General features: G+C 42.6%; 1 long non-coding RNA gene across 3 annotated transcripts; it reads right to left on the bottom strand.

The window, feature by feature from the left end:
• Positions 1-28,449: 28,449 nt before the first annotated feature.
• Positions 28,450-54,655, bottom strand: LOC145347009 (uncharacterized). 3 transcript variants are annotated; one of them, XR_013887753.1, is made up of 5 exons: positions 54,514-54,655; positions 32,419-32,516; positions 30,265-30,374; positions 29,870-29,975; positions 28,450-29,480 (listed from the first exon to the last, which is right to left on the bottom strand). It is a non-coding gene; the product is annotated as an uncharacterized LOC145347009 (long non-coding RNA). The 3 variants fall into 3 exon arrangements; XR_013887754.1 differs by lacking the exon at positions 32,419-32,516; XR_013887755.1 differs by lacking the exons at positions 32,419-32,516; positions 54,514-54,655 and adding an exon at positions 36,140-36,226.
• Positions 54,656-72,089: the final 17,434 nt, after the last annotated feature.

The raw sequence follows: 72,089 nt of genomic DNA, 5'->3' as shown, positions 1-72,089 counted from the left end.
TGCAAGTTCACATGGGATACACGGTAATTTGATAAAGTGGATTCAAAATTGGTTCAGTTGTATGAGACAGAGGGTGATGACAGGAGGCTGCTTTAGTGACTGGAAGCCAGTGTCCAGTGGCATACCACAGGGGTCTGTACTGGGTCCTTTATTATTTGTCATTTATATAAACAATATAGATGACTATGTAGAAGTAGGATTAGTAAATTTGCGGATGACACAAAGATTGACTGGGTGGTTAACAGTGAGGCGGAATGTCTTGCAGCAAGAAGATACGGACAGGAATGTCAAATAGTCAGCTAAGTGACAGGTGGAATTTAACCCCGATAAATGTGAGGTGATACACTTTGGAACAGTAATTTGCTAAGGAAATATTCAATGAATGGTATGACTCTAGGAAGTTCTGTGGAACAAACGGTGTGTTTGTTTGTAGATCTCTGAAGGTGGAAGGGCATGTTAGTAGTGTGGTGAAAAAGGCATATGGGATACTTACGTTTATCAATCGAGGCATAGATTACAAAAACAGGGAAGTCACGTTGGAGTTGTGTAGAATTTTGGTGAGGCTACAGTTAGGGTACTATGAGGAGTTCTTGCTGTCACATTACAGGAAGAATGTGATTACACTGGAGGGAGTGCAGAGGACTTTCATTGGGATGCTGCCTGGGATGGAACATGTTATGAAGAGAGATTGGATAGGCTTGGGTTGGTTTCATTGGAGCAGAGAAAACCGAGAGGTGACATGATTGACGTGTACAAAATTATGAGGGGTATGGGCAGAGTGGATAAAGAGCAGCTGGTCCCCTTAGTTGAAGGATCAGTCCCGAGGGGACATAGGTTCAAAGTCAGGGGCAGGAAGTTTAGGGGATGTGAGGAAAAACTCTTTTATCCAGAGGCTAGTGACAGTCTGAAATGCACTGCCTAGAAGGGTGATAGAGCTATGTTACCCCACATCCTTTAAAAAGCATCTGGATGAGTCCTTGACACATCATAGCATTCAAGGCTATGGGCTAAGTGCTGGTAAATGGGATTAGGTGGGAGGTCATGTGTTACTTGGATGTTGGTGCAGATTTGATGGGCCGAAGTGCCTCTTCTGCCCTGTATGATTCTATTATTCGGTGAGTGAGCAAAAAAATAAGCAAATAGATTGTTGAACAGCAGTCATCTGGTTAATATATAATATGTACATAACAATAAACTTTATCAGTAATGAGTTTTTCGAATGTTCAGTGAAAACACAGTACAAGAACAAAGAACAACACAGCATGGGAAACAGGCCCTTTGGCCCAACAAGCCCACACCACCATTTTAACATTGTGAGTGCCCTCTTCTATCTATGACCTTTGTCTACGCCTATTGGACTCCACAATAAAGGAACCATAACCAGATTGAGGGACGACTAATTTAGGGACAATTTGTTAACACTGTTAAAAGTTGTTAAAAGCACAAAAAGTTGTTAAAAGTCTGATGTCATTGTGTTAGTGACAGATGGGATTGCAGTGTATATTAATGCCAGTCTCAGGCTGGAGTGACTACATTAACGCTAGTGTTAGGGCAAGATTTGTGAGTTTGGTGCACTATACCCCCTTCTTGTCTTGACATCAATGCAGCTTTTGACACACTTGACCACATCTTCCTCTTCCAATTTCTCTCCTCTGTGTCCCACTAGTTGGGACCTCTTTCACTAGGCTACACTGTGAGGTGTCTAATTGTAGTCAGAGAGTCTCTGCCAATGGTCTATCTTCCCACCCCAATCTGGAGCATCCCAAATATCTATTCTTGCCACTTTCTCACCGTTATGTTACATGCTGCTGTTTGGTAATGTCATCTACAGGCCCATGGTCTGCTTCTTCATGTGTAAAGATAACATCCAGCTTTGTCTCTCCACTATTTCTATTGCCTGTTTTACTGACTGCCAATCCCTAATGAGAATACAGTTTGCTTCAGCTAAATACCAGGTAGACCAAAGATCTGTCGGCCCCCAGTCCAAATTATATACTGTTACAAATGCTGGACTTTACAAGGCTGTTATTTTTTTAATGTCTTTTTTAACTTCGAGTAAAACTGAGATTCTGGAAGCATCTCAGCACAGCTTGGAGACATGTCTCTGTGCTTTGATTGCCATGGCAGTGGTAATCAAACAGAAACCTATTGAAATCAAGTGACAGTTTTTACACATTTACCTGGTGACTCACAGTTAAGATGAAGCTGCTTGAGGAGACACAAGGAGTGAAGGAAAGTAGCTACTGCTGTGTAGATGCATTAAGCAGATACTGCTATGGAGAAGGATGCTTGTAAGAGTTTGTTTACTGTTCAAGTGGAAGGGAGGAGAACACATGAGACTATTACAGATTTAAGAAATAAGGAGTTACCAAGGTGTACCTTGCTGATGGAAGTCAGAACTGAAAGATTCATCCTGGGTGGGATGACATGATAGACGCTAGAGGTTATGACCTACGGCAGGGAGAAGTGAGCCCACTGGATGGTTGGGAGTAACATTGGATTTGTTCTTGTAATGCTATACATTGGTCAGAAGTGTGGTGCAGGGAAAATATCTCAATTACATTAGTTAGTTAATGTGAACACACCTTTTCTTTATTTTGGTGTATTAGTTGTCTTTTTTTGTTACAGTAAACGCCTTAAAATATGAAGTATTGTCCTTTGGTTATTTTATCGGTTTTTTGGAAATTAATTTATTTTTAAAAGTTATCATTGTCTACTGGGATCATATCAATACTTTTGCATTAATTCCATTCCACCTGTGCCTTCCCCTTTCACTCCAATGGGCTGCTGTCTCAGGCTGAGCAATGCCGCTCACAACACCAAAATCCCATTTAGCCCCAATCTGAATATTTAATCTAATATTGACTCCAGCACAAAAACCACTTTTGTCACATTGCCTGCCTTAATCCATTAATACCAATGACACATCCAGTCTTGACTCCTCCAATACTGTCCTGACCAGCACTCCTACGGTGGCACAGTGCCTCACAGTGCCAGGAACCTGGGTTCGATTCCCAGCTTGGGTCACTGCCTGTGTAGAATCTGCACATTCTCCCCATGTACGTGTGGCTTTCCTTCGGGTGCTCTGGATTCCTCCCACAGTTGCTTAATTCTCTCTCCGTTTACCCGAACGGGTGCCGGAGTTTGGCACATAGGGGATTTTCATAGTAACTTCATTGCAGTGTTAATGTAAGCCTACTTGTGACATTAATAAATAAACTTTGCACTTCCATAAACGTCAACTCATTCAAAACCCTACTGCCTTTATCCACGCCACAGCAATACCCAAATATTTACATGGCAGTAGGGAGAACACAGACAGAAGTGGGAACATTTTAAATATAATGGTGGACATCATTATTCTTCCCTCTGTTTCTGATCATCAGTCAAATTAACAGGCTCAATGGCTGTCAGGCAGGAACACCAGCAACGGTAGAAAATCTTCAAAGTGGTCACCAGTAATTGAGAGCAGGAAGGCTGGAGATCGGGATTTGACAGGGGGAGGACTTACTTCACCTCTTTGAGCAGGCACTTGGTCACCTTTAGTATCTCCTTGTATGTTATAGTGTGTCGTGTTTTTTCAGTTATACTTCTGTGAAACTTGTTGGAAGGTTTTCCGCATTGAGAATGTTACATAAATACAAGCTGTTGCTGCTTAGAATGTTTATATTAATGGCAGGTGTCATTATCGAGTCTCTATTAGTGGACAAAGGATAAAGGAATGACTGTTAATCTGCAAGTTGAATTTGCAGAATTTTGTACAGATATTTCAATAATGAGGAGTTAATATCCTCTAATCTGGTAAACTGAAACAGAATATTCAGGAAGAACTGAAGTCATACCTGGTTAGAAGTAGGATTAGAACAGCAAAGAAAAACTCCAGTGAACACAATTGTTTCTGTACTTCCATGGTCCTCTGTAGAAAGCAATTGACCAAGCAATTAGCTGAAGTGGAGGGATAAACAAATTTGCTGAAGCTTTACTCAATTACCTTTGAGGGTTGCGTTAGATATTAGCAGAGTCCACAATCAAGCATATTGTGCTTAGTCTATGACAGGAAGGAACTTGACAATGTACATTAGTAATTTCCATTTTATCAAAATAACTACAACATCCCACTTTATTTTGTACAGAGCTGATGCCTCTGACCTTGTGATTTTACATGTTTTCTAACTGTACTGGACATACCTGTACATTGTAAAAGTTTATAATGTAATTAGAGGTCTGTGTTAAGGTGCCTATTGATAAGGTTATTCCAGTTTAACAAATTGGGGTGAACATGGGAATACGGGTTTAAACATATATAATGGGAATAGATTGGATGTTAGTGGGTTCTTCATTTCTCCGAGAGCATGACCCTTTGGAATATGTTTCTGGCTAGTGTGCTGGATGCTGACTCTGCATACTTTCAATCGGGAGATCACATTAATACTGCAATAAAGTTACTGTGAAAATCTCCTGGTTGCCACACTCCAGCACGTGTTCAGGTACACTGAGGGAGAAGTTAGCATGGCCAATGCATTTAACCAGCACAACACTTGGACTGTGGGAGGAAACCCACACAGATGCGGGGAAAATGTGCAGACTCTGCACAGACAGTGAGCCAAGCCAGGAATCGAACCCGGGTCCCTGGCGCTGTGAGGCAGCAGTGCTAACCACTGTGTCACCACGCCGCTTTAAACTTTCATTCCCATTATGGGAGTTGAACCCAGGCCACCTGGGTGAAAAGCAGGAATCCTAACCGATGTGGTTTACATATATGGTCCCTATGACCTACCGAAGTGGCTTTGACTTTCTAAGGGTATTGGAGAATATTACTCTCTAGGAAGCATTTTTGCCTGTTGGCTATATGTTTTTGTGTTTTTGTCTCTCCCGGGATATACAGTGGAAGTGGAGGATGGAATAGAGGTGGGAAATGATTTGGTAAGACATTCTAGCTTTTCCTGCTTGTTAACTTTCATAGTGCCATTTAACATTTTAAAATAATGTTACTGCATTCAAGGATTCTTCATGAATATTCAAATATCTTAAGATTCCTACTTTCTACAACTTTTGTGCAATCACTATCAATGCCTTCACTCTTGTTCAGAACAGAAATCACTTTTTGAATGTTGTGTTGATTCCCTTATTTACGTTAGAATTTCTGACAAACATTTTAGTTGAATCCCACTTTTAGCTGTATAATGTGAGTGCAGTTGTTCAAGCATTTCTAAACTTTGGTCCATTTAACCCTTTCATATGCTTTACACCTTGTTTACATTTACATGTTACGACATCATGTTATTTTGAATACATCATATAACTTAATTTATGTTGAATATGAATCTTCCTATGCATATTTTGGAAAGACATCTTTTCATGTGCTGATTTGATATAATATGCATTATAACATGGCACCACTTATGCATCAAATATATATTAAGGATGCAACATATTTCCAAGAAAAACAATCACTTTTCTATTCCTGTTTTGCAAATGGCACAGTTTGAAACCTAGTCCAAATAAATTTGGTTGCTACCAATGCCTAAAATCTATTCTTACTAAAATACCTCCCTAAATTAGATTCAATCTCTATTTGCTAAATTGATGTATTTCACAATCCCATGGGCATCTTGTTCCATCTACTTCAACTAGATTTGGTGAGTCTTGAACTGGCAAAACGTCAACCAAACTAATTGTCTGTCTTCTAAGATCTGACCAAATTTGAACAATTTCTCACCCCTTCTGATTTTGCTTTATGGGTTGAAAATCAGCCATGTACTGTATCAAGTCCCAGGTTGTGAATTGTGTTATAATTTCATAGAGACTGATAATGTAATGTAAGCCTACTTGTGGCCAATAAATAAACTTTACTCTCTAAAAGAGATTCAAACTTACTGTTACTAGCTGAAAAAAATGACATGGCAGGATTTCACATTTTACGGTTTTTACTGTAACAAATGAGTAAAAGTCACTCTATTTTCTTTTGCACATTCCCCTTTTAATCTTCATGCACATTGCATTCTCCATAGAATTACTGACCTTACAGCAAACAGTCCACAATTACTCCCAATTCAAGTGGGTTCCCATATCTCTATTCTTGCCAGGCAAAACATTTGAGTGACTGTTTCCCGGCACTTCCCTGAGTTTTTGAGAGATTCCTAAATCCAAAATTAGCAGTAAAGTCTGTTTCGATGATTCTTCTTCACCCTGTACGTGGTAGAATGATTTTCTCAGCATCCTTAGTTGGCTGCGGGATGCGTCTCTTCGACGAGAGATTGTCAAAAGAGAAGGAAGGATGTCAATGAGAGGCACAGTTTGTTTGGCTGAAGCACCTATCATTTTATTTATTAGCGTCACAAGTAGGTTTACATTAACACTGCAATGGAGTTACAGCTAAAATCCCCTAGTCATCACACTCTGGCGCCTGTTCAGTACACTGAGGGAGAATTTAGCATGGCCAATGCATCTAACCAGCAGGTCTTTCAGACTTTGGGGGGTAACCGGAGCACCCGGAAGAAACCCATGCAGACATGGGGAGAAAGTGCAGACTCCGCATAGACAGTAACCCAAGCTCAAGAATTGATCCCTGGCACGGTGAGGCAACAGTGCTAACCATTGTGCCACTCTGCCACCCATTATGGTTGAATAGTTGGCAGTATGTGTAAGCATTGCAATGGGTATAAGGCTTGCAGCAATGCTAAATGTTTAAAAGTTCATTTATTTATTAGTCACAAGCAAGGCTTACACTAACATTGCAATGAAGTTACAGTGAAATTCTCCTACTTGCCACACTCCGGCACCTATTCGAGTCAATGCACCTAATCAGCACACCTTTCAGACTCGGGAGGAACCTGGAGCAAACTGTGTGATTCTGAGTTGAAACCAATGACATTAGTTAAGAGGCTTGACTGAGAGATATTGTTGACAGATGAGTGCTGGAATTTTGTAATTTAATCATGACTGAGACCACTGGTACAGATCGCATTTGAAAATGCTTTCATTGACCTTGATCACTTACATGAAATTCTTGCTGCACTACAGCCAGATCCTTAGAAAGAATCTCTGGCATAGACCTCGATGACTATCTGTATCCACTGCCACATGATTGTGTCTCTGGCCTTCTTCCCCACTACGGATACAAGACATCTCCTTTTCTACTTGCTCTAGTTTAGCATTCAGAGACCTTGGAATCTACTGTCTTCCCTTTTGTGCCATTCTTCACCATTTCTCAGGTCAGGTTCTCTTCAACTCAAACTCCCAGCACTTGCTCTAGCTCTTGATGATGCAACTACCCTTTAAAAGTTTGGGTTATCTTTAAGCAATGCAGGACACTTTAAGTGTTGCTAGCTCCTCATTGAATTAGCCTTCTGCTGATGCGAGCAGCCAATGAAAAATGTGCTGGCTGGACGCAGAGATCATTCAAATAAGCAGACGACAGAAAGTTGCCTGCTGCCTGCTTTGTGATCAATGAGCATGGACTAATCACCCATGTCCATTTATCAAGGCTTTTCAATTTAGCCCCTACATTTCAATTATGACAATATTGAAAAAGAATTCTAATTTTATAGCAATTATGCCAGCAACACGTCAAAAGTAGTTTGTTCGTCAATATTGCAATTGATGAAACAAATTCTGCACAGACGTAGAAAAACAATTTACTTTTTCATTTTCTTCTTCATTCTCTCCTGTTTTTGCTAGTTAAGTTTGACTGTTACTTTGCTTCAGATCAAATATTGTATTTGTGCGTTTCATTGCTCTTTTCTCTTTTTAAAAATTAAACAATAACTGTAGGTATTTTCCTGGAATCTCTTAACATCAATAATTAGCCTTTAATTAGATGAAATCAGGCTGTAAAGAAGTTGGGTTAATCTTCCAGATCCTGCCAGGGGCAGGACCAGAGGAAGGCAAAAGAAAACAAACACTGGTACCAGCTGCTATGCCAGTTTTGCCAGCGAGTTCCACCAGAGCGGACTTTGGGTGACCTTGGGATCCCAATCAATCCATTAAGGAGGCCAACTAACATGCCTGCATTGCACTCAATGGGCATGGACTAATTGCACATCATGATCCCATGACCCTTTTTCATCGCTTTTCAATTTAGCCCCCACATTTCAATTTATCATAATTTAAAGGAGAATTCTAATTCCATAGCAATTAGGCTACCAAAACATAAATACATTGTGAAAGAGTTCATTGACAGTTTGTTAATGACTGATGTTGACAGGGATGTATGGGCTGCTCTTGCTGTTTGAAGAAGGCCAGCTGGAGATGGGCACACAGTGGGGAGCCAATCCTAGCTGCCCCAGAGAATTAAGTAGGCCCATTGAAAGGGTGAACAATGCAGAGGAGGATCTGGCCTTTGGCATACAGGTGCTGCATGGTCCATGGAGGGAGAATGAGCAGTAAGTGTTTCGTCAGAGATGTCACCTGCTTGGCATCACAAATCCATAAGAAAAGGCAGCCAAACACAATTGGAGGTAGAGGCTGGCAATGGGGGCACGATTCTCTGAACTTGGTTCCAGTAGCCAATGAGGAGCAACCCCCTCTACAGGAAGGGATGAATCCCACACGTCAGGGGGGTAGAGGAAAGGGACGAAGGGCAGGAAGGACACAGAACCATGTTCTCAGCATAGGATCTGCCTTCAAAAAAGGACCTACCTTGATATGACTGAGAACAAAAGTGGCAGATGACAAGCCTTCCCGAACAGATGGTCACAAAGATTTAGGTTCTCATCACTAGAGACCTCACATCTTCCAATGCTGCTCACCATTCCCTGCCCCTAGCCATAAAAGTCATTATGATATTGTATTCCTTTGCTTCTGGCTCCTTCTAAGGATCAACTGCTGACCACAGAGGTATATCACTGATGGCAACACATCACTGCAGGTCACTTGTGTCCTATTTTTGAGAGCTGACAGTATATTGGATTTCAGATTGAGTTGGCCTCACAGGGACAGAGGATGGTGGGTTTCACTTTGATTGCTGTATTTCCCTCAGGTGCAGGGCACTATTGATTGTGTCAGTGTGGCTCTCAAGACACCGAATGACAAGTCAGTTAGATTCATCAACTAGAAAGACTTCCAATCCCATAACATTCACCTGATCTGTGATCAGGACAAGAAGTTCCTCCATGCACTGGCTCACTTTCTTGTCAGCTGCATGACTCCTTCAACATCTGCCAAGTCAAGCTGCCACAGTTCTTCAAACCACCACCATCCCCCAAATAAAAACCTCTGTGATGGATTCTAAGGGACCAGGGATATCCTTTAAAGAGAAGGCTGTTTAACTCTTTCTGAGAGCCAAGATAGAGATAGAGAGGGGCAACATAATCAAAGCCATATGTTTATGAGGACAACCATTGAAAAAGCTGAAGTAAACTTGATGGGCTGAATGGCCATCTTATTTATTATGGCCTGAGCCATCGGCTTCTGAAGATGGGGTTTTAGCGCCTGGTCGGTGATGTGGCATCCTACAGTACACTTTTATATGGGGTTTACTGTGGAAGACTACTGATCTTTTCACAGCCTGGTCCTTCAGGGAGGTATGGATGGATGAGAATGAAGCCTTAGAGGGAAAGGGCTCATAGGAGGCAGTGGAGAAGCAGGAATGCAGAAGGAGGAGGAACACGGTTTAGAGGGGGAGTGGTAGAGATGCGGAATATTGTGGTGTGCTGACTGCACAGGGAGGTGTCCAGGACCAATGCAGTGCTGGAAGGTCTTCCCAGAATGTTAACAGCATCAGACATCATTTTCTTCAGGCTCATTTCAGCTAAGTGCCTATTGCCCAGCATGAAGAGAATGATATGGAACTCTGAGCTGCCTGTGCAAATACTTCCATTGAAATACGCACACTCTAACTGTCAATGAAGGATGCACATCTATCCAGAGGTTTTGGCCATCATCATTGATGGATCCACAACTGGCATTCCTTCCAAACCTCCCTGTGCCATTAGCACCACTAACTGGTCCAAGCTAAATAGCACAAAAGGCAACATGCCTTTCAACGTTTTTCTAACCAAGAAGTATCACTTCTCACTTCTCTGCAGTAAATTGCACCTGCTAATCGCTGCCCATTCCACCATCCTGTCTCTATCCCCCTGAATCACTATCCTTCTCACAGTTTCCAATACGTCCATGCTCTGCACCATCTGCAAATTTTGCTCTGCACGCCAACTCCAGGTCAGTAATGTAAGACCAAGAAAATCAGGGCCCCTAACACTGATCCTTGGGGGACCCACTATAAATCTTCCACCTGTAAAACAATGGTTCACCATTCCTCTCTGTTTCCTATCACTCAGCCAACTTTATATACATACTGCCACTGTCCCCCTTGTTCAATGAGCTTCAAGCTTTACACCAAAACAATTTTTTAAAAGGTTTGTAACAGAATCATTGATATTTGGGCTGTTCAATGTAGGTCAAAAGCGGCCACAGAAGTAACTGTTGTCAAAGCAAGTTGCTTCATTAGTGGTAATACTAAGGGCTATTATAAATACAGTTCCAGATGTTAAAAGAAAGCTCTCAAAGTCATTTGAAGTAATAGTGCCCTATTAATTAATTAAAACATATGGATCTTATTTTTTTTTTCAAAACCAGTCTTATTCATAACCAATGAATGTGTCTTGTAGATAGAGATAATTAATACAATTTGCATTCTTCAATAGAGAGAGACAGAAATCATGTCAGCAACAACTTTTTTGTCTTCCTTATCCCACTGAACATTTAAAAAATCCTTAGTATTTTCCTTATATTTTGGACAGGTTTAGTAATAAAGTAACGTGTAAGTGCCAAATAAGAACCAAATGCAATTAACAGCACGTTGCTAAACAGAAAGAAAACATTTTTAGCACCACTTTTGTAGTAGCAATGAGTCTGGGACTTTTATGTGTACCCAATATTTGGAAAATGCTAGAAGGTATAACAATATAATGAATCAAAACTGATAGACTTGTAGGTTGCTATAGAAACTTGTATAATTATGATAATCAGTCCCTGGAGTACAACCCAGTGTTAGATGTTCTGCTAAATGAAATAAACATTAGGCATTATTTAGTGAGCTGTGATATAGATGAAGGGTGCAGGGGATTGCATACATTACATATTCTTGCTCTATACATATATAAAAAAAATACAAGGTTCACTCACCTTTATTGCAAGACAGTGCTTTATTCAATTAAATATAATCCAAAGTCATATTCCATTTACTAGTTTTCTATGTCATACATGCTGCTTAATTCTTAAATTCAGAAATTTACATTTGAACTGCAGTTTGATGGAAATAAAACATATTCACATTCCAGATTTTAAACAAGGTTATCGCCTTCCGTTACGAAAGTCAATATTGGGTCCGGTTTATTAATAGTTTATAGGTCTGGAATTTCATACACAGTGCAATCTAAAAAACATTTTATAAAACATATTCCTACATTTGTTCATCCTTTTAATGCTAGGACAGTGTCAAGATAATTATATATAAACGGTTGTGACACATAGATTTACATGAATTATCTCCTTTTATTCCTGAGATTTTGCTTTAAATGGTTTTGGAATATTGGGTAGATAAAGCTTCGTAACAAACGATATCACAGGTAATGCACTTAAAAATACTCTTTTTTCAAACTCATACAGTACCTGAACATTATTTTTCTAAGTGTTCTTGCTTAGATTAATTCACTGAGAGGTGCAGACTGGATGACCTCCAGCCACTTGAGCAATCAAACATCGATAGAGCTGGCTGTCTGGAGAAGTCTGAGCAGCGAGGTTGCAAATGTCCCCCCAACACCATCATTCCTCAAGGTCAGCAGAATTAGCCATCTGCTGAGATATGCTCTGTCGGTTTATTTGAAGAGAAGACTGCCTTGCACTACAGACCTTTGCAGACCATTCTACTGTTATTATGTCAACGTACTCATAACAAAGATTGAGAATAGCTTTACAGGGATTAATTCTAGAAAAAATCTTCAAATGGGTAAAGGAAGATGCTAAGTCACTTAGCTAGGATAACACTGGAAATTTGGCAACCCATATTAAAACTGCTAACCATTAAATACACCATAGCATCTAATTTAATATAATGCTACTTTATTACACCATCTCTTCCATCAATCCAAGTTAATGGCCAAGCAAAGTCAGTAGTTTAGTTCATGTATATTTTTCCAATGCGCTACATGTGTTGACCAAAATTTTCCAGTCCTCATGGGAAGTAAAGTGTGAGTGGACATAGGGATGTGCAGATGTGAATGGACATGGGAGGGTATGCATATGCGATTGGGCCTGGGAGTGTATGCAGGTGGGAATGGGCATAGGGCTTGTGTATAGGTGTAAATGGGCATGAGGATGTGCAGATGTGAATGTATATGGAGGTTATATGCAAATGTGAATGGACATGGATGTGTGTGTGCATGTGAATGTACATGGGAGATGGGTAGGTGTGAATGGGTATGGGGGGTGTGTAGGTGTGAATGGGTATGGGGGATGTATAAGTGTGAATGGGTATGTAGGTGTGAATGGGAATGGGGGTGTGCAGATGTGAATGGGTATGGGAGGTGTGTAGGTGAAAATGGGTATGAGGGTGTGAAGGTGTGAATGGGTATGGGGGTGTGTAGATGTGAATCAGTATGGGGGGTGTGTAGGTGTGAATGGTATGGGGGGTGTGTAGGTATGAATGTGTATAGGTATGAATGGGTAGGGGGGATGTTTAGGTGTGAATGGGTATAGGGGTGTGTACAAAGAACAAAGAACAAAGAACAACATAGCATGGGAAACAGGCCCTTCGACCCAACGAGCCCACGCTGCCATCTTAATGATGTATTTTTCCTACACCTCCCTTGACCCGTGTCTATGCTTATGGTACCCCCATTGGAAACCAGATTCAGGGGAGAATAATTTAGGGACAATTTGTTACACCAATCAGCCTAAGAGCACATCTTTGGGGTGTGGGAGGAAACCGGAGCACCCGGAGGAAACCCACGCAGCCACAGGGATAATGCGCAAACTCCCACAGACACTGGCCGAAATCCATGTATAAGAACATAAGAACATAAGAAATAGGAGCAGGAGTAGGCCATCTGGCCCTTCGAGCCTGCCCCGCCATTCAATAAGATCATGGCTGATCTGTCGTGGCTCAGTTCCACTTTCCCGCCCTCTCCCCATAACCCTTAATCCCCTCTCTTATCAAAAACCCATCAACCCGCTTCTTAAAAATATTTAGCGAGGCAGCCTCCACCACTTCAACGGGCAGAGAATTCCAGAGATTCACCACCCTTTGAGTGAAGAAGTTCCTCCTCAACTCCGTTCTGAACTGCCCCCCCTTTATCTTGAGGCTGTGCCCCCTAGTCCTACTGTCTTTTTTGAGCGGGAAGAGTCTTTCCACCTCTATCCTATCCATCCCATTCATCATCTTATACGTCTCAATGAGATCTCCCCTCATTCTTCTAAACTCTAACGAGTACAAGCCTAGTTTATTCAGCCTCTCCTCATAGCTCAACCCCCTCAACTCCGGTATCAGCCTAGTAAACCTCCTCTGCACTCCCTCCAAGGCCAAAATATCCTTGCGCAGGTGCGGCGCCCAAAACTGCACACAGTACTCCAGCTGCGGCCTCACCAATGCCCTATACAGCTGCAGCAAGACCTCCCTACTTTTATATTCAATCCCCCTCGCTATGAAGGCCAGCATCCCATTCGCCTTCCTGACCACCTGCTGCACCTGCAAGCTGGGTTTTTGCGATTCATGCACAAGGACCCCGAGGTCCCTCTGCACCGTCGCCTGCTGCAGTTTTTCGCCACGTAAGTAATAGTCCTTCCTACCATTCTTCCTACCAAAGTGGACCACCTCACACTTGCCAACATTAAATTCCATTTGCCATTTCCTGGCCCATTCGCCCAGCCTATCTAGATCCTTCTGCAGACTCTCCACACCCTCCGCACAATTTGCCTTTCCCCCAATCTTGGTGTCATCAGCAAATTTCGACACCCTACACTCGGTTCCCTCCTCCAGATCATCTATATAAATGGTAAATAGCTGAGGCCCCAGCACCGACCCCTGGGGCACCCCACTAGTCACCAACCGCCAATCCGAATAGCACCCATTGACCCCCACTCTCTGCCTCCTATTTGACAACCAATCCTCTATCCACGCTAACACCCTACCCCCAACTCCATGTCCTCTGACCTTCTGCAGTAACCTCTTGTGAGGTACCTTATCAAACGCCTTCTGAAAATCCAGAAAGACCACATCCACCGGCTCTCCTCTATCCACCGCCCTAGACACATCCTCATAGAACTCCAGTAAATTGGTCAGACACGACTTCCCTTTAATGAAACCGTGTTGTGCGCTGTATCTGCACAGCTAGCAGTGATAGTCACTGAGCTGTTGTGGTGCCCATCTGCTGGTCCAGTTTTAAGTGCACAAACGATGCAAAATACTAGGCCACTCTCGAAACATCCAAGAGTAGCCCTCGCACGACCCACCGTGAGCATGCCCCTCATTAGACAACAGGATGGACCGACGCACCTGTGGAGTAAAAGAGACAAAACATCAACACATGTAGCATTAGATTTCCAGGAAAATCCCGAGGCTCTGACCCTTACTTAAAACCGTCACCTATATCCCTCCATCCCTGTTTCGCTCATGTGTCTATCTAAGTAAACCTTAAACAAGTCCAGCGAGCCTGCCTCCACCACCTTACCTGGCAGTGCATTCTATACCCCCACGACCCTCTGTGTGAAAAACCTCCCTCTATACTTCTCCCCCCTCACCCTAAGCTTGTGACCCCTCGTGATATTTGTCTCCAATCTAGGAAAAAGCCTGCCGCTGTTTACTCTATCTATACCCTTCATTATTTTATACACCTCTATTAGATCTCCCCTCAATCTCCGTCTTTCTAAGGAAAAGAGCCCCAGTTTACCCAATCTTTCCTCATAGCCCAGTCCTTCCATACCAGGCAGCATCCTGGTAAACCTCCTCTGCACTCTCTCTAGGGTCTCCATGTCCTTCCGGTAGTAAAGTGACCAGAACTGGACGCAGTACTCCAAATGCGGTCTAACCAACGTTCTGTACAACTGTAGCATTAGACACCAGCTCTTATACTCTATACCCCTTCCTATAAAGGCTAGCATACTGTAAGCTTTCTTCACAACCTTCTCCACCTGAGTTGCCACCTTCAAAGACTTATGCACTTGCACTCCCAGGTTCTTCTGCATTTCTATACTCTTAATAGGTCTACCCTTTATCATGTAACTCCTCCCTACATTATTCCTTTCAAAATGCATCACCTCACATTTATCAGGATTAAATTCCATCTTCCATCTATCTGCCCAATATACCAGCCTATCTATATCCTGCTGTGTCACCTGACACTCCTCCTCGCTATCCGTCAATCCTGCCATCTTTGTGTCATCTGCAAACTTGCTGATCACACCACGTACGCCCTCTTCCAAGTCATTTACATATATTACGAATAGAAGAGGTCCCAGCACTGAGCCCTGCAGCATACCACTGGTGACAGACCTCCAGCTGGAAAAGGACCCTTCCACTACTACTCTCTGTCTCCTGTTGCCTGGCCAGTTTTCAATCCATCTAGATACCTGTCCTTGTATCCCATGTGCCTTAACCTTTTCTACCAGCCTACCGTGAGGGACTTTGTCAAACGCCTTACTGAAATCCATATAGATGACATCAACGGCTCGTCCATCATCAACCGTTTTTGTCACCTCCTCAAAAAATTGCACTAGATTCGTAAAGCAAGACTTCCCCTGAACAAAGCCATGCTGCGTATCCCTAATCAGATCGCAACGCTCCACATGCTTATACATCCTATCCCTAAGAATTTTTTCCAACAACTTTCCTACCACTGACGTCAAACTCACTGGCCTATAATTACCAGGGTTATCCCTACTGCCCTCTTTAAACAGCGGTACCACATTAGCTATCCTCCAGTCCTCTGGGACCTCACCTGTGTCCAAAGCAGAGACAAAGATTTGCGTCAGAGGCCCAGCAATTTCATCTCTCACCTCCCTAAGCAGCCTAGGATAAATGCCATCAGGCCCCGGAGCTTTATCAGTTTTTATGCTGCCTAAAAACCCTAACACTTCCTCCCTCGTAATGGATATTTCCTTCAACTGGTCTACAGCTCCCTCCAAGACATTACAAGACATCAAGCCCCTCTCCTTCGTGAATACCGACGCAAAGTATTCATTCAGGATCTCCCCATTCCCTCAGACTCAATGCATAGTTCCCCTCCTTTGTCCCTAAGAGGACCGATTTTCCCTCTAACCACCCTTTTGTTCCTAATATAAGAGTAAAATGCCTTTGGATTTTCCTTAATCCTATCAGCCAAAGCAATTTCACGCCCCCTTTTCGCCCTTCTAACTCCCCTTTTGAGCTCCCTCCTGCTCTCTCCATATTCCTCCAGTGCTCTCTCCGTTCCCAGTTGCTTCGACCTAACATATGCCTCTCTCTTCTTCCTGACCAAGTCCTCAATATCCCCTGTAATCCACAGCTCTCTAATCCTGCATTTCCCATCCTTCCTCTTTACCGGCACATGTCTTTCCTGCAACCTTTTCAGTTTGCCCTTGAAAGCCTCCCACTTGCCAACCATGGACTTACCCACTAACAACCTCTCCCAATCAGTGTCCATCAGCTCCTTCCTAATCCGGCTATAGCTTGCCTTCCCCCAGTTCAGCACCCTCCCCTTCGGACAGCACTCATCCCTTTCCATTTTTATCCTAAAGTAGACAGACTTGTGGTCGCTGTTAGCCACATGTTCGCCCACTGCAACCTCAACCACCTGCCCCGGCTCATTACCCAAAACTAAATCTAGTATAGCCCTCTCCCTAGTCGGGCTAGTTACGTACTGCTCCAAGGACCCTTCCATCACACATTTTACAAATTCCTCCCCATCCGAACCCCCAGATCTAGGCACCTTCCCATCCACTCCAGGAAGATTAAAGTCACCCACTACAAACACCCTATTCTTTCTGCACCTATCTAAAATATCTTTACAAATGCCTTCTTCCACTGCCCTTGGGCTGTTGGGTGGCCGATTGTACACCCCTAGCATAGTAATCGCTCCCTTCCTATTCCTCAACTCCACCCACAGCGACTCAATCCCTAACTCCTCTATATTGTCCTCCCTCTGCAACGCTGTGATGTGCTCCTTAACTAACAATGCCACCCCACAACCTATCTTCAACCCTCCTCTGTCACACCTAAAACACTTATAACCAGGAATATTCAGCTGCCAGTCCTGCCCTTCCTTTAACCACGTCTCCGTCACTGCCACCACATCTAAATTCCTCACGAACATCAAGGCCCTAAGCTCATCCGTTTTACCCGTTACACTCCTCGCATTAAAACAGATGCAATCCAAACCTCCAGGCCCACTCGGATCCTCCTTCCCCCAGATAATTTTCCTCTCAACCAAACCTACCCTGTCACCCAACTCACTCTCAATCCCAGTGCCTAATAAGCTATCAGTCTCATCCCCACCCCCCCCTCCCTATTAGTTTAAACCCTGCCAAAACACTCCAGCTAACCTCCCAGCTAAGATATGTGTCCCCCTCCCATTCAAATGTTCCCCATCCCTCCTGTACAGGTGCCCTTCTCTCACAAATACTTCCCAGTGATTGACAAGGTAGAAGCCTTCTACTTTGCACCAATCCCTCAGCCACGCATTCAGCTGCAGGATCTCATTATTCCTAGCCATGCTGTTCCTAGGCAGCAGCCCAGAGATTGCCACCCTGGAGGCAACTCCTTGAATTGCCTACATACATCCCCCCTGCTCTGCCTTCCTATGTCCTTCTCTCCTATGTGTATAATTACTTCAGCCTGGTTCCATTCACCCTTCAAAATTCCCTCTATCCTCTCCGATATGTCCTGTACCCCTGCTCCAGGGAGGCAGACTACCATCCTGGAGTCACGCTTTTGCCCACAGATTCCTTTAACCCTCCCATCCCCCACCACCATCTCATTGCCAGCCCCCTTCCTTCCCTCTGAGGCATTCTGGTCCTCTTGTCTCACCTTTTGTACCCCTGTTGATGCCTATTGGCGGGGCCACTGGGGTAGTCTTTGGACCAGGACTATTCTTCTTCTTCTTCTTCCCCTTCCTAACAGTTACCCACCCGTCCCGTCCCCCAGGCCCTGGGACCTCCACTTGACCATGGTTCATAGCCATTATCTCCTTGTTCTCCCTGACCAGAAATGCATCCTCTAAACGCAGCTCTAATTGCCTGACCCGGGCCCTCAAATGCTGCAGCTCTAAACACTTGAAGCAGATGTGGGCCTTCAGGAGATGTGTTGTCTCCAGGAACTCCCACATATGGCACCTAACACAGCTGAAGCGTCTCCCCATAGGCCCTGCCATGTACCTGACCACCCTTGGAATCATGTATACCGAAATGGAACACAGGAAAGATGGAACCAGTAACTCACCTTGCCTAAGTCTGCTCTCGCCTAAGCCCAGTGAGCCAAAGCCCTTATAGCTCTCACTCTGCTCCCACCTCACTCTGCTGCCTGCTCCCGATGCTGCCCGCTGTCTACTACTGCCTTCTTTTCATACCCCCTGCTCTTCCTTCCCAACTAGCCCCTTGCCTAACTTCCGCTACAGAAATAAAAAGTACTCAAAAACCCCGCGAACCGGAAATACAGCCAAGAGCTTCCAAAGGAAAATCAAACACTCACCACAGCCACCAGGTACACTGCTCCGGAGAACAATGAGCTCTGTGTGAATGCGTATAGGGGTGTGTAGGTGTGAATGGGTATGGGGGGTGTGTAGGTGTGAATGGGTATGGGGGGGTGTGGAGGTGTGAATGGGTAGGGGGGGGTGTGTAGGTGTGAATGGGTATGGGGGGGGTGTGTAGGTGTGAATGGGTATGGGGGGGTGTGTAGGTGTGAATGGGTATGGGGGGTGTGTAGGTGTGAATGGGTATGGGGGGTGTGTAGGTGTGAATGGGTATGGGGGGTGTGTAGGTGTGAATGGGTATGGGGGGTGTGTAGGTGTGAATGGGTATGGGGGGGTGTGTAGGTGTGAATGGGTATGGGGGGGTGTGTAGGTGTGAATGGGTATGGGGGGGTGTGTAGGTGTGAATGGGTATGGGGAGTGTGTAGATGTGAATGGGTATGGGGGGGGTGTAGGTGTGAATGGGTATGGGGGGGGTGTCGGTGTGAATGGGTATGGGGGGGTGTGTAGGTGTGAATGGGTATGGGGGGTGTGTAGGTGTAAATGGGTATGGGGGGGTGTGTAGATGTGAATGGGTATGGGGGGGGTGTCGGTGTGAATGGGTATGGGGGGGTGTGTAGGTGTGAATGGGTATGGGGGGTGTGTCGGTGTGAATGGGTATGGGGGGGTGTGTAGGTGTGAATGGGTATGGGGGGGTGTGTAGGTGTGAATGGGTATGGGGGGGTGTGTAGGTGTGAATGCGTATAGGGGTGTGTAGATGTGAATGGGTATGGGGGGGTGTGTAGGTGTGAATGGGTATGGGGGGGTGTGTAGATGTGAATGGGTATGGGGGGGTGTGTAGGTGTGAATGGGTATGGGGGGGTGTGTAGGTGTGAATGCGTATAGGGGTGTGTAGATGTGAATGGGTATGGGGGGGTGTGTAGGTGTGAATGGGTATGGGGGGATGTGTAGATGTGAATGGGTATGGGGGAGTGTGTAGGTGTGAATGGGTATGGGGGGTGTGTAGATGTGAATGGGTATGGGGGGGTGTGTAGATGTGAATGGGTATGGGGGGGTGTGTAGGTGTGAATGGGTATGGGGGAGTGTGTAGGTGTGAATGGGTATGGGGGAGTGTGTAGGTGTGAATGGGTATGGGGGGGTGTGTAGGTGTGAATGGGTATGGGGGAGTGTGTAGGTGTGAATGGGTATGGGGGGGTGTGTAGGTGTGAATGGGTATGGGGGGTGTGTAGATGTGAATGGGTATGGGGGGTGTGTCGGTGTGAATGGGTATGGGGGGTGTGTAGGTGTGAATAGGGTATGGGGGGGTGTGTCGATGTGAATGGGTATGGGGGGGTGTGTAGGTGTGAATGGGTATGGGGGGGTGTGTAGATGTGAATGGGTATGGGGGGGTGTGTAGGTGTGATTGGGTATGGGGGGTGTGTAGGTGTGAATGGGTATGGGGAGGTGTAGATGTGAATGGGTACGGGGGGTGTGTAGGTGTGAATGGGCTTGAGGGAGAAGCAGGAAAGAAGTTTAGATAGAAGGTTCAGTCGTGTTAACGGATGAGTCTGGGAGACATTGTTGACAGGAGGGGATGGTGATGGTTAAATGGGACAGTTGCAGCCAGTTGGGTGGGCAGGCGATGGTGCTGTATTGAACAGAGGCTGAGGGCTGCTGGAGGGCACATAGAAATAAAATGGATTCTGGGGTCTGCAGGATGAGGGGGTGTGTGTCAATTGTCACAAGAGCGGGCTCCTCAGAAGGGTAAGAACTTGAACATTCACCGGTACATGATGGGCAGTGATGTGGGAGAGTTAGTTATAAAGTGACTGTTGGAAGGTCAAAGGTCACACCAGGAGGGTCAATGTTTATGGGGTAGGGGGTGAGGTTAGAAGCTTCTGGACTCTAACTGAAGCCATGTCAGATCAACATGGCTACTTGCCAGTATGTAGAGTCTTGAGGTGGAAATCTTGAGATGCTGCATGAGAGTTGGGTCATTGAGACTGGAGGTGCATCAGGTCAATTCAACAGGACAACTGAAGGAGAACCCCAGCACTTGGTACTGATGATGCCAATGTTTAAATCGATAAGTGTGTGAAGGGAAAATCCTCAGCGTGTATGGGAGGCTTCTTGCACGTGACTCACAAGGGTCTGAGCGAACCTTTGCCTCCCTGCACATGCATGATTCCAGGGGACATGAACTCAGCCTGTGATGATCCTCTGAAGTTGTGGAGGAAGTGGTGCGGGGGGAGGGTGCTATGGGTGGGAATGGATGTGCACAGGCTTAAGGACTACAGATCACAAATAAATGATATCAGACCTTACTAAAATGTATTTACAAAATATGTTAACAATCATAATGTGCCTATACAACCACATACAAAGTCATATTATCTTAATCATGCCTTCCCTGTCATGTCACCTCAATGCTCTCAGATATCTGCAGCAGTGGTGGAGGCAGCTGCTGACCAGTTGGCCCTGCTATCTTGGATGACTTCAGTGACTGTCCTCAGGACAGAGGAAGCCTGAAGGGCCCCGGCTAACTTTGGCTGTCCTGCTGTGTAGCAGCTGCTCCCTCTGTGGTCACATAGGATGAAGCTGAAGGGGTCACAGGCAAGGGGGATTCCAAAGAAATGGACACTCTTGGGAAGATATGAATGGAGACTCTAGGGGTTTCCAACAGCCACTCCTCTTCCCTTTGGGTGGCCAAGGGTCTCTGTCTGATTCCTTGATGGCAAACGACATCTGAAGGGAGGTCGAAGTGCCCCATCCCAGTAAGACATCACTCTAGCTACAGCGATGGGGTGCAGCTTTTTATGCATATCTGGCAAAAACTGTTGGACAATGTTTTCCATGGCATTTGCCATCATTCCTATGGAGACCTCACATGCCACTCTGTTGAGGGCCTAGAACCCCCTGCCTGACATTCCCCCACCTCTCACAGCATCTCAGTCAGGGCCAACTCCAGAGGATTGTCAACCAACTTCAATATCACAGATGTACCTCTCCAGGTATCCACTGAGTGCTAGTGTGCTTGGCTGATCCTGCCTTCTCCTGCTGCAGACATATGGCCATGCGGTGATACCCTGCCTCAACTAGACCTAGTACCCAGCAAGGTGTGCCCTAACTTTTCCTACACAAAGTGAGAAGTGGGGGGTGGGGTGATGAGTAGAATTGCATATCCAGTATCTTTCCCATGTTTCCACTCTTACAAATAACCCACTGGATTGCGGGCTATGTATTGGATTGTCCACAACAAGGATTCTGGAGTAGCACCCTCCAGAGCAGTGAGCCCATGCCACTAGAAGGATAAGGCTCACAGAGGCAAGTCAATAGCAATGCCTGCTGGTGCCCTCAACACCTTCAGAAAAACCCTGATCATAGTAACAGATTACATCCAGTGCACTGAAAGAACAGACCAATACTTTTGTTACGTGCACATTTTTCTGGTGAAGGCAAAGTCGAAACACAATGGGATGTTTAATACAATACTGTCATGCTCAAATGAGTGCCATGAGATGGAAACGTGTTTGCTGTTTAAAAATGGATGCTGCTTGTTTGTTAACATTCTCAACTGTAAATGCTCTGCCGGGTGACTATAGTGTTTGCTGTTTTTGAAACTATGAATTATTGAATTCACATATGCTAAAGACCAAAAATGCATCTACTGATTCTTTTCGTTCTATGTTCCACGTACAGTCAGTACAAATATCCTGACCCATTTTCACTGACACTCCTTCAGCAATGCGCTGAAATACCTCCCATATATATTTATGTTAGGATTTTAAACCTTTGATTTAAAATGTAGCTGGTTTTCACCCCATTAACATTGAAAACCCCAGAGCCAGGTCTAGCGCCGACCAAGGCGGAAATATTCTCGGAATAGCTTCTGGGCACTGAGCACTAAAACTGGGCAGCTCTCAGCGCCTGAAACCCAAACCACAGATAAATTATTAAGCTTGACTATCAGGTGATGGGACATTTTCACATCTACTGCAGTGCGTGTCATCACACGCAGCGAAAGGATAAACAGGCGAGGCCTTCTTGATGAAAATCAACAGTGACGTGTACGTCCCTAGTCAGAACTAGTTTCATCTAGATTTAGGCAGCCGCTGGCAGTGATTTCTAGAGTAACCCCTCCCCCCCATCCTATTATTAATATGCGTCAGACTCGGACCTCTAATTTGCTGAATCAGAGCTTTCAATCAGAAATGCTGATTAGAAAACTGACATTTATAAAATCCGCAATATAATAAAAGACTCGAGGATTCATTCAATTACTGATTTCCTCTGAATTAAATTCTGAAGTATTTGCCAACTTTCTATTCTCTGATTCACAAAATATATTCACTTCAATATTATGAATAATAACAGTGATAATGGGATGGTGATTGTCCAAAAATTGTTTGATCGAGAAGCTAGAATTAACCCTTTTATTCCTCTAGCTGTTGGAAATTTCCATTGTTTTCAGTAAGTGACAGATGTCACATCGTTAATTCATTGAGGTGGGTTAATATGTAATCCTCATCATAATTTTGATGAAATAATCTCTAGACAAAATAACCATCAGTTGAGATATGTCTTAATACCTCAATAAGTTTCTTAGTTCAGCATATGTGCCCATTAACACATAAATATATGTTAGTATGTATATTAATTTCAATAAAAATTATTCATGTGATTAAATAATATTCATATTTTCCTGCCAAACATTGGCCATGACTGCCTTACGCCTCAGCAGTGAACTTTACACATAATTCCTCAGTTCCAGAAACAAGGAAACTAGGGGCAGAATTTTACCTTTACCAATGCCTGGGGAGTGGGCTGGGAGGCGGACGCGGGGGAAGCTGGTGAGATTGCAGGGAGCAATACCAGTGTGCTGCTGGGGCAGTTTATAGCAATGGGATTGTATGCATAGAGACTGTCCAAATCAAGGAGGAGGCAGCCAATTGCCATATTTTAAGGAGCCATTTGACAGTGCTGTTGACATTGTGTTAATGGCAGGACAACATCTTTCTCTGGGTGGAGAAGTCACTTGTAGAGGCAGCCTTCCTGCATCAGTTCTGGGGAGCTATCAGAACCAATGATTCAATAATTCAAAGAGGGACCCATGGATATGGACAGCAACCCCTGCTGCCCCAACAATCTTCCCAGAGAAATCTCCCTCTGACTTGATTCCCTGATTTTTCTATAGTTTCCAAACATTCCTTAGCTCTGGAGGAATCCAGCATGCCTCTGCAGAGACCATCTCTCCCATATCGCTGATGTAGCTTCATAGCTGCCAGTTTTCTGATTGGACTGGAAGCATCACAAGCTTAACCACCTCTTTAATTGAATAGCAGATTTGCAGATGATGAATCAGGTGGTAGCTTGTGACAAAGTTGTTGAGGTGATCCTACAGCTGACAAATGCAGACTTGGGAACTGCCTTCCACCCAGATATCAGAGGCCAAATGCCCGGTATAAAATTAAGGCCATAATCTTCTAATCAGAGCCGGTGCTTGGTTTCAAATAGCTTCAGAGGCAGTGAGAGTGACTGCCCTTGTTATCAAGGCCGCATTTGACGAAGTGTGGCATCGAGGAGCCCCAGCAAAACTGGAGTCAATGGAAATTAGGGGGAAACTCTCTGCTGGTTGGAGTCATACATTGTGGTTGTTGGCAATCAGTCCGACTCCAGGACCTCTCTGCAGAAGTTCCTCTGGGTATTGTCTGAGGCCCAACAATCTTTAGCTTCTTCATCAATGACCTCCCTTCCATCATATAGTTAGAAGTGGGGATGTTTGCAACTCCTCAGATACTGAAGCAGTCCATATCCAAATGCAGCAAGGCTTGGATAATATCCAAGTTTGGGCTGACGAGTGGCAAGTAACATTTGCACCACACAAGTGCCAGGAAATGGCTATCTCCAACAAGACATAATCTGTCGACCCTTGACATTCAATAGCATTACCATTGCTGAATCTCCCACTGTCTACATCTTAGAGATTACCATTGAACAGAAACTGAACTGGACCAGCCATGTAAATACTGTGCCTACAAGAACATGTCAGAGTCTAGGAATTCTGCAGCGAGTAACTCACCTTCTGACTCCCTAAAGCTTGTCCACCATCTACAAGGCACAAGTGGAAAACTCCCCACTTGCCTGGATGACTACAGCTCCAACTCAAGAAGCTTTACACCATCCAGGGCAAAGCAGCCCTTCTGCAAACATACAAAGAACAAAGAACAAAGAACAAAGAACAATACAGCATGGGAAACAGGCCCTTCGGCCCTTCAAGCCTGCACCACTCATTGGTCCAACTAGACCATTCTTTTAGAACATAGAACATAGAACACTACAGCACAAACAGGCCCTTCGGCCCATAAGATACACCGACCATATCCACACCTACCAGGCCTTAGAACTATCTATAACTCCCAATCCCATTAAATCCCATGTGCTCATCCAGAAGTCTTTCAAAAGACCCCAGCAAGTTTGCCTCTACAACAATGATGGCAGCTGATTCAACTCACTCACCACCCTCTGAGTGAAAAACTTACCCCTGACATCTCCTCTGTACTTGCTCCCCAGCACCTTAAACCTGTGTCCTCTCATAGCAACCATTTCAGCCCTGGGAAATAGCCTCCGAGAATCCACCCTATCAATACCTCTCAACATTTTATAAACCTCTATCAGGTCACCTCTCAACCTTCGTCTCTCCAGGGAGAAGAGGCCTAGCTCCCTCAATCTATCTTCATAGGGCATGCCTCCTAATCCAGGCAACATCCTTGTAAATCTCCTCTGCACCCTCTCAATAGCTTCCACACCCTTCCTGTAGTGAGGCGACCAGAACTGCGCACAGTACTCCAAGTGGGGTCTGACAAGGGTCTTATAAAGTTGCAGCATTACCTCCCGACTCCTAAACTCAATCCCTCGGCTAATGAAGGCCAGTACACCATAAGCCTTCTTGGCCGCATCCTCCACTTGCGAGGCCAATTTAAGAGTCCTGTGGACCTGGACCCCAAGGTCCTTCTGCTCCTCAACACTGCTAAGAGTCCTACCCTTGATATTGTACTCCTGCATCCCATTGGACCTGCCAAAATGGACCACTACACATTTATCTGCGTTGAAGTCCATCTGTCACTTCTCCGCCCAGTCTTGCATTCTATCTATGTCACGCTGCAACTTCTGACATCCCTCCAGACTATCCACAACACCACCAAACTTCGTGTCATCGGCGAACTTACTAACCCATCCCTCCACTTCCTCATCCAGGCCATTTATGAAAATGACAAACAGCAAGGGTCCTAGAACAGATCCCTGGGGCACTCCACTGGTGACTGGCCTCCGTGCAGAAAAAGACCCATCCACAACCACTCTCTGCCTTCTGCAGGCAAGCCAGTTCTGGATCCATAAGGCCAAAGCCCCTTGGATCCCATGCCCTCTCACCTTCTCAAGAAGTCTTGCATGGGGGACCTTATCACATGCCTTGCTGAAGTCCATGTAAACCACATCCACCACTCTTCCTTCGTCAATGTGTTCAGTCACATTTTCAAAGAACTCAACTAGGCTCGTAAGGCACGACTTGCCCTTGACAAAGCCGTGCTGACTATTTCTGATAGTACCAAACTTCTCTAAATGCTCATAAATCCTGTCCCTCAGAATCCTCTCCATCAACTTACCAACCACCGACGTTAGGCTCGCCAGTCGGTAATTTCCCAGGCTACCCCTGTTCCCTTTCTTGAAAATAGGAACCATATCCGCAATCCTCCAATCCTCCGGAACCTCTCCCACCTCCATCGATGACGCAAAGATCATCGCCAGGGCTCTGCAATCACTTCCCTCACCTCCCACAGTAACCTGGGGTACATCCCATCCGATCCCGGTGACTTATCTATCTTGATAGAATTTAAAAGAATTTTTGTATCCCTCCATTCCCAGTCTGCTCATGTGGCTATCCAGGTAAGTCTTAAACGATCCCAGTGTATCCACCTCCACCACTCTGTTTGACAGTGCATTCCAGGCCCCCACCACCCTCTGCGTAAAATACGTCCCTCTGACATCTGAGTTAAACCTCGCCCCCCCGACCTTGAACCTGTGACCCCTCGTGTTTGTCATCTCCGTCCTGCGAAAAGTCCCATTGTTCACCCTATCTATACCCTTCGTAATTGTATATACCTCTATTAGGTCTCCTCTCATTCTCCGTCTTTCCAGGGAGAACAACCCCAATTTATCCAATCTCTTCCTCCACTACCGATGAGCAGTGGCAGCAGTGTGTACCATCCACAAGATACACTCCAGGAACCCATCACGGCTCCTTAGTCAGCATCTTAAAACCCCATGACCACTTCCATCCAGAACGACAAGGGCAGCAGATACATTGGAACAGCATCAACTGAAAGCTTCCCTCCAAGTCACTTACCATCTTGACTCCAAAATATTTTACTGTTTTTTTCACTGTCGCTGGGTCAAAACCTGGAATTCCACCCCTAAAGGCATTGTGGATGTATCTTCATCACATGGACTGCAACAGTTCAAAAAGGTAGCACATACCACCTTCTAAAAGGAAATTAGGGATAGGCAATAAATGCTGGCCTAATCCACGAAACTCACATCCTTGAAAAATAAATGTAAAAAATTACATTGCTTCAAATCCCTAATGATCAAACGTGTTGTTCTCACAAAAAAAAATTGGAGACTTGACCCCACAGAAATGCTGTATACAATGGGAGCTCACGGAAAGTTAAAATTCCACATTTCACCTCTGTGTAAATGAAACCCTTTTTGTTGCTGTTTCAAATGAGGAAAACAGGAGCAGTCGCATCATAGTGTCTCAAGTATTTGACAGAATGACTGAGTTCAATGATGCAGCTGACTCTTTATATCATTACACAGAGGGCCCCCATTAATAGCAATAGAGCCATAAAGGCTCACCAACAATCAGATCTAATGACTGTTTCAATGGAAAGTGCATTTGCAGAATTAGCAGTCACTACAGCTTGTACAAAATGGAGCTGAAGCAGTAGTCTTGTTTACTTTTAAATATTCAAAATTATTCCAATAAAATCAAAGGGGATCAGTCAGCACACTGAGTGGTAAGACTATACCAACAATAATTATCATATGGACTTTAAAAACAAAAATGGAAAATGGCATTCTGATTATGATTCATTTCCAGCATAAATGCAAGAACTAACAATGTGGAAAGAGAGATGCCAGTTAAGCTGTTTTGTATAATAGTGTTAGCAAGCCATGGAAGCTGTTATCAACAGTCTTATAAAGCTAATGCAGTTTTTTGCTTCTTCCAGATTAGATTAGAAGGTAAATGCTTTGTGCACAGCTACTTGGTTTGAATGTTTATATATTTACACACATACATATATATATTATATATACATAGATATAATGTAGTTTGTGGATCTTTATTGGGAAAAACATGTAAGGGATTATCACATCAAATCTTTTTTCAGGAAATATTTTTATTTGTTTGTTATTTTGTGATTAGGGATTTTTTCATTTTTATTTACAGAATATAATAACTATGGCAAATGAAGAGAGGATGACGACACAATACAGTTTACTGCATGGTCTGTGTTCCACCTAGCGTGACATTTGCGCAATCTATTACTCAAAATTAGTTAGAGACAAATACGTACACTCTAAAGGGAATAAAGAAGAAAAAACACTGAAACATCACTCTGTACTGCTATATTAAAAAAAATAGAAAAACTGGTATACAGTTCAAAATACCAATCTATTGGTGTATCAATATGTTGAGAGAATAGAATCATATTTTAAGGATGAAAAATAATTCAACATATTCAATCACACTAGCAAATAAGTACATAGGAAATATAATCAGAAAGCTTTCACCCAAATTGGAAAGAAATTAACTTAATTCAAACAATAGAGTGTGGAGTTTTTATGAATGTAAAAATGATCATTACATCTAAATAGGTGTACAAAAAACTCCAAATATACCTGCAGGGGTTGGAAAGGACATAAGCTCACGTTTTACAGCATGCCAGTTCAATTACTCAATATCATGCAGTGCATTTAGGCAAATACATAACATTATTTTCCCACTAAAATTCTCTTTGTGGCTCAATGCTTTTTGTAAACACTGTGCAGGAAGAAATAACCTTATGGGATCCTTGGTCATTGCTTGTTTAGATAAGGCCTTTGTCACAACTGAAGACTTTCTGCTCTCCAAAAATGTAAGAGGAATTGTAGGAACATTGAGGCATCAGCTTGTTCACTTCAAATCATTTGCAAAATTGAATAGTCTACAGATTTTGTTGTTTTTGTCTATCATTTGTTGCCTGGGAAAATGGAACAGCAAATAAAAGATCGATGCTTGAGATGATAACAATAACTTGATGTAAATCACTGCGTCATTCAGTGTGTGTTTAATTTGGATTTTCAATAGTTAGTGACAAAGGTAAATACTTTGCTGTTTGTTTATCACTTCACAGCATCATTCTAATTCTAAAAGCGGTTTCGACCATGTTTATAAACCGACTACAATAATGGGAAATCCTGCAGCAAGTAATTAAGTCTCAAGAAGCAAATCTGCTTACTTTGAAATGCAATAGATAATCAAAATGCAGTTGCTCAAGTGTAAAATGCAGAATTTAATGATCCTATGTAATACAGATTACGGCCTTCATTTTAAAAACTAGTAATGCAGAAGAACAAAGCTGTGGTCCACACATTGTTAGGTTTCGTATTCAAATATACATGAAAACTCTCTTTAATTGGAGTCCTGCAATTCACAAATGTTAGTCACTCCACGTAACCATACTTTTCGTTTCTTTATCAGCAATATCGCAGCAAGTAATTCTTTGCATTCTTCAATTTGCTCTAAAATATAACAAAGTTGTTTAAACACCCTTAACAATTGTGGTATGACAACACTAAGAATAAGGACAGTTCACATTAACTAAAGAATCTCATTTGGTACAAAGACTGACCCAAATATATATGATTATATTCTGTTGGCAGGTTATATTGTCAAACATGGACACATATAGTAGGAGTAACTGTGTGTGTGAGAATGTGTACAGACAAAAAAAGTGAAATAGAGAAAATGATCCAGAAATGAAGAGGAAGTGATACTTCAGTTAAGCTGTTTGGAGAATTATTTGGAAGTGTCTCTTTATGGGCAAAAAAAAATCCGCTTCTAAAATTTAAACATCTTGCTCTGCAGATTGCCATAGAAAGCTAACCCAAGAATAACTGCACCTGCTTACCCTGACACTCTTTGCATTCTCCAGTCTGAGGATGACAGCCCTACTTAAACAATATTGAAAGTGAATAGCCATCATCTTTTATTCAGTGGCCATAAAGGTGAAGAAGCTGAAAGAGAAGGTTTAAAGAGCATTAATGGTTATTTAACACTTTGAGAACTCAACTTCATTATTGAAAACCAAAATATTACAATTTTATTTTTCTGTGCATTTATAACATTTTACTTCTGAATATTAAGCTCTGTTTACTGAACATTTTTGCTTAGTAAAAGCTACTCAATGTTGATAATGCTTTGATATTTATTGATCTTAAAAGGTTATAATTTTAAGAAAAGTGTGTTAATTGTTGACATTGAAGCAGTTTGATGGTCATGAATTCCCTTTAAAACAGTAAGTACCTTTCGGAAACAGGCTGTTGGTGCCCAGTCACCAAATGTAAAAGTAGTTGGTAAATTTTCTTGTACACGCACTAGATTGTCAGTCCAATCCTAGAAAGATCTGTCACTTCCTGCGTTCAGTGAGAGAGAGAGAGCATAGCTTTAAAGCTATCGCATTTCATCGATTAACTTTGCAAATATTTTGTATTTAAAAGTGTGATTATCAAAATTGTGCATTAAAAATTACACATGACTGGAAAATTTTTTCTTTTATTCATTATATTTTTGAATATGTTCAGTGGGCAAACTGATTCCCAAGGACAATTAACAAGGTACCTGTGAAGGGTGGCAAATATTCTGTAATTATGTTTACCAAATGACATTAAAAGTAATGGAGAGAGTGAATTGCTCTATTGTTTTTGCTGTTTGAAGTGTTGTTTTATAATGTTTGCTTCACTCCAAGGCACTTGTCCAAGTAATCATTTGTGACTTGACAAAGCAGCACTTGTGTTTTATTGCTGGTTGCGCTGAACTTTTCTGGCTAGGCACTGTTCCTTTCAATAGAATGCCACTCTGAAGGGCACAGTTACTTGAAAACAGTAAATCGAGGGTCTGTTGTACCACTGCTAATGTAACCAGTGATGAAGAACAAACATTTTCAGTAAAGGCAACACACTTCCAAAGAAAATAATGCGACACAAAAAAAAACACGGAAGCCAAATTAAAAGGTGAATTGTTGGCAAGAGTTAAACAAGAACAAGCATATGGAACATAAAAAGGAATCTTCCATGGAATTATTATTGTACATGCTTACAATATATTAGCATAAATATTTGTCATGCACAGTCATCTTGACCATCAGTTGAGAGCTCCATAGAAATTATATTAAATTCATGATGAATTTATGGAAGTGAAATTCCTCAGTGCCAAGATATTGCAGCAATTAACCCTGCAGGCGTGTTTGTAAGGACGTCTTTCATTAGTTTACAAATCACATTACAAACCCGAGGAAGTGCTAAATTTGAAATCACCACTAAAGCAAACAAAATTACCTCAGTGCAATTCTTGTTCCTACAAAATAACATGAATTTCACTTCATATCAGGCGCACTGTAAAACTTTTCACTTTCGATACAGTCTGCGGTAACAGAACTGCTGCTCTCGAACTAGAAATTTTAAAAAACCTGCAACCAGTGAAGATTTTACAATGTTTGCATTTTGAAATGAAACAATGTATTTTATGCATGTTGGTTTTCGATTGCAGTTAATTGTAATTTTGTTTTACTTGGTGTTAATATATCAGATAGGTAAACCTAAAGTTTGTGTTTATTTATAGGATTGTTACAGTCCAAAGTTGTTTATTTCTGAATAAGAATATATTAATACGCACTTGATAATCTGGCTGGATGCTCTTTAGATGTAGGACCTCGAAGTCCAGGCACCAGAGTTTTTTCTGCTTATGCTCATGTCTGTATGACAGTGTGGTAAGCCCCATCCCCCAGCCATTGCAATTCATTGATTTGCAGCACATTGTCACTGTGTAGACTTTTATATACCAGTAAAAATAATTTTACAAATGGTGAAAATAATAAAACATATAAAATATATTCTAAAACACCTGCAATACAACTGGCAGGCGTGACAGCACTGCAGTCATTCCACTATTTTGATCATGCTGTGTAGCTGGTACATTTTTGCAATTAGTGTCACAAATCTGTTATGTAACAGCAACAATTATAGCAAAGAATATCTTGAGTTAATACTGTACTGATTTTAAACATGTTTAATGCTTTCATTTAATGTTTTCATTTGAGTATTTTTTTTGTTTGGTGATGATTGAATTTGTTTTCTATTAACAGTTGGAAGTCAAATACTACTTTGTAATCCAGTTTGCTAAATGCTAAAAATAAACCAAGCATTTTTCCATTAATTATGTCCTTTCAATGGTGAAAGGTGTATAATCTTCTTAATTTTTGGAAATGATGCCATGCGCTCTACAATAGGTATCTGAAGATTGATGTTTTCCGCAAAACTACCGAGGTGAAGCTACCTTTAATTTTCTTTAACAGCTTCTGTTCTACTCAAAAGGCAATTTGTTTCTGGCCCAGTGCTATCTGAACAAACGCAACTTTCAAAGCAGTTTCATGTAGGAAAAATACCCTTTTAATCAGATTACCTTTGGCTAACTTCCCAAAAGCAGACTGAAGTGCAGTGCTTGTGGTTTTCAACAGCTTACACTAAGCTTGCACCATGGAAATAATCTACTTTTAAACCCTGAAAAACAAATCAACTGTGTTAAGGACGTAAGTCCCTGTCATTATACAGTGATTAGGATAAACATTTTTGTACACTCGCCTGTTATCCTATCTAGATTTTGTAACAGATGGAAGAGAGGTGGCAAAGTAGTAACAAGGGTTCAGCAGCAAATATTTTGTAGTTTAACGAAAGCTGATTACATTGTTAATTGCTCAATGCATTCATCTCTAAGTTTCTGAATATTACAGGCATTTAAAAAACTATTTGTATTATTGAATAGAATGAAGTATCCAGGATGAATTTATTACCCATATACACAATTTGTGATTATTCACATTGATACAGTTAAACACCGCTTTAAAGATTACATCTGCCTAAAATATTTTAAGTAATGAATGAATAAAAATTAAAATATTAAGAAAAAGTATGGTTAAATTCTCAATATAATTACATAATTAGGCATTTATAACACATGTACATAATTTTCTGTACTCTGACAACATTACTTTTCAAAGCTAGGATTGTAATAAAATGCCAGAATTTTAAAACAATTGATTTTAACTACAACCTTTGGCTCAGTGCTATTTTTGAATAACCTAATAAAATATTTAAATACTATTGAGTTACACTCCTTGAGAGGATGTACATTTTACATGTCTATTTTGTCTTCTTCTAGGTTAATTGCTAACAGTATTGTTCAGAGCTACTCCAAGGCAGTGTACGCTACAAATTCTAGAGGCACTCGAGCAGACACAGGCAAAACAGCTACGGAAGAAATAATGCAGTTTTAGTTACAAAGAAAACAGGGAAACAAGGGGAAAATGTGTTGTATAGGCTTAGATGGCAGTCACAGTGGATCAGTTTAAGATGGATTGTCCTGGGTGGTAAAAGATTATGAAGTGTAATAAGACAGGACTACATAATGGGCTATAGCACCCCATGCCACATCCTATCTCATTTTATTATCGCTCTGGCAAATCTTTTGTTTCAACTACTTTGCCTATCATATGCTTAGCACACTCATATTTATATGTTTTTCATGTTTCTCTTAAAGAACTCCACTCACACCAAATCGTTACTTACTGAATTTGCAAACATATTTTTGCTTTACTTTCAACTTCATGATTATCCTTTCTGTGATCAATAGCTTAATTTGTGTTAAGTATGACTGCAAATAATATATCATTGATCACTGAGGTCAGTTTTGGAGATGGTGAAATATGTACTTAAAATAACAAAGCTTTGTAATCGTCCAGAACAGGTGTGTTATCTTTATGTTTCTGAAAATATATTGTGCCCAATGTTCAAAAATGGTTATTATAACTTATGAAATTGTTTTTGAAGGAAAAGATTGGAATGAATACCTTACACGCTGTTGGATAAGTAGGTCAGGAAAAGACCAAGCTATATTTATCAATGCTGATTACGAGTCATTATCAATAAAAATACCGCACCGGGTTTTTTCTGAGCTATTTCAGAATAACATGCTGATAATAAATAATACTTCTTGAAATGATTATGGGTCATTTTAAATCCAGAACCTAGGAAACACTTATTATCTAAAGTTAACATTTTATTTTTCACACGATCCAACACAAAATACTATTCTCAGAGGAACTACATGATTTTCTTAGGGAAAAAAAATCCAATAATCTGCAGAACAAACAGCAAAAGGTAGAGATCAAGAGCTTCTCCATTTTGTGGATGCAAAATTTTCAGTCCTCAAAATGGAGGAAAGGCTTGTGATGGAGCAGAAGCAGATACCAATAGCTAATGGGTTACAGAATTGAAGAAATGTAACAGGATATTATCAGAACAGAAGTGATAGCATTAGTTAGCAGAAGTATAATTCCATAGTTTGATTAATTATGTCCTGACTAGTACTATCACACATTTATGCATGCACACATCAGGAGCAAATGATATTTGAGGACTGAAGAAATTCAAAATGTAAAAGAAATATTTTTGTGAGCTGTATTAAAGTAATCAAAGAAATTTGAGGCATGGTGTCTTTGATTTGATAACTCAATCAATTATGAATGTTGTAACTATAGTTTTGATGAATCCACAAACAGTTAGTCGAGTGGAGGCAAATTGTCTTGTTTCAGTACAATCAAGAGCGCCGATTGATGTGAACAGAGAGTTTCTACCATACATACTAACTACAGTGGAATTCTGTTAGGTGCAATGGGCCAGGGTGACGAAAGGCTGTTCAGAATCAGATATATTTATACATATAAAATCGAACAGCAATACCATTACTGATTTTGTAAGTGATGCAATTGGAACTTAGTGCTGATTTACATACATCAGAGCATTACCATCAATTGGCTTGTTGGAGTGGTATATAATCTGCATTTGACTGTATTTATAATAAGTCTCGGGTGGAGATGGTGCTTGGTGAAGAACTGAGATCTGTATTATTAGAAAGAATATTTGCTAGATTTTTATTCATATCTTGAAAGCAGGAGTTGTTCGGCGCAATAAATGTTACCACACTACAGACAGAATCTGAAGAAAGAACTAATCAGCATATATTCATGACAGTGTAGCAACATTTTATAACTGGATCATCTGAAACACCAGTGGAACTGAGGCAGTATAGTCACTCCTAAAGGGTTAAATGACAGACGATGTTGTTTGAATAAACTTACTTAAAAATGTAGCATGGCTGTTTCACTGCAGAAATATGTTTGAATTTCAATTGATTCCAATTTAAGTGAATAACTGTTTATTACAACAAACAGTGATAGTTGCTTGTGATTCCATCGAGGAGCAGTTCAGATAACATTTTTGAAGCACCTCTGTACTTTAGATGCATTAAAACATAAAGTGCACCATGTTTTGATGAAGAGCCTTTATCTGAGAATGTTAATGCTTATTATCCTCTCAGCTGCTGGCTGACCTGCTGTGCATTTAAAGCACTTTCTTTTAAATGTAATACAGCAGTTTCTATTTTTTACGCAAATTTCTCTACAAATTGCTCCAGGAAAGTTCAACAGATATTAGAAAATATCATCTTTGGTGTAGACAGAGAATTTTGGCTATTAATGTTTCAGAAATATTTTCATCTCAGAAACAGTTCTTCATCAATAACAACTGACTCTCTTAGATGTATCCAGTGCTTTGGTCATTTCACGTTCTAATAATGCATCTTGATTTGTGCCATAGTCAGGAGGTTGGGGCTGCCCTAGCTAATATGTCATTTACATTCATCTAGCTGAGCAGATTTGCATTAATGAATGGCCTGAATTCAGTAATCAGGAACAAAGAGCAGAGGCTACACAGCTCCAACGCAGAGACGCCATTCCCAATATACAGATACAGGTCACCAAAACAATTGTCCTGAAATTTAAATTTACTGAGAGGGCAAACACAACTCTCTCTCTCATTTTAAGTGAGTATCTAGCAATCACCCTACGACCAAGCATTAATAGAATGAAAGCGCAAATCCAAATAAACTTCAGCCTATACTGTGAATGCATTGCTTTAAACGACTCAGGAATGGGGAGAGAAATAAGCTCAATGCAATAATGATTATTTAGGCACAGCGTCCCTTATTCTCTAACACCAGCATGTACAATACACTGAACAAACAGAAAACCACAACCTCGATGCAAATAAAATTTCATATAACCAACCAGTCCAGGCGCTTGACAGTTCATCTAAGAGCAGCAGAAATGAGAGTCTGATGGTTAGCATGAATGACAGCAAGTCGGGCACTCAAATCACACAGAATGGAGTGGGCCTGGTGTGACTTTCTTTTACATAGGGTTAGGCAGGCTGACTTGGGGCACTGTGATGTCAGTCTGAGGAAAAATGCCTGCTACACCCGTCCCCCTGCCCCCTGCCACACCCCATACCCCACACCCCATCAGTCAAAGTAATCTTCACCTGCAGAAACCAGATCACATATAAGAAGCTAAAAATGAAGGTTAATAATATTAGCTTTGCTTTATGTTAGCAGTGATACTTCTAAGGTATTTCTGCTTTCTAAATAACCCCCAATTAATTTATTTGGTATATAAATTGTCATGCCAGGTTTGTGAATAATAAATAAGCATCCAAATGAATAAAAATTTTCTTCATTCAGGATCAGTGCCCTCTGCAGCAGTCAGTGTCTCAGGAAAAGCAAAATCCTCCCAAATCATCATTGGATACATATGAGAGTTTATCCTTTAAGCAGTAGATTCTGCATCTTATTTTGCGCACACGAGTAAGTCTGAAATCCATTTCCACTTATACCAACTGAGAATCTTACATATTTGTGATGTGAATGTGTATTTTGTTGCCTACAGAGCAAGGTTTGAGTTCCTTTCATGATATTAATGCAGCGTCAGGGAAACAGTAAGAGATTTGAGCCTGCACCCTCATATCCTCCCTCTGCGGGAATGACAGCATGCACTCACAATCCAAAAATCGGAATTCACGACGGCAAACTTTCAAGTGCCGATCTATCCAGCCCTTTGCCAGGACAGTTGTGTGAAACATATGGTGGGACCATTTTAATTCATTAGCATGTCATTAGCAAGCACTCTATCTGGAACTTCCACCCTCACCGGATATTCAACAGGTGCCTGCATGATGTCACACCGACGGCATTTACGACAGGTTCGCCCAGAAAGGAACTTCGCATGGAGATCCCCCTGGGGGGTGGGGGGGGTGGTTGCAGGGATGTAAAGATGAGTGTAGTCCCCGGGGGAGAGGGACAAGGCCAGGCAGTCAGGAGGAAATTCCCCTTGGCACAGCCCCTTGACACAGGTTGGCATTGCCATGCTGGTGCCATGCCTGTGCCAAACTGGCAATGCCACCCTGGCAGGCCCCAATGGGAGCCTCATGATGAAGGGGGATTCATGCACATTTGGTTATGGGCTGGGAGCGGACAGAGGAGCTGGGATGCTGGCTCTCACTGTGGGGGAGTGGGGTGGAAGGGGCCGATGATGGGGCAAAGGGGGGAAGAGGCCATTAATTGCGGGGGAGTGGAGAGAAAAATGCCGACTCCAATTGGGGATAGGGAGGGGAGCCCCCGTGACCGCCTTGGTATGCTGGGGCTGGGGGGAGTCGGAAGAGAAGTTTTATTCCTGTTAAGATCGGGACACTCTCTAAATTTGATGCCTCGATCTCTGAGCAGCCAGATGATGTGTTGAGGCCCTGTGTGACCTTTTGATGTTTTTAGGCAGAGTGTCGTAAGATCTAGAGAGAAAACCAGCGTGTCTCTCTGGAGAGAAACTCATCAGTTTTCTCAGCAGAAACAGAGCACTGCCATTTTTTGGTAAGATTCCCCCCAAAGGAGTTGTATTTAAAATTTGTCAGAACATATTTGTTATGAGTGTTTATTGCCGGGAGAATAAGCATTTGCTGTAGTGAAAGACTTATAATAAGACAGCTTGCTCAACATGATTAGTGGATCCGGGACGAATCCTCTGGGTCTGCTGGTGTCTTCCCCCAACTCCCCCCTCCCCCACTATGAGTGGCTTCCATCAGTGACATTTATGACTGCTCACCACTAATGGGGAAGAGCTGCCCTGACCCTGCAGAAGCATTGAGGCCCTCCCTGGGAGGTTAGGGGTAAGCAGTGTTCCCTTGGGCAGTGCCAACCTAACAGTGCCAGCCTGGCACCCTGATACTTCCCAAGGAGCAAACTGGCACCACCCACCAGGCACTTTGGCACTGCCCACTGGGCACTGAGTAGTGCCAAGAGGGCAGGGCACACTGGGGGCTGGCTGAGGTGGGAGTTTAGGGCTGGTCCGGGGAGGTCTGGTAAGCCAGCAACTAAGAACATAAGAACATAAGAAATAGGAGCAGGAGTAAGCCATCTAGCCCTTCGAGCCTGCCCCGCCATTCAATAAGATCATGGCTGATCTGTCGTGGCTCAGTTCCACTTTCCCGCCCTCTCCCCATAACCCTTAATCCCCTCTCTTATCAAAAACCCATCAACCCGCGTCTTAAAAATATTTAGCGAGGCAGCCTCCACCACTTCAACGGGCAGAGAATTCCAGAGATTCACCACCCTTTGAGTGAAGAAGTTCCTCCTCAACTCCGTTCTAAACCGACCCCCCTTTATCTTGAGGCTGTGCCCCCTAGTCCTACTGTCTTTTTTGAGCGGGAAGAGTCTCTCCACCTCTATCCTATCCATCCCATTCATCATCTTATATGTCTCAATGAGATCTCCCCTCATTCTTCTAAACTCTAACGAGTACAAGCCTAGTTTATTCAGCCTCTCCTCATAGCTCAAGCCCCTCAACTCCGGTATCAGCCTAGTAAACCTCCTCTGCACTCCCTCTAAGGCCAAAATATCTTTGCGCAGGTGCGGCGCCCAAAACTGCACACAGTACTCCAGCTGCGGCCTCACCAATGCCCTATACAGCTGCAGCAAGACCTCCCTACTTTTATATTCAATCCCCCTCGCTATGAAGGCCAGCATCCCATTCGCCTTCCTGACCACCTGCTGCACCTGCAAGCTGGGTTTTTGCGACTCATGCACAAGGACCCCGAGGTCCCTCTGCACCGTCGCCTGCTGCAGTTTTTCGCCACGTAAGTAATAGTCCTTCCTACCATTATTCCTACCAAAGTGGACCACCTCACACTTGCCAACATTAAATTCCATTTGCCATTTCCTGGCCCATTCGCCCAGCCTATCTAGATCCTTCTGCAGACTCTCCACACCCTCCGCACAATTTGCCGTTCCCCCAATCTTGGTGTCATCAGCAAATTTCGACACCCTGCACTCGGTTCCCTCCTCCAGATCATCTATATAAATGGTAAATAGCTGAGGGCCCAGCACCGACCCCTGGGGCACTCCACTAGTCACCATCCGCCAATCCGAATAGCACCCGTTGACCCCCACTCTCTGCCTCCTATTTGACAACCAATCCTCTATCCACGCTAACACCCTACCCCCAACTCCATGTCCCTCGACCTTCTGCAATAACCTCTTGTGAGGTACTTTGTCAAACGCCTTCTGAAAATCCAGAAAGACCACATCCACCGGCTCTCCTCTATCCACCGCCCTAGACACATCCTCATAGAACTCCAGTAAATTTGTCAGACACGACTTCCCTTTAATGAAACCGTGCTGCGTCTGGGGGGGGGAATAGTTGGTGGGAGTGTCTGGAAGGCTGATGATCGGGGGGGCAGGCCAATGATTGGGAAGCCAGTGACTAGAAGACCAGCAAAGGGGGCCAATATGCATGCATCAATCTCTGCACTGACAGACTGGCGCATGCTCAATGGCGCACTCAGCACCATGCTGCCAGGTGGGAATAGGTTCCGTCCATCACAGAATGAATCATGCTCAGGCACTCTTCAATGCACTGCTTTGCTCTGGTAAGTACGCCCCAAATATGGTCAAGAAATGCTCCAATTTTCCTGCCCTTTTTTTTGGGAGAATCCCGGCCATATGTCATTGCAGAAGGAAGCCTTTTGGTCCATCAAGTCAGCACTGACTCTCCAACAGAGCATCTTTCCAAGGGCCTGCCCATCTCCTAACCACACATACTTATGCCACTAATCCCCCTAATTTATACATCTTTGGACACCAATGGGCAATTTAGCACAGTCAATTCATCTAATCTGCATATCTTTGGACTGTGGGACAAAACTGGAGAACCCCGTGCAGACAGAGGGAGAATGTGCAAACTCCCACCATCACCCAAGGCTGGAATTGAACACAGGTCCCTAGCATTGTGAAGCAGCAATATGCCACTGCGCCACCCAAGAAGTGATTAAGATCTGAAATGTGCAATCTAAGAGTGTGCAAGAGCCAGGTACAATCAAAATATTCAAAAGGGAATTAGGCTGTTCCCTAAAATGGAAGAATATGTGGAATCACAGAAAGAAGATGGGGAAATGGCACTAAGTGAATTGCTCATTTGGAAAACTGATGCAGACATGATGGGCTGAATGGCCTCCTTCTGCACTGTAACATTTCTGTGATTCTGAATTGTAAAGGGGTGCAGAAATGGAGAGAGCCTGGTTAAATGTGCACAAATCGTTAAATATAGCAGGAAGTTTCAAAAGGCATATGGCATTCTGGCCTTTGTAAATAGAGGTATAAAACGAAAGCAAAGAAACTGTAATAAACTTGGGTTTCGTGGAGAGTGTTGGAGCTGGCAAGATGGAGAGCTGTCTTGAAGAATCATGTGCTAGGCCATGAGCAGAAGGCCGGCAATGAGAAAATAGTTCTCAATAATGTTGGCAGTGGGAAGATAAGGGTTGGGAAACTTGCCTATTATCAGCAGGAAACTCGTCTTTGTGCAGAATGGACCACTTGCATCAAATCTGATTCTTATTTGCACAAATTTAATGTAGCCTCCTGGATTAAATTAAACTGACACCAGTTTCCTGTGCCTCCATAATCCACCCACTGAAAAATGGCAGCTTAGTAGTGGTTTACTCCACTGTACGATTCCTTACATGCAGGAGAGAGAGTCACAAGGCATTGAATTGTTTTTGGAGAACTTTGCCCTGCGTTAAAACTTTACAGACTCACACTATAATGGGCAAAGTCTGAGGCAGAGGCACATAAGTCAAAAGTATTGGGTCCAAAAATTAAAGAGGAAAGGCATAGCCGAGGGACAGAGAAGGCCGTTTATTGAAGTGACACCAATATCAGAGTTCAGGAGACGAGGACAGCTCGGAGGGTGCCTTTAAGGAAAGGGAAGGGTTCCAGCATCATGAGAATCATTCGTCCTGTACTCTTTCATCCTTCAGCCTTGCTGTGATATATTTTTGTAGTTGGGGCTTGGACAAGATGCACTGTGGACATATTAATCTGGTTCACCCAGTGGAAGGCTACTGTTTGGCAAACCAATTTACACACTGTTGATTTCAATGGGAAGTAAAATCAGGCGGGGTACGAACTGCATAACCAACCCAATCATATCAGTTTGCCACCAGTGGGGTTAATTTAGCATGTCTCTCTGCTCTTTATGTAGCACTCTTACTATGAGGGGTCATGAGGGGCCTGGATAGGGAAAAACTGTTGCGAACCAAGCGGCCTTTTTCTGTGCTGTGATGATTCTGTGAGTCTAAGCGCTGGATGGGAATCAGCGCTGGAGAGGGACACCATGCTGAACAGCAATCACAAGATGCCAACTTGTAGCAGGAACACAGAGCTGTCTGCACTTTATATACAGCACTACCTCCTCCAAGGGGAATCAGCTTTCCTGACATTAGAACTGTCACAAGATCTGATGGCTAGGCCAGGTTACCCATAGTCATTATCATGTGGTCACTTGATGAATCCTTCAAGTGCCAGATTTGGGGGCCCACTGCCAGTGGAGGCACTGACGGTATGACTAAGTCTGGTTAATTGTGTCCAATTCTGGGCATACTTCAGGAAAGATTTACCAGAATGGTTCCAGGGCTGAGGAGCTCCAGTTGAATGGGTAGACAGGAGATGTTAGATTCATTCTCCTTGGAGAAGAGAAAGCTGTGAATTGATTTGATTTAATTTATTATTGCCACATGTATTAGCACACAGTAAAAAGGAATTTTTCCAGTGTGCTATACAGACAAAGCATATGGTTCATAGAGGAGGAAACAAGAAAGTGCAGAATGTAGTGTTACAGTTATAACTAGAGTATAGAGGAAGATCAACTTAATGCAAGTCCATTCAAAAGTCTGATGGCAGCAGGGCAGAAGCTATTCTTGAGTCATTTGGTACGTGATGTCAGACTTTTATATCTTTTTCCAGATGAAAGAAGGTGGAACAGAGAACGGGGTGCACGGCATCCTTAATTATGCTGGTTGCTTTGCCGAGGAAGTGTAGAGATAGTCAATGGATTGAAGTCTGGTTTGCGTGATGGATTGGACTCATTCACAACCTTTTGTAGGTTCTCATGCTCTTGGATAAACCAGGAGCCATACCAAGCTGTGATACAACCAGAAAGAATGCTTTATATGGTGTATCTGTGAAAGTTGGTGAGAGTCGTAGCTAACATGCCAAATTTCCTTACTCTTCTGAAAAAGTAGAGGCGTTGGTGGTCTTTCTTAACTATAGTGTTGGCATGGAGGAGGCCAGGACAGGTTGCTGATGATCTGGACACCTAAAAACTTGAAGGTCTCAACCCTTTCTACATCTGCCCCATTGATGTAGACAGAGGCATGTTCTCCTCTACGCTTCCTGAAGTCGATGACAATCTCTTTCATCTTCTTAACATTGAGAAAGAGATTATTGTCACTGCATCAGTTCACCTGATTCTCTACCTCATTTCTGTACTCTGTCTCAGCATTGTTTGAAATCTGATCCAATATGGTGATATCATCAGTAAACTTGGAGTTGGAGGGGAATTTGGCCACACAGTCATAGGTGTATATGGAGTATATAATAGGGGGAACTGGTGTTGAGGATGATCATGGAGAAGATATTGTTGTCTATCCTTACAGATTGTGGTCTGTGGGTTAGCAAGTTCAGGATCCAGTTGCAGAGTGAGGAGCGAAGGCCCAGGAGTTTGGAGTTTCATAGGAATAATGGTGTTGAAGGCTGAACAAGAGTTCATAAATAAGATTCTGACATAGGTGCCTAAAATCCTGACGGGTGTGCACACAGTACATGACAGAACAGGAGAAGACTTATACCATCCATCAGGCCTGTTCCGTCATGTCATATTAGCAGCATGATGTGGAGATGCGGGCTTTGGACTGGGGTAAACACAGTAAGAAGTCTCACAACACCAGGTTAAAGTCCAACAGGTTTATTTGATAGTAAACACCACAAGCTTTCGGAACGCTGTTCCTTCGTCAGCTGAGTGGAAAGTTTTGATCAGAAACAAGACATATAAAGGCATACACAGTTTACAGAATACTGATTAGAATGCAAGTCTTTACAGCTAATCTGCTATTCAAGTCTTAAAGGTGCAGACAATGTGAGTGGAGATAGCATTAAGCAGTCTCTTTAACCTATGCTTAATGCTAAAGCACTGCTGCTTCACAGCTCCAGGGACCTGGGTTCAATTCCTGGCTCTGGTCACTGTCTGTGTGGAGTTTGCACATTCTCCTCGTGTCTGCATGGGTTTCCTCCGGGTGCTTTGGTTTCCTCCCACAGTCCAAAGATGTGTGGTTTAGGTTGATTGGGTATGCTAAAAAATTGCCCCTTCCTGAGATGCATAGGTTAGAGGGATTACAGACAAAATATGTAGGGATATGGGGGTAGAGCCTGGGTGGGATTGTGGTCGGTGCAGACTCGATGGGCTGAAGGGCTTCTTTCTGCACAGTAGGGTTCTATGACCTATGATCTATGACTGATGAAGGTGAAGCAGGGCCTTTTGAAAGAAAGCAATGCTGGGTTCTTGCTGACTCTAAGCCGGCAGCCAAGGCCTCCGACGTCTCCATGAGATTGTGTGTGTGTGTGTGTGTGTGTGTGTGTGTGTGTGTGTGTGTGTGTGTGTGTGTGTGTGTGTGTGTGTGTGTGTGTGTATGTGTGCGTGTGTGTGTGTGCTGTATCCTTCCTGTCATTCTCTGATTACCTTGACCAGTATCATTACCCTGCACTATTGTCTTGTTCTTTCCTTTAACTTTACAATTCTCCCTCATGTCAACAATCCCCCAACTGTTTCGCTTAAAGCCCTCTCTACAGCTCTGGTTATAGGACTCACCAAGACATTGGCCCCAGTTCCAGTATAGGGAGTTCCCATTGTAGGAAGTGTTGATGATCAGAGTATACCCAATTGAAATGATTGACGAAACAGCACAAAGCGACATGAGTAAAACACATTTTTACACAGCGAATAGTTACGATCCCGAATACATTGCCTGAAAGGATGGTGGAGACAGATGCAATCATAGCTTTCAAAAGGGAATTGGATAAGCACACAAAGGGAAAATATTTGCAGGGCCATAGGGTAAATGTGCTCTTGCTCCATGAGGTGGGGGGGGGGACTCCCCACCCCAGACGCAGGGAAACCTGCACATGCACGCAGATATCCCCAAATGGAGATTCCCAGAGGGCCCTCCCAGGGGAAAATTATAGGGTCAGTGTTAGGGCCAGGCCAAGGGGCAGTGCCAGGTTGCTGTCTGGGCATGTCCCTTTCCCTCAGAGGGTTATACTTACCTGTACCAACAGATTTCCTTTGTTTGGTTCCAAATTTTGAAAAGCAATTCTATATCTCACTACCATGACGACACATCTGTAAGGGGGAATTCCAAATGTGGAGTGGACAATATATAAGTCTCTAATTATACAGACATCTCTAATTATATTAAAGTTTATTGAAATGATGTTCACATCCATTATGTCCTGAAGTCCAAGACAAGTGCTGTAACTTTGTGCCACACTTCACCATGAGTGCAAACAGCGACAAGGGCACAAAATCTCACAAGTGTCGGAAAACGAAAGTTCTTATGTGAGGGGGGGTGGCGGAGAGAATGGGAAAATGAGATATCGCCAGTGAGACTTTCGTTTTCCGACACTTGTGAGATTTTGTGCCCTTGTCGCTGTTTGCACTCATGGTGAAGTGTGGCACAAAGTTACAGCACTTGTCTTGGACTTCAGGCACATTGATCTACATTTCCCTGCAGCATGGGATAGCTTATACAGCTCTATCTTGGGCCTTCTGATGAGCAGTTGTTGTTCGTCCATTGTCATCGATGAGGACCTCAACACCATTAGTCATTTTGAGGCTGGATGCGATGTGTCTGAAGATGACTGATTGTGCCCGAATGAATTCCCTGACATCTGGGCATGGAATGTCCTGGCACATATCGGACAGACTTGTGTAGGCACAGTAGTTGTTGTGCTGGTGGCTCTGGACTTGCGCAGCTGGCGCTTAAATTGTGTTTCAGCAATGCACCTTGCTTCGTGAGCTTGACAGCCCTTGTGGGTGAGGCAGCGCCAGGTTGGGCAGTTTTGTGCCAGCATTTCCCAGGTTGTCATGTCTTTGTCAAGTGACTTCAGGGAGGCCTTGAGTGTGTCTTTGTAACGTTTCTTCTGCCCTCCATCCGAGTGTCTTCCAGCAGAGAGTTCCCCCAAAAGGAGCTGCTTGGGTATGCGCTTGTCTTGACATACGGATGACATGACCCGCCCACCAGGTCTGCACTCTCATCAGCAGTGTGTGGACTGATGGTAGACTTGCTCTAGAGAGAATCAGTGTCTGGTCCTTTGTCTTGCCATCTGATGTTAATATTCTGCGAAGATAAGACATGTGAAATGATTAAGCTTTCTTGATACATAGTCTACGTTTCACAGGCATACAGGAGGGTAGTGAGTACCGCAGCACTGTAGACCTTCAGTTTTGTTGCTGGGCTGATTCCTCGACATTCCCATTCAGTGGAACGCAGTCTACCAAAAGCAGAACTTGTCTTTGCTATTCTGCAATTAACTTCTGTATCAATAGTCACTGCTTGGGAGAGGGTGCTGCCAAGATAACTGCACTGGTCCACTGCCTGTAGTTTCTGCCCTTTGATTGTGATTATGGGTTCTGTGTACGGTGCATGAGGAGCAGGCTGGTACATGACTTCAGTCTTTTTAATGTTGATGGTGAGTCCAAAGTTGTCACAAGCCGTGGAAAATTTGTCCATACTGACTTGTATCTCTGGCTCTGAGCCAATATACAGGGCGTCATCGGCAAAGAGGAAGTCTCTCAGAACAGTCTCCTTCACTTTGGTAATAGCTTGAAGTCTCCTCAGGTTGAAGAGCTTCCCATCCACTCTGTACTTGAGGCTGATTCCAGCAATACTGTCCTGGAAGGCATCATTCAGCATGGCAGTAAACATCATACCGAACAGTGTGGGTGCGAGCACACAGCCCTGTTTGACACTATTGGTGACTGGGGATGCCTCAGAGGATTCTCCGCCATCCAGTGCTCTGGCCATCGTGCCATCATGGAACTGGCGTACCATTTGAATGAATTTGGGGGGGCAGCTGAACTTTGACATGATCCTCCACAGGCCTTGTCGGCTTACAGTGTCGAAGGCTTTCGCGAGGTCGACAAAAGTTATGCAGAGCAGTAGGAGCAGCAACACCTGCAGCTTCAGCTGCCTCCTCCTCAACCACTTCCCCCCTCCACAGGACTGGGTAAGACACAGAGGTCCTGCTTAAAGGAAGCAAGGCTCCCAACACAGAGACTGCTTGTAGAGAGGATCAGCTCTATATGTTTGAGTATCAGTTCGTCAGGAGACACTGTCATGGCAGGTTGTTGATGATCTCTTCAGGCTTCTAAACAAAACCTCCTCAGTGGAGTATTAGCCTTGAAGGCGCTGGTCATTGGAAGGCAACTGCCCCCCACTCCACCCTTTCCCCTACCACTTGCCTTGGATTTCTGCCTTTCTCCAGAGTTATGGACTCTCTTCTCTCACAGAGAGAGAGAGAGAGCAGAGAGTAATGAATGTTTGAACTGGCCTCTGTGGAGCTAAGGGAAGGACACCATTTGTGGAGTTTGATGGTGCAAAAGGACAATACATTGAGGGTGAGTTTGAGCGTGGGCAGTTCAGATGGGGATATGAGGTGCCTGGAGAGAGAGGAATGAGTGGACATATAAGGAGTGTTGACCTATCAAGTGTTATGCTGGGAATATTGGAATGTGGCACCTAAATGTGTTATGCCACACACCTTTCTGGCACTCCTGAGTCCTGGATTCTCTTGGTCTACTGTGTCAACATTGGAAGGATCACATTCATACTGCTGACTTCCTTGGCCACTTTTGTTAATGTCTGTTCTTGTTTCAGATTCCAGCATCCCCAGTATTTTGCTTATTCCATTTATGTTTGTTTAGGTGAAGTTGTCCACTTCCTCCTGTCCTTGAGGGAGGTCTCCTCAAAGCAGGGCTTCCAGGTAAGAATGAGACACCCAGGTAACTGCCTCCCATTCCTCATTTCCATCTCTATGGTTGTTGCAGCCCCTGCTCCGTGATGTATCCCTGCCCACCCAGTCTGTTCAGGAAACCTAGAAACAGGAATTTAATACCTTGACTCAAGGAAATAGCCAAAACAAATTCTATTGCAGATCCCAATGGCTTCCAGTTTTCAGCTGGGACTATTAGTTTAAAATTCTGGTTCTTTTTTGAGGTGCACATCTTCACTAAAATATTTAAATGAGCAACCTGTCTTCTGGAAGCAGTTTGGTTAACAGCTAACAAACCCAAGGCCACTTTCCATGGCACCTCTGCTAAAACCAGAAGAGGGTGGATTCAAGGTGGCTGTTCACCTGTACCACGATCTCCAATGTATCTGCAACCACTCCATGTGTTACTACATCAGAGAGCAGGTGGACAGACTCTTCTGCCTCATGGGCCTTTGACACTTCTGTATGATGTTCACCTGTGTCTCGCTGATACTCCAGCATCCTCTCCAGGACCACTTCAAGAGGTTCATCATCTGACTCAGGCTTAGCAGAGGCCTCTTCGCCAGCAGTCCTCCAATTACCGGAGACCTTGGCTGTCACTGCCTCCTCCAGCTGTGGACATGTTTCTATGAGGTGACCACCACAGTGTGAGCCCAAGCCTAAACTAGATCTATAAACCACTGAGGTGAGCATCTCTGGGCTGCTGGTGCATGCGGGTAAATGTTATGACAGCTCTACAGGAAGCTGGTCACCACGCAGCACCAAGCAGGCTGACTGACTGACTCTCCATCCAGCGCCCTCAACATTCAGTCACTCTACCACCAACCTGTCGACAGCTGTGTGCCATATGACAGATACAGTGCTGCGACTTGCCAAGGGTATTTCAGCATCAGTAGGAAGTGTACCATTGGCACAGCCTTCACCTGAACCCTGCTGTGACCAATGTACTGGCAAATTATATAATTCGGGCTATACGGAGGACTTCAATCTAAATAGTTAAGAGGGGTGGGTATCACTGAGGAGAGATTTGGAAAGTTAAAGAGAGAGGGCAAGGCAATAGTGCAACGTAGCAATATGAGTAATATAAACCAGAGTGTGACAGGAACAAACAAAGTGTACAAACACAAGATCACACCAGCATATACAGTTTAGTGTAGGGAAAATGGTAAAAAGATGGAATTGAAGGCTTTTTACTGGCATACTCACAGCATTCATAACAAGATGGATTAACTGATACCAAAAATAGAAAAAAATGAGTATGATATGATTGTCATCACTGAGACATGGTTGGAAAGTAACTTTGGCTGAAGGCTGAATATTCAAGGGTATTTGACATTTTGGAAGGCCAGGAAGAAAGGGAAAGGGATTGGTCTGTTAATAAAAGATGATATTAGTACAGTAGTGAGAAATAATCTTGGTTCAGAGAGTCAAAATGCAGCATCAGTTTGGATGGAGTTGAGAAATAGCAAAGGAAAGGAGTCACTGGTGGAAGTGGTTTATAGTTTCCTGACCAAAACTACACTGTAGGAGAGAGTATAAATCAAGAAATAATGCAGGCTTATAGGAAAAATACTGCAATAATCACAGGAGATTTTAATCTCCTTATAGATTAGATGAATCAAATTGGCAAAAGTAGTATGGAGGATGAATTCATATTTGGGGCAGTTTATTCGAATAATACATTTTGAATCCAACCAGGGAACGGGTGATTTTAGACTTAGTAGCCTGAATGACACAAGATTAATTAATGACTTCATAGTAAAGGTTCTTCCAGATCATAATGTGTAGAATTATACATTCAGTTTGAGGGTGAGAAATTTGAGTCTGAAACTAATGCCTGAAACTTAAATAAACACAAACAAAAGGATGGCCTTCCCAACCCATCACCAACTGAGGCCCTTAAATGGGCAATGAAAGCATACTTCAGAGGGAGCTGGTTAAAGTGGAATGGGAAAATAAGTTTAAATGTCAGATGGAAGAGAAACAGTGGCAGACACTTAAGGAAATACTTCATAGCTCCCCAAAAAGATACATTCTATCGAGAAAGAAGCCACTAAGAGATGGACACACCATCTGTGGCTGACTAAGGAAGTTAAGGATGGTATCAAATTGAAAGAACGGTTGTATAATGCTGGAAAGAAATAGTTATAGCCCAAAAGATTGGAAACATTTCAGAAACCAGGAAAGGATGACTAAAAAATGTGTATGAGAAAAGAAACAAGCAAGGAAATATAAAACGAGCAAGTAAACATTTCTACAAGCACATCGAAAGAAAAAGAATAGCAAAAGTAGTTGATGATCCCTTAACAGGTGAATGTAGAGAATTAATAATGGGAAACAAGGTAATGGTAGAGACTCTGATCTGACGTCACAGTTAAAGACTTGGAAAGCATTCCCAGCAAAGGAGAAAATCAAAAGGCAAAGAAAGGGAGGAACTCAAAGCAATCATGATTGTTAAAGAGAAAGTACTAGGAAAACTAAACAGTCTGAAGGCTGACCAGTCCACTGAATCTGATGACCTGCATCCTAAATGGCCATAGAGATTGTGGGAGAAATCTTATGCCAGCTTCCCACTCCTACCTCAAATAAATTCATAGTGAGAAGACCCAAGGATAACCTTTCCACCCTGTCTCCAACTGATAGCCTTTAGTGTGTAATTAAAGCCCATCACCCTTTTGCCATTGGTATTAACCTTCTGCTGCAAGTGAGGCACTTGCCATGCGGAGACAACAACAAGCAAACCCTGTGTATTTGTTTGCGGGCTCCTGGCAGGGTCTTTAAGTAAAAAGCAATGACGCCTGATCAAGGCATCTGCATCAGGAAGAGGGACCCACTGAAGGCCAAGATAAGAGCTCCCGGTGATAGGAGTAATATTATCCACACTCTCTGTTTGCTGTGAGTTAGCCAATCCTCTATCCTTGCTAATATTATTGCCAAGGACTTGAGCTCTTGTCTTGTGCAGTGACCTCTCGTGTGAAAGGGATTATTGCAAGGGAGGTGCAGGCGGAGGGGGTGGTGGTGGAGTGGCACTGTTGAAATTACACTCATCAAGGCAGAGAGGATCAAGGGGGGATTCAAGACCACAGCTGAATGATGGCAGGAAGGTGCTCAGAGGACGGGAATCACCAGGGAAGATGAATGATGAAGATTGGGAGCAAGGACAGGCAGATGGCTTTCAGTGGGTCCCTCTTCCTGATGCCTTGATGAGGCATCAATGTTTCTGAATGAAGGATCCTGCCAGAAGCTCGTAAGCAAACACACCAGGATTTGCTTGTTGTGCTTTCTGCATGACAAGACCCCCAACATCTTCTATGGGCAGGCAAATAGTAAAAGGATGATCAAAGGATTAATTGGGCTAATATTGAGAACAAAAGAGGATTTACACAGACAGAGGGAATGGCTGAGGCATCACATGGGTACTTTGCAATCGTCTTTCCTCAGGAAGAAGATATCACCCAGGTCACAGTGAAAGAGGAGGTATGTATGAAAAGGATTTAAAATTGATAGTGAGAAGGTACTAGAAAGGTTGCTGTCTTGTGATTAAAGTTAATAAGGGCAAGTTGTGATGTGTCCAAGGATATTGAAGGAAGTGAGCATGGAAATTATGGAGGCACTAGGCATCATTTTCCAGTCTTCCTTAGACTGAGGGGTGGTACCAGACTACTGGAGAATTACAAATATTACACACTCATTCAATAATGGGTGTAAAGATAAGCCCAACAACTACAGGCCAATCAGTTTAATGTCAGTGATGGGGAAACTTCCAGAAACAATAATTTGGGCCAAAATTAATAGTCACATGAACAAATGTGGGTTAAATAAGGAAAACCACGTAAATTTGATATGAGGAAATTATGTTTAGGTAATTTGATGGAGTTTTTATAACAGGTAACCTAGAGGCTTAATGAAGGTAATGCTGCTGGCCTGGTGTACTTGGACTTTCAAAAGGCATTTGATACAGTGCTACATAACAGACTTGTCAGCATAGCTATAGTTCATGGAATGAAAAGAACAGTAGCAACATGGGTATGAAATTGACTAAATGACAGGAAACAGAGAGTAGTAGTTAATACATGCGCTTCAGACTGGAGGAAGATTTATAATGGAATTCCTCAGGTCAGTGTTGGGACTCTTGCTCTTCCTGATATAAACTAATATTCTAGACTGTGTTGTACAGGGCACAATTTCAAAATTTGCAGACAATAGCAATCCTGGAGGCATTGTGAACTATGAGGAAGTGTGTGTCGTACTTCAAGTGTCATAGACAAGTGGTGGAATGGATGGACAAGTCGTAGATGGAGTTCAATACAAAGAAATGTGAAGTGATTCATTTTGGTAGGAAGAATATGGAGAGACAGTATAAAATAAAGAGTACAAATCTAAACGGGGTGCAGAGCAGAGAGACCTGGCTGCATATGTGCATAAACTATTGAAGGTGACAAGTTGAGAGAGTCATGAATAAAGCACATATTTATTAATAGGGATATAGAGTACAAGAGCAAGGAGAATAGGTTGAATTTTGTATGAGATAGTTCTGCCTCAGCTTGAGTATTGTGTCCAATTTTGGACATTGCACTTTAGGAAAGCTGAGAAGGCATTAGAGACAGTACAGAAAAAAATTCAGGAGAATGCTTCCAGGGTTGAGGAACTTCAATTTCAAAGATAGATTGGAGAAGTTGGGACTATTTCCTTAGAGAAGAGAAGGCTGAGAGGAAATTTAATAGAGAGTATTCAAAATCATAAGGAAATTCGACAGCATAGAGAAAAACTGTTCCTACTCATGAAAGGATCCAGAACAAGAGGGCAGAGATTTAAAGTAATTGTGAGGAAAAACGTCTTCACTTTTTAGGGTCCAAACTGCCTGAGAGAGTGTGGTGGAAGCAGGGTTAAGGAGAGAAGGCAGGAGAATGGCATTAGATGAACATTAGATGCATAGATAAGGCTCATGGGTGGAGGGGGGACTGGTAATGTTAAAATGACGGCGCGGGCTCGTTGGGCCGAAGGGCCTGTTTCCCGGGCTGTTTCTGTTCTTTGAACTGCTCATTTAGAAAGCTGGTGCAGACATGGTGGACTGAATGGCCTCCTTCTGCACTATGACAATTCTGCGATTCTGGTGATGAGTTTTCCAGAATTTCAGGGTGTGCCAAAGCACTTCACAATCAATGAAATATACCCAAGAACCATTTAAACTGCGATTGCACATTTTACACTTTTGCCCAAAGTTACAATTATCCTCACTGTGTGTGCAGTATGCAACCAACATATAGTACGTCAATGAAAGAAGTCTAATTGTTCTACACTTAAAAAGCAAATCTCACCATCAGCAATGTTTGAAAAAAATGAAGAGTTAAAAGCAATCCTGATTAATGTTAGCATTTTTTGCATCATCAGTCAATCTCACTTTGGATCTTGAATGCTTTTGATTAAACAGTAATGGTTGACTGCTGGTAACATCAAAAGGAAACTATCAGGCAATGGTGTCTGAACCTACAAGCGATTAACATGTACTGTTGAAAGATCTCTCAAATAACCTGTATCATTAACTGTAGTCCATAAACTACTTTGAGTGATGTGTTCAGGCAAACAGTCAACCCATTAAAGCCAAATTCCTTTCCCCTCTATTTAAATGGAGGCATTAACCCATTTATTGTAAATAGATGAGAGCAGCATTCAGTAAAATAGCAGAAATAGGAATTTGATGTCTACAAGTTGATTTTTAAAAAGATAACATAACTCACAATGATTTTCAGGCTCAAGATGCCTCAATCAGTTGTTTGATCAGCCAGCTCTCTGGTTCCTGCAACAAAGCCATTGCAATTTTGAGCTTGAATCACAACTGAATCCAAATGGTAATCTGTGGGTGCCAAATGGTGTCCCAAAGAAACTCACAATTTGCGATACAGGAATGACTGTCAATTGAGATGTGGATGTGGGCTCCCAGGGGGAGGAATGGGGGCAGTGACAAGGCAGAGGGAGCTTGCTTAAGATGGCAGCAGCCTGGAGTTGTAATGTGGAGCTCAGAGGAGCAGAGCTTTTATTTTATAAGGCCTCTTTGGTTTTATCACCAGTGAAAAAGGTAGAAATGTGCAAAACACATGTTTCAATGAAGAATCAAAGGGCTCAAAGCATTAGGAAAAATATTGTGGATGCTGGAATCTGAAAGAAAAACAGAAAAAATGTTGGAGAAACTTAGCAGGTCTGACAGCATCTGTGGAGAGAGAATAGAGCCAACTTTTTCAGTCTGGATGACCCTTCATCAGGGCCGTAATGAAAGGTCATCCAGACTTGAAACATTGGTTCTATTCTCTCTCCACAGTTGCTGTCAGACCTACTGGTTTCTCCAGCATTTTTTGTTTTTAACTCAAAGCATTATTTCTGTTTCTCTTCTAATAGATGCTGGCAAACCTGTTGAGTTTTTCCAGTGTCCTTTGTTCTTGCTTCAACCATTTTAACCATCCAGTGACAATCAGAATTCTTTGCATGTTGTAGAAACATAGAAGCTAGAAGTAGGAGTAGGCCATTTAGCCCTTTGAGATTGCTCCACCATTCATTTTGATCATGGTTGATCATCAAATTCAATGTTGAATAATGACCACTGACTATAAAAACCTATCTGGTTCTCCTTTAGGTAAGGAAAGCTTACCTGACCTGGTCTGTATGTGACTCCAGACTCACAGCAGTGTGACCGACTTTTAACAGCCTCTGAAAGTTGAAAGGCAATAAATGCTAGCCCAGCCAGTGGTGGACACATCCAATGAATGAATTTGTATTTTAAAAAGTCAAACACACACTGCTGTCATTATTACTTTGGATTACAATGTGCAAAGCAGCTTTCACAAAGTTGACACAAAAGATGAGACAAAGCTGGGTGAGAGAGTGAACTATGAGGAGAATGCAAAGATGCTTTCGTGTAATTTGAACGGGTTAAGGGCAAACACATGGCAGATGCAATATGATGTGGATCAATATGATTTTATCCACTTTAGTAGAAATTTAAGTCATAAAAGTAATTGAAGCGAAGAAATCACTTAGAAATATAGTTTTGTTAATACAAGATGCCTTAAGGTTTATTTAGTTACATACTTCTGCCATTAACTTAAACTGAGATTTGCACATTTAAGAAAGGAAAAATTATTATTCAGCACACTTTGAGGGGCAAATCATTTCATTTTCTTATAAGATTTGGGTTAAATTTATATCGCATATAAATAAAGGCTTTTTCTAATTTCTGCTTACCAGAGCATCCACTAGCCATGGTGCTGGATTAGCTTGGGATTCCTCGTGCTGTATTTCCAATAACTGCCTGGTAGAAGTCAGCTAATCACTGCAGTCCGTATCAATGGCCGGTTTCACACTTCTCAGATGGCCAGTGAACTAATTCACTGCTTCTTGGAAAAAAATCAAAGAAGAAAAAAGAGAAGATAGAAGAATCAAACAATGCTTCGATTTGTCTGTCTTCAGTGATGAAGTAGGTCAGACTCAGTCAAGAGGTTGATCCATTCATCATGTTTGGTGCCAGCCTGCCTGGCTATGGTTTGCTGAACACATTCGCACTAGTTTTCCAACACAAAGGCCCTGATAGGAGATTAGGAGAAGTTCCATGAATTAATAGTGTACCAAGATGCACAAATAGAATTGCAAACAGGACTTGCATTTAATAAGGGCTACAGCTATATATTTTGACCTATTATAATAACCTGAATCCTTCAATATAGCTAGCTTCAAGTCTCTGTGGATGAAGCTCTCTGTGGTTTCATTCTGCCTGACTTGCAGTCAGATCCAAGTTAAGAGAAAAATCTGCTCCAATCTTTTAATTGAAGGAATGATTCCCTAGTCTGCTATCCACAGAATGCATCAATTCCCAGCATCTTTTCAACTCAACTGGAAAGAAAATGTTTATTTTTGTACAATCAGAGAACAGTGAGAGCACAGGAGGTCATTCAGCCCATTGTGTCCATGCCAGCTCCCAGCAAGAGAAACTCACCTAATCCCATTCCCTGCCTTTTCCCCACAGCAACGCAGAAATTTTCCTCTTCATATAACTATCTAATTCTTTTCTGAAGGCTTCAATTGCCTTCACCTCAGTTTCAGCCTGTGCATTCCAGGCAATTCGCTGTGTAAAATAAGAATTGAAATCAACTAGAAAAATAGAATCTATTACTGCTTCTGCATAACATAAATTGGACAAATCATTGGGCAACTTTCAACAACCAATTCTGAGTGAATTTTCCACATACATGATGAAGGATTCCTTCACAAAGATGATACAAGACTTCCATCAAGAATAATGCCATGTCCATGTGCTCATTTGATATTGCTAGCCTATTCACGAAAGTGCTGTTTAAAGAATGAGATTGGCACACAAAGATGAAACAGTCTTGTAGGCAATAGAAAAGAAGTTCCAACGGAAGCAGGCTAGATCAAACTATGTGCTCAATTGAGGTCAGAGCTCCTTTGGTGCAGCCTGACAGTCAAATGTTAAACAACAGACTGAACTTATTCAACAGGCCAGAAGCCTGGGTTATGTGACTCCCACCTCTCCACACTATCTTTGATGAAGGATGTGTATCTGTCTTCGGGGTCCCTAAGTTTCTGAACTATTAAGAATTGAAAGGAAGGAAACGGGGCTCTTTATCTTAGCAGACAAGCAGACTTCTGTTGGTCAGCCTGGATTATGAAATTACAGTCTGATGGCTATTCATAGACACTAGCAAATTGAAGACACCAGCAAAGCCTGATGGTTAAAAGGGTTAACTCTGTATCAGGCTAAGACCTGTGGGAGCAGCAGGCTGCGAGAATGTGCAGTGTAGAACAGGAGCTGATTGGACTGTGGCTGTTGCTGTGCCTTGAACAGACAGTGATTAAGCACAGACCCCAGTGTTATGTTCCTGAGACAAATACGACCCCCTGAGAAACAAGTGATTGCCTGAGCATTCGTGATCAAATGACAGTGATTTATTAGTGCCTGTCCTGTGAGCATGTGACTGAAGACACACCAGCACCAACAGAATCTAGATAAAAGGAGAAACAGAAACATGGGTAATAGTAACCCTGGACCAACCACCACAAAAGAAGCAACAAGACCTTGAGTTCAGGAAACAGAGACGTTGGAACAAACTCATTGGGAGGGAGTCTGACCACCTTGCCTCACCAAGGCAGTAGTGTCTAAGCCAAAGTCTTGAGTTTGGATATTTTTGTGAAAGTGTTGACACCTTTTGAATACTTTGTGCATAACGTATTAGAAATTATATTTATGATTGTCACACATATCTATTTATTTTATTTGTTTATTAGTCACAAGTGAGGCTTACATTAACACTGCAATGAAGTTACTGTGAAATTCCCCTAGTAGCCACACTTTGGTGCCTATTTGGGTCAATGCACCTAACCAGCATGTCTTTCAGGCTATGGGAGGAAACTGGAGCACCCAATGGAAACCCACGCAAACACAGGGAGAACGTGCAAACTCCACACATTCAGTGACTCAAGCCAGGGATTGAATCCAGGTGTTTGGCACTGTGAGGCACCAATGCTAACCACTGTGCTACTGTGCCACATGTATTAGCATATAGTGAAAAGTATTGTTTCTTCAGCTCTATACAAAGTATACCATACATAGGGAAGGAAAGGAGAGCGTGCAGAATATAGTGTTACAGTCATAGCAAGGGTAAAGAGAAAGTTCAACCTAACGCGAGGCAGGTCCATTCAAAAATCTGATGGCAGCAGGGAAGAAACTGTTCTTGAGTCGATTGGTACATGACCTCAGACTTTTGTATCTTTTTCGCCTTGGAAGAAGGTGGAAGAGAGTACATCTGGGGTGCATGGGGTCCTTGATTATGCTGGTTGCTTTTCCAAGGCAGTGGGAAGTGTAGACAGGGTCAATGGATGGGAGGCTAGTATGAGTGATGCACTGGGTTTCAATCACGATCCTTTGTAGTTTCTTATGATCTTGGGCAGAGCAGGAGCCACAGCAAACGATGATACAACCAGAAAGAATACTTTCCATAGTGCATCTGTAATAGTTGGTGAGAGTCATAGCAGACATGTCAAATTTCCTTAGCATCCTGAGAAAATAGAGGCATTCATTGCCTTTCTTAATTATAGCACCTGTATGGAGGAACCAGGAAAGGTTGTTGGTGATTTGGACACCTTGAACTTGAAGCTCTCCACCATTTCTACTTCATCCACATTGATGCAGACAAAGGCATGTGGCCCACTAAACTTCCTGAAGTCGACGACTATCTCCTTCATTTTGTTGACATTGGGAGAGAAATTATCAGTGTCGCATCAATTCACTAGACATCGCTTTCCTCTACTCCATCTCATCATTGTTTGAGTTCAGACCCACTACAGTGGTGTCATCAGCAAACTTGAAAATCAGGTTGGAGGGGAATTTTGCCACACAGTCAAAGATATATAAGGAATACAGTAAGGGGCTGAGGATACAGCCTTGTGAGGCATCGATGTTGAGGATGATCATGTGTTGCCTATCCTATATTGATTGCAGTCTGTGAGATAGGAAGTCCAGGATCCAATCGCAGAGGGAGGAGCCGTGACCAGGCCATGGGATTTGGAGGTGAGTTTTGCAAGAATAATGGTGTTGAAGGCTGAGTTGTAGTCAATAAAAAGGAGTCTCACATATGTGTCTTTGTTGTCTAGGTGGTCCAGGTTGAATGTAGGGCCAGGGAGATGGCGTCTGCTGTGGGCGTGTTGCAGTGATAGGCAGTGATAGAAGTGGATCCAGGAAATCTGGGGGGCCAGAATTGATTTGTGCCATGACGAGCCTTTCAAAGCACTTCATAAAAATGGATTTCAGAGCCACCAGACGATAGTCATTAAGGCATGCTGTCCGGCTTTTCTTTGGTACAGGGATGATGGTCATCTTCTTGAAGCAGGTAGCGACCTCAGATTGGTGTAAATAGAGATTAAAGACATCTGCAAATATTCCCACCATCTAGTCCATGCAGGATGCTTCGTTTATAATAAAGTAGATCAGAGGTTAGATACTTTGCGTATAACGAGGTAAGGCAGAGGTTCAATATGTTTTGTGCATCCGGTTTTGATATCAAGTTACCACAAAGGTAAAGTACAATGGCAGAAATTCTTGCACAATAATTTGAGGGTTTGAGTTTCTTTGTCCGCAACAGGCAGAGTACTGACTGTACTCAACCAGGATGTGGAGATGCCGGTGTTGAACTGGGGTAAACACAGTAAGAAGCCTCACAATACCAGATTAAAGTCCAACAGGTTTATTTGGTAGCAAAAGCCACTAGCTTTCGGAGCGCTGCCCCTTCAGCAGGTGAGTGGGAATTCTATTCACAAACAGGGCATATAAAGACACAAACTCAACTTAAGAACATAAGAAATAGGAGCAGGAATAGGCCATCTAGCCCGTCGAGCCTGCCCTGCCATTCAACAAGATCATGGCTGATCTGAAGTGGATCAGTTCCACTTTCCCGCTTTCTCCCCATAACCCTTAATTCCCTTGTCTATCAAAAACCTATCTACCCGTGACTTAAATATATTTAGCGAGGTAGCCTCCACCACTTCAACGGGCAGAGAATTCCAGAGATTCACCACTCTTTGAGTGAAGAAGTTCCTCCTCAACTCTGATCTAAACTGCCCCCCCCCCTTATCTTGAGGCTGTGCCCTCTAGTCCTGCTATCCTTTCCAAGCTGGAAGAATCTCTCTACCTCTACCCTATCCAACCCCTTCATTGTCTTATACGTCTCTATAAGATCTCCCCTCATCCTTCTAAACTCCAACGAGTACAGACCCAATCTATTTAATCTCTCTTCATAGTCCAACCCCCTCATCTCCGGTATCAGCCTAGTGAACCTCCTCTGCACTCCCTCCAAGGCCAATATATCCTTGCGCAAGTGCGGTGACCAAAACTGCACACAGTACTCCAGCTGCAGCCTCACCAATGCCCTGTGCAGTTGCAGCAAGACCTCCCTGCTTTTATATTCTATCCGCCTCACTATAAAGGCCAGCATCCCATTCGCCTTCTTGATCACCTGCTACACCTGCAGACTGGGTTTTTGTGACTCGTGCACAAGGACCCCCTGGTCCCTCTGCACTGTAGCATGCTGCAGCTTTTCGCCCTTTAAATAATAATCCCTCCTACTATTATTTCTGCCAAAGTGGATAACCTCACACTTGCTAACATTGTACTCCATCTGCCAGGTCCTCACCCACTCGCTTAGCCTATCCAGATCCCTCTGCAGACTTTCCACACCGTCCACGCAATTTGCTTTTCCACTCATCTTCGTGTCATCTGCAAATTTCGTCACCCTACACTCAGCCCCCTCCTCCAGATCATCTATATAATTGGTAAACAGTTGAGGCCCCAGCACCGATCCCTGTGGCACTCCACTAGTCACCAACCACCAATCAGAATAGCACCCATTGATACCAACTTCCTGTTTCCTATTAGACAACTGATCCTCTATCCACGCTAACATCTTACCCCCAACTCCGTGCACCCTAACCTTCTGTAGCAACCTTTTGTGCGGCACCTTATCAAGTGCCTTCTGAAAATCGAGAAACACCACATCCACCGGTTCCCCTGTCTACCGCACTAGTCACATCCTCATAGAAATCCAATAAATTCGTCAAACACGACTTTCCCTTAACGAATCCGTGCTGCGTCTGCTCGATCAAACCATTCTTTTCAAAATAAATAACAATTACAAAATAATGGTTGGAATGAGAGTCTTTATAGGTAATCAAGTCTTAAAGGTACAGACAAAGTGAATGGAAAAAGGGTTAAGCACAGGTTAAAGAGATATGTATAGTCTCCAGCCGGGACAGTTAACTTGGTGTTGTGAGACTTCTTACTATACCCAACCAGTCCATGCTTGCAAACCCAGAACATAATTTCCAATGATTGATGTGATTCCATGATTGGACAGCACTTGCTAAATAATCCCAATTGTATGACACTAACAACCAATTTAGGATTATCAGTCGGGCTCGCAATGTGGTGTATTTATACATGCTAATATATTGATAATAAAAATCCTGTCCTTTGTTGACAAACAGAAAGAATATGTCCAGATATTGCACCTTTTTCAACTAAATGAAACTTGGAAGACAACTGTGCCCTGATACATTCCCCATGGCAACACCTCATCCAATCAGAATTGACTTGCCTGGTTTAAATTTAAAAAGCTTGAGAATACCTGTTTAGTTGGTGCATTCTCCATAGCAACTCCCCTCTAATCAGAGTCAGAATCAGTATTGGTTGATACTGATGTCAAGCAATCAGTATCAAACAGCATCAATTACAGCTGGCAGGTCTGATAAGAAGGAAATCACAGTAAGAAGTCTCACAACGTCAGGTTAAAGTCCAACCAGTTCATTTGATAGTAAACCCACAAGCTTTCAGGGTTTGCCCCTTCATCAGGTGAGGGCAAACCCCGAAAGCTTTGCGTTTACTATCAAATAAACTTGTTGGACTTTAACCTGGTGTTGTGAGACTTCTTACTGTGTTTACCCCAGTCCAACGCCAGCATCTCCACATCATGAGAAGGAAATCAGCCAGACATTGCATGCCTAATGGAGATGACGGGAGAAAGGAAAGGCTGGCAGGAGAAAGAGCTGGAGCCCGAAAGATTGAAATTGGGTTAACAGTTTTCCAGAAGATTGTTGTGCTGCCCTTAATATCTCTTCTACTGGCCCTGGACTCACGAATGACAAACAAAGAAAAGAGGGAAGACATTTAGCAATGTCTCTAAGGCTCAATGGTTACTCAACGCCTGCATAACGTGAAATGTGAAGATATTACAAATGCTTCATGCACCACTCCCTGAACTTTCTAGTAAGGGTCCTCCTGCAAGCACAGGACTATGTTTTGCTTACGTATATAGCATCCTGCATTGCATATTTCAAAAAGGGTGAAATCCTGCGAATGCTGAAATCTGATACAAAAATAGAAAAAGCTGGAATATCTTAGCAGGTCTGACAGCTCTGATGAAGGGTCATCCAGATTCAAAAAATTGGCTCTGTTCTGTCTCCACAGATGTTGTCAGACATTTTGAGATTTTCCAGCTTCTTCTATTTTTGTTACTTATTTCAATGTCTGTCTGCAAGTTGATGTCCCGACCGTTGTTCAATTGTCACTCACCTATTTTTTAGATGAGAAATGGGTGGCAGCTAAAAGTCTCCCCCACTGTGCTGTATCAATGGTGTTTCAGTTTGTACACATTTGCAAATTACTTCAATACAAAACTTGGACAATAAATTTGAGTGTTGCTTCAAACTAACCTGAATAAAAGACTTTTTTTTTGCAGGAGGAATTGTCAAGCTGACATAGAAAAGTACAGAGAAAAGCAATTCCAAATTGCTGTGCGTCTGAGAAAAACTTATGCTGTGGTCAGTTGCAGGCTAATTTCACAAAGGGTTCTGGATTTGCTAAGACAATAGGCTAAATGCCAGTTTCAGACACACACTTGACAGCGCAACCCAAGCCAATATGGCAGGCAGCATACTTCTGACACAAAATAAATGTGCAAATGTTACTTGTCACATTTAGGTCTTATATACCCATTCTACACCCATACAACAGGTGCAGCACAATGCAGTTTCTAAGTTTCTGTGACGCATCTTGTGTAAATGTTGTTTTCTGGGGAAAATGGCTGAATGATTATGATTTATGATTAATGGCACAGTTGCAAAACAGAAGCGGGGAGGGCTGTGAAGAGAACAAGGTAAGATGCTCTTTTGAAAAGTCGGTGCAGACTTGATGGGCCAAATGGCCTCCTTTTGCACTGGAAGGTTTCTATGATTCTATGGTTAAAACAAACAACTGTTTACTGTTCCAAGAAAGCAAGAAAGGAAACGATCAGGAATTGTAATCAATAAATTGATTGATGCAGTTATTAAATTTATTTATCAAAGGGGAACAATGTTTTTGGGGAGACAATCACAGAATCATACTTCAACTTTTGCAGACATTTCTCAGACATATCAACAATGTCAGATGTCACCTCCTGTCCTCTGTCCTGTGCTTAAAGCCACCTCCATTTCTTCTGTGCTGCCAGATCCAAAAATTCACCAATGAGCTATGGTTCATGTTCCCATTTTTCCCTTAAGCAATATTACATAACCACGACACTCCAGTATGCTGACAACTTCAGCACCCACAATCCTCCCCCTCTAGCAAACCTCAACGTCAGTTCTTCTAAAGCTCTGGGCCAGTTGGTTGCCATGCCACACCCCGCATTCCCCCCACACCCCCACAATAATACTAACAAATTTCAGGCCTATCCTGGTGATGTCACAGTCCATGATTGCCCCAGGCTCCACAATATAATCAAATACCTGCACCAGGACTTTCTCTAGGATCCTCCTATTAGACCACCAAATTGTGATTCAATATCCTCAGAAAGCCAATAGAGCTTGGTATAAGTCTTCCAGTTTCTGGAATGCATACCCCTGACCAGTCCAATCATCTGCTACAGGAGCTGACCGAGGAGTTTGCTGAGGCAATTACCTGCACAGGTTCTCACCAATGACCTTTTATTTCTTGCATATTGTGTTATATTAGTTGTGTGGACATACATTTGCAGGCAAATATTTATGATATCGCAACAATAAGAAAAAAATTAGGTTATCATGTTATGAAAGTTGAATTTGACTTACTTTGTTCCTGTGAAGCACTTTGGGATGCTTACCTTCAATAAAAGTGTGGTATAAATGCTAGTGGTTGTTGTTACTCAATGCATAAAGCAGTGAACCTGTTAATACATTATGAGTTATATAGCATCACAGTTATGCGTCTTCACGCTATAAATTTTCTCAATTTCTGCATCTCCAGCCATTTCTGTGAACTGACCTCATGTCCCCTTATGATGGAAATGTATAGGTAAAAGTGACACACAAAATCAGAACAAAAAAACCTACTCTATACGTCATCTACTGGATGTATCACATTCCGCTGTACGTATTACATTCTTCCACGGGGTGGGAGGAATTTCAGTTACCTCTATCCCAGTCCCACTGAGACAGGCAGCAGATAAAATGCATGCCATCTTCACATCTAAACGATGTCTAGCTGCTTGCTGAGAGGACCCCTCAGCAGCTGCATGGCTAACACGTAGTTCAGCAAGTCTGCCCTCTTCAAGGGGGGGCTGTACTCGGCAGATAGGAATCACTGCAGATCGTGGAACACTTCAATGGAAGAAAAAGCATAGAAAGTTGAGCAACATTTGAAAGAAAAAGACACAACCTTGAAGGTATTAGTCCGGGCGGTGGAAAAGAGGAGAGATGAAATGTTTCCACGGGGAGACTGCAGGCCCTCAAGGAGTAACCTGAACAAGAAATAGGAGCAGGTGGCATGGGAAACAATTCCTGGAGTCTGGCCCTGACAATGTGACAGCAGCACTGGAAGTTTAACCAATTCACACAGTTAGTCAAGGTCAGTGAACGGATCTTCAAACAGCATTTCTTAACCATCGTACCACCAATGTCTCCACTACTCAAAGCATCATAACTCCCCCATCATTCACCTATCAGCAACTGGTGAGAATGATGGCTCATGGAAAGAGGATTCTGAGTATCCACTCCAAAATGATGGTGCATCAAATCAGTGTTGGAGGCTGTTTGACATCACAGTGCGCCCACTCTGTCGCAGGAATGAACCACTCGCATTCGTGCCCTGTCAGTCAGAGGCATTATGGGGACCACATTAGAAGTGATTTAGTCATTGTTTTTCAGTTGGGACTTCCATTGCGCCAGCAGCAGCAGCAGCATAGAGCCCAATTCTGTAGACAATACATACTCTTACCAGACTATGGTTCAGGCTCTTAAAGCCATTATTTTGTTATTTAAATAAGACAGACAAATGAATAATAAACTGCATAATACAGTGAATAATATATCCAAATGTCTTCCTTGATATATCAAATAATGCCATTTTCTCCCAGAAGTTAGGCTTTAAAACACAGCTTGGAAAATTAATATGAACTTACAAAATTAATAAGCAGCTAAAGACCAACTGACTCATCAGACCTATCCTACACTCATGATCCTTGGAGATACCTACTAGGTAAAGGGGCCAAAACTGGATGTAATGCTATAGAAGCATTGTAAACAAGAATACCTCTAACAAGAACATGCATAATGAGGGAATGGTCTCCTTTGACTTATATTGATACAATACAATTCTGTGCAGCCTTCTTATTCCTTAATCTTTTCAATTCCCTCTTTAAATATTCCCACCCCTTCACTTCGCTCTCCTTTAAATGCTTCTCAATTTGACCAAGCTTTTAGTCACCTGTTCTTTAGCTCTTAGTTCTGTGGAATTTTCTTCCCGAGAGATCAGTGGAGGCAGGGTCATTGAATATTTTTAAGGCTGAGTTAGATAGATTCATGATTGAGAAAGGAGTCAAAGGGTAAAGTGGGTTGAAAAGGAAAGTGGAATTGAGGCCACAGTCACATCAGTCATGATGTAATGGAATGGTAGAACAGGCTCAAGAAGCCAAATGGCCTACTCATGCTCCTAATTTGTTTCGCGGTTACAGTCATTTTGGTTTTAATAATGCCCCTGTAAAGTGTGTTGGGATGTTTTGATACATTTGTATAGCTCCATTAGTGTAAGTTGTTGCTTTCGCTACTGCTTCTTTGTACGGATCATGAACCTTGAGTGTACAATAACACTTAGATAGGTTCCTCTATTCACCACTTTCAGTATTGTTTCCTGTAAATGACAACTATCTTCTTTGTTAGCCCAGATATTTGCATCACACAGCATTTGCCTATGTTAAGCGAAAATTGCCATTGTTTGGCCCATTTCCACGAGGCATCTAACTATTTCTACAGAAGCTTATATTTCTCTACCGATCCAACATTCACATCTATTTTGAGATCATCTGAAAAATTGCTGACCATACGCTCAATACCCACAGATCATTAATGAATAATGAAAAGTAATGAGCTCATTTTCTCCGCAACTGCCAAATTCTTAAAAACACAGAACTCTCTGCTTCAAGATGAAAATAAAACTAACCTCAGCCTCTCCTGGAAACATAGGCATTGCAGAGAAATGCCAACTGCTTCTGAAACAATAACAATAGATAACTCCCTCGCTTATTACATTAACGAGCATCCACAAAAGGCTGAATTTCTCATATCAGTATTGAATGGATAGCCAATCTTTGACAATGGCGATGAAGGTTCTGATTGAATGTGGTGGTTTTGACTATTCAAATCATCCTGAGGCATCAGATTGTATTCACCTAAGCAACCATACCCTGGTAAGTCCTCTCCAGCCAAACCATATAGTGACTGAGATGATAGGTTTACAAGGATGTTGCCTGGATTGGGAGGCATGCCTTATGAAAATAGGTTGAGGGAGCTAGGTCTCTTCTCCCTGGAGAGACAAAGACTGAGAGACGTCCTGATAGAGGTTTATAAAATGTTGAGAGGTATAGATAGGGTGGATTCTCGAAGGCTATTTCCCAGGGCTGAAATGGTCGCTACGAGAGGACACAGGTTTAAGGTGCTGGGGAGCAGGTACAGAGGGGATGTCAGGGGTAAGTTTTTCACTCAGAGGATGGTGAGTGAGTGGAATTGGCTGCCATCAGTGGTGGTAGAGGCAAACTCGCTGGGGTCTTTTAAGAGACTTCTGGATGAGTACATGGGATTTAATGGGGTTGAGAGTTATAGATAGGCCTGGTAGGTATGGATATGATCAGTGCAACTTATGGGCCTGTTTGTGCTGTGGTGTTCTATGTTCTATGACAGAATTTTCTTTAAAAGTCAAGAAACTTGGCAGACAAAATCTATTTTAACACACCTGTCAACACACTTATTATAAAACTGCACAGCTTCTAACTAACGTACAGTAAGAGGTCTCACAACACCAGGTTAAAATCCAACAAGTTTTTGGAGTGCCACTCCTTCATGAAGTGAATGGGGCACCACTATAAGGCTCCACTTACCTGATAAAGGAGCAGTGCTCTGAAAGCTCATGATTCCAAATAAATTGGTGTTGTGAGACTTCTTACTGTGCCCACCCGAGTCCAACATCAGCATCTCCACACCTAACTAATGTAAATAATGTACTGGGAGATTTGCTCGTTTATCATATTTAAAAACATAGAAAAAGTTCTATTTAAAAGTAACAGATCAGTGAGTTTAACATTAGTTAAGGGGTCTTTGAACAAAGAAAAGAACAGAGCTTCAACCCAACATTCCTTTTGTAGATCAATGGTTCATCAAAATTCACACTTTGCTAGGAGAATTAATGCTTAATTCTTTTTTTTGGGGGGGGAGGGTGCAGTCTATTCAAGTTTATGTGTACAAAATACTTGGGAACTATGTTTTGCTTCTATATAATTCTGAATACTTTCGACAAGGTTTCACATTAGAAATTAATGGCTAATGGCATGGGTCAGATACTTGGAGATAAAATATAATGCCAAGTATGAAACAAATACAATGGAAATCAGGTGAAAGCTCAACAGGGCAGGCAGCACCTCTGCAGCGTGAACAGCCAGAGTATCCTTTTGCTGACCTTATGCCAGACTGGACAAAACTTTGCAATGTCCCAGATAGAATTTATGTGCTTTTCTTAGCTCCGTTTTGTATGCATGTGTTTTCTTATCCCAACTGTTCCAATTTAAATAATGAATTCTTAATGTAAAAATAAGGAATTATTTATTATTGCACATTTGCCCTGGAAGCTTAAACTATGATGGCCTAGATTTTCCTGCCATTTACCCCTCGCCGCTGCAAGCAAGGATGGAAAATTTGGCACTTAGCCAAATCTCTCTTCGCTACAGTGGGACCAGAAAATCCCACCAGTGTGAACAGTTGGAAAATTCCATCCAACGTCTCACTCACTTGACTCACCCACACAAAGATTAGATATAGATATGGGGAAAGCAATACAATCACAGTGTATGTCTGACTCAGTCACTCTTTGCGGCATCTGTAGTTTCTTAGGTGAGTTGATGCTTTAGTTGAAGCAAAGATCTTGTACAGCAGTTGATTTTCAGCAAGCTGCAAAGCCCTTCTCCAGGACATTGGTTCTCTGGTGAACGTGAAGTTGGTCCAGGTTAAGGAGATTCCTCCTCTTTCCTGCAAGGTGTGGTTGTAGACTACTTTACCTGCTTAGTTGATGTGCAACTGTTTCAATGGATGACTGATGGAACCTACCTGTGTACAGCTTCTTGCTGTTTTAAAAGCAGGCAACAAAATATGGCTGTTTCATCATGTTACAAGTCCAAAGTCATTTTTTAAATGTGGTGGGTGTTCAGGTCAATTGTACATCCCGTGTGATGACTTTCACACCTTGAGATTTTGAAACAATGGGTGGGATTTTCTGGCTGCACTCGCCCCAAGATTGGAAAATCTCACCTGAGGTCAACAGACCTTTGCATGATCTGTGTTTCACCTACTATGATTCCCGTGTGGGCAGTGTTGGAAAATTCCACCCAAAAAATGTTGCATGATCAATCGGATTTGAAATTGCCCTTTTAAATTAGCTTCAGGAAAAGGCATTGAGTTAACGAATAAGTCTGGAACATTCCTTTTATTCCCTCTTGAGACATGACATTGTTTCAATTCACAAGAGAAACTAGGTGATCCTCACGTAGCCTTTTGTGTTTTTTAATAATATAAAATATTGACCAAAAGTTCCTAATATAATGGCATATGCCAGCAATATAACAGTTTTAACACAAGTCCAGACACAGAGGGAGGAGGGGAATATTTGGAAAATAACAAAGTGAAAGTCTGTGATAGGGGAGATTAAGTGACAGACGAGTTGATGGTGCAAGGCAAAATGATGATAATGAGCTAAGTAAAGAATCAAAAGATGAATCGAGAGGAGGTGTAAATGGAAACAGCAGAATCATCACCAACATGTGATGTCTGAAATAATGAGGGACAAGGTTACAGTATTGCAGTATCAGCTGCAGCTCAGTGGGAAATATCTCCACTTGAACAAAGAACAAAGAACAAAAACAGCCTGGGAAACAGGCCCTTCGGCCCAATGAGCCCGCACCACCATTTTAACATTACCAGGCCCCCCCCCCTCCACCCATGATCCTTATCTATGATTATGGCATTCCACACTGAGGGAAACTAACTTAGGGACAATTTATTACCTCCAATCAGCCTAACAGTACATCTTTGGGGTGTGGGAGGAAACTGGAGCACCCGGAGAAAACCTATGCAAGCACGGGGAGAATGCGCAAACTCCCACAAACACAGGCCCAAATCCATGTGTCTGCACAGCAAACAGTGATAGTCACTGAGCTGTCGTGTTGCCCAGCATCTGGTCCAGTTTAAGCACACACTAACGACACGAAGCACTAGGCTACTCTCGAACATTCAAGAGCAGCCCAAATACGACTCATCGCCTGTATGCCCCTCGTTGGACAACAAGGCGGACCAACTTGAAACCTGTGAATTAAAAGAGAAAAACATTATTATCATACCACATCCTTTTACATTACCAGGGACATCCCAATGTTAATGAATCTTATTTAAAACAGTCTCCTATATTCTCCCATCTCCAACCCACTCATGTGCCTGTCTAAGTTACTCTTAAACAACTCCAGCGTGCCTGCCTCCACCACCTTACTTGGCAGAGCATTCCATACCCCCACTACCTTGTGTGTGAAAAATCTCCCTCTAATATCCGTGTTATACCTCTCCCCCCTCACCCCAAGCCCGTGGCCCCTCGTACTGTGTGTCTCTAACATAGGAAATAGCTTACCCCTGTTTACTCTATCTATACCCTTTATAATCTTATGTACCTCTATTAGATCCCCCCTCAGTTGCCGTCTTTCAAGGGAAAACAGCCCCAATTTGCTCAATCTTTCCTCATAACACAGTCCTTGTTATGGAGTCAAAAGACAATGGATTCAAGTCTTCATGTTCCATTCCAAGGCTCATATACAAAAATCAAAGCTGACACACCAATGCAGAGCTGAGGGAAGGCTGCACTAAACTGAAGCATAATCTGGCCTCTTAAATAGACTAGGGCAGAATTCTCCCAAGGTCCCGCTGGTGGGCATGGAAATGAATATGGTCAGATGCCCAGAAATTATTTCCACACTGGTGTGAATTTAGAGTGGCATCTTCCACTGGTTCCCACCATAGTGGGTAGGAAAACCTTCAGAGGTTGTCGGGATCCTCATTTGCATCCCGTTAATCGACATCCATGCAGAATGTCTGTGATGCTTGCACGTGGATAAATTCTGCTGAGTTCTGATGAAGCGTCATCCAGACTTGAAACACTGGCTCTATTCTCTCTCCACAGATGCTGTCAGATCTGCTGAGATTTTCCAGCATTTTCCTTTTTTGATACAAATGCAAGTGATCCTTTATTCTTTTTTTTGGAATTCCACAGATGGATTTTTTGCAGACATCTTTGTTAATTATTTTTATTTATTTTCTTGGAATGTGGACAGCTGTGGAAAATCCTTATTTAGTGCCCATCTTTGATTGCCTTGGAAAGATAATGTTGGGCCTTTTTGCTGCATTCATTTCAACTAATGATAATTGATATTAGGTAAGAAATTCCAGGATACTGACCCAATGATAATGGAAAAGCAATGGCATTATGGCCAAGTCAGGACAGTGTGAGAGCTGGACTGGTTACATGGGAGTAATGGTGTTCCTATTATATTATTGTCCTTGCCCTGCCTGGCTGTAGGAAGCTGTTGTGTTGAACTAACTTTATGAGTTGTAGCAATGTATCCTGTAGATTGTACATCTGTAGCCACAATATGCCAAAGGTGGAGGAGGTGACATTGTTTTCAAAAGTTTATTTATCAATCACAAATAAGGCTTACATCAACACTGCAATGAATTTACTGTGAAATTATCCTAGTCGCCACACTCCGGCGTCTTTTTGGGTTAATGCGCTTAACTAGCATGTCTTTTAGACTGTGGGAGGAAACTGGAGCACCTGGAGGAAACCCACACAGATATGGGGAGGACATTCAACCTCCACACAGACAGTGATCCAAGCCAGGAATTGAAACCAGGTCCCTGGCGGCTGTGAGGCAACACTGCTAACCACTGTCCCACCATACCACCCAGCTGCACAGCCCTATATTGGATGGTTTTCAGCCCTGAAGCAGGTAACCAGATGATGCTGGTGTGGAGGTATGTAAAAGACAATAAATTATAACTACAGGGAGATGGTGGTGTAGTGGTAATGTCATTGGACTCATTATGAGGAAGCCCAAGCTAATGCTCTGGGCACATATGTTCAAATCTCGTTATGTCAGCTGGTGGAATTCAGAATTACACTTTTGAAAAATATGGTGAATTGAAAGCTAGTCTCAGTAATGATGGCCATGAAATTATCAGCAATTGGCATAAAAACCCATCTGGCTCACTTGTGGCCTTTAGGGAAGGAAATCTGCCATCCTTACCTAATCTGGCCTACATGAGACACCACACCCAAAGCAATATGGTTGACTTTTAATTGCCCTCTGAAATGGCCAAGCAACCCACTCATTTCAAGGGCAATTAGAAATGGGCAACAAATACTGGGAACATGCCATTAAAAAATAAATTATATAGAGAAATGCTGAACACTACTTCAAACTAAACCTATACAGAAGAATAAAGGGTTCAAACAAATGACAGACAAATTTAAAACTGTTGTCAGAAGTTATTCTTCACAAAGAGAATGATCAAGGTTTCGATTGACAGCGTAGTGGGTGATGGAAAGGTGAAAAACTTGGAATCATTTAAGAAATAGTTTTAAGCTTTGATGAAAGAATGTGCTGTATTTCTGGATGGATGAGCTAAGATGGCTAAATGGCATTCCCTTATACTAACCACTTCGCTGTACAGATTGGTTTTATCAGCAAAATGTCTATTGTTTCAATAAATACCCTCTCCATATCCATTTATAAGTAGGATTGGTCTCAGGGGAGGAACCTAAGGAACTCTATTAGTCACTGCCCTCAGTTAGAGCCTTTTCCATTTATCATCACCTTTGCATTGCCAAGCCAAATTTTCAATAATCTAGATAATGTTTTGCCTATCACTCCACTAGCATGAGGTATTTTTGTAGCTCTGTTGTATTTTGCCATTTTCAGATTTATTTCTTGGATCATAACTGTGTTTTGCTAGTTATAGTTGGGCTTGGCTATTTTTAGCTATGCATTGCCAGTTGATACTAATATTTCATCACCAACATCTAATTCCACTAGTTAAAGGAGTCCTTTAGCTGGGTTAGCTGTACTGAGCCCAGTCTTGGCTGTGTGCATCTACTTTGTTGTGTTACATTTGACATGTTTATTATAGAACTATCAAAGAAATAGGGTGAACTACTGACTGGTCACCAGGGGAGTACTTTATTTCCTCCTATAATAAGCCAATTCTAATGATTGACATTTGACTTTTGACTTCACTAATAAGATTAGAAGAAAGTGAGTGTGACTGGGATCAGCCTGCTGCTTAAAGTCAGAATAAATGATAGTGGAACAGGTAACCAGAAGACTGCAATGTGCAGCAGTACCTATCTGCAAAGAAATTGCAATAAGCACATGGTGCTCTGTCTATTGAATGCTATTGCCCTTTTGTATATGGCATCCCCCTTGGTAATTTTATAATCACAGAGCAGAAAATATGGGAAACAAATGAATGTGAATGAAAGAATACACAAAAATTAAATCTACAATCCTCTTTCATCTGGTCTTTAATGTTACAGCAGCACAACGTGATACTGAAGGTTGGCATAACTAATTGTTACCTTAATAAATAAAATAATTTTAAAGCATCAGGGCTTTTGAGCACATTTAATGAACTGATTAGCATTAAAACATCATATTCAT

This window comes from Carcharhinus amblyrhynchos, chromosome 8 (assembly GCF_965287045.1).
Source record: "Carcharhinus amblyrhynchos chromosome 8, sCarAmb.v2.hapA, whole genome shotgun sequence".
NCBI classification, from domain to species: domain Eukaryota; kingdom Metazoa; phylum Chordata; class Chondrichthyes; order Carcharhiniformes; family Carcharhinidae; genus Carcharhinus; species Carcharhinus amblyrhynchos.
This window is presented reverse-complemented; position numbering and strand designations above follow the sequence as displayed.